The 68,846-nt window shown below is 55.7% G+C and overlaps 3 protein-coding genes across 10 annotated transcripts; all 3 read left to right on the plus strand.

The window, feature by feature from the left end:
• Nucleotides 1-2,556: 2,556 nt before the first annotated feature.
• LOC123346280 (alpha-1,3-mannosyl-glycoprotein 2-beta-N-acetylglucosaminyltransferase-like) lies at nt 2,557-26,755 on the plus strand. Of its 7 annotated transcripts, none has more exons than XM_044983603.1 (4): nt 2,557-2,705; nt 4,598-5,238; nt 14,815-15,510; nt 22,896-26,755. In XM_044983603.1, the coding sequence occupies exon 4, from the start codon at nt 22,970-22,972 to the stop codon at nt 24,329-24,331; it is 1,362 nt and encodes a 453-aa protein (XP_044839538.1). In that variant the 5' UTR covers nt 2,557-2,705; nt 4,598-5,238; nt 14,815-15,510; nt 22,896-22,969; the 3' UTR covers nt 24,332-26,755. The 7 variants fall into 7 exon arrangements, with proteins under 7 accessions (XP_044839538.1, XP_044839537.1, XP_044839541.1 ...); XM_044983602.1 differs by lacking the exon at nt 2,557-2,705 and adding an exon at nt 3,086-3,215; XM_044983606.1 differs by lacking the exon at nt 2,557-2,705 and adding an exon at nt 3,674-4,049 and having other exon boundaries at nt 14,815-15,253.
• A 9,567-nt stretch (nt 26,756-36,322) lies between these two features.
• Nucleotides 36,323-58,674, plus strand: LOC123346289 (zinc finger protein 271-like). Its single transcript, XM_044983621.1, has 3 exons — nt 36,323-36,377; nt 41,472-42,641; nt 56,807-58,674. Exons 1-3 carry the CDS (start codon nt 36,344-36,346, stop codon nt 58,012-58,014), a joined length of 2,412 nt encoding a protein of 803 aa, XP_044839556.1. The 5' UTR covers nt 36,323-36,343; the 3' UTR covers nt 58,015-58,674.
• A 4,916-nt stretch (nt 58,675-63,590) lies between these two features.
• On the plus strand, nt 63,591-67,351 carry LOC123346282 (zinc finger protein 239-like). 2 transcript variants are annotated; one of them, XM_044983613.1, is made up of 2 exons: nt 63,591-64,869; nt 65,986-67,351. In XM_044983613.1, the coding sequence occupies exon 2, from the start codon at nt 66,000-66,002 to the stop codon at nt 66,933-66,935; it is 936 nt and encodes a 311-aa protein (XP_044839548.1). In that variant the 5' UTR covers nt 63,591-64,869; nt 65,986-65,999; the 3' UTR covers nt 66,936-67,351. The 2 variants fall into 2 exon arrangements, with proteins under 2 accessions (XP_044839548.1, XP_044839549.1); XM_044983614.1 differs by having other exon boundaries at nt 65,989-67,351.
• Nucleotides 67,352-68,846: the final 1,495 nt, after the last annotated feature.

Genomic DNA, 68,846 nt, shown 5'->3' on the forward strand with positions numbered 1-68,846 from the left:
ATGACTGTAATAAAACAATGATGACAATAAAATAAAATAAAATAAAACATCCATGGACAGGCAGACCGAGTGAGACAGCGACAGGAGGCCCTAGCGGAGCCACTAGGGGGCAGCTGGTGAGATTGTCAATATCGCTTCAGTTTAACAGGTGTATCACCAGGCTTGGCAGAATTCCAGTTTTATTTTTTTATAATTTCAATGTTTATTTTTAAGCATTTTTTAATGTTATCGATTTAAATCGTTGCAGTTGTGGGAATTAATCAGGATCAGCAACAAGGGAGTTAGACAATAATTATTTCATGCGTTAATAGGCGTTGAGATGCAAAAACGTTAAAGCTTTATCAGCGTTAAAACACATTGTGCCTATCACATGTCTAAATATACAACAGAAATATCCGTATATCAAACTGGAATAAATTCTCAAGCAGCCTTTTTCTTGCGTTGCCTATCTGTTAATGTTGATTATTACTGCTGTGGAAATGTTTTTTCTGGGACTGTGTGTGGGCACGGTGAAATCTTCGTTTACTGACGAAAACCTAATCCTTCCAAGCCCAGTGAATAGGGGAGGTTGATTTGTCTCCCAATTGATGCCACATACAGACACCCCCTGACTTACACAATCGTTTCGTTCCAGAAAGCCTTGCGTAACTCAAATTTTGCGTAAGTCAGAAACGGATGCCCATATGTTACGCAAAAATTTCAGCAACTCAAAAATTCTATTTCTGGCTTATGAAGCTTTTTCTGTAAGTGCGAATTTGCGTAAATCGGGTCTTGCGGAACCCGGGGAGTGTCCAGAGCCAGCTTTAGGCCAATTCCACCAATTCCCACGAATTGGGCCCCGCACCTAAGAGGGCCCCGCGCCCAGTGAGAATCTCTTCCCTGGCTGGAGGCGCCTTTTTAATTTTTACTCACCTGGCGGCGCTCCAGGTCTTCGGCGGCACTTCGTCGGTGGGTCTTTCACTTGCTCTGGGTCTTCAGCGGCACTTCGGCGGCAGGTCCTTCAGTGCCACCAAACACACCCAGAGCGAGTGAAGGACCCACCGCTGAAGTGCTGCCGAAGACTCGGGGCGCTACCCGGTGAGAACAAGCCCCATGTGGTTTTTTACATTTTTTTTTTAATAGTCATCCCTGCCGGGGCCCCGTCAAAACTGTTTGAATTGGGCCCCACACTTCCTAAAGCCGGCCCTGGGAGTGCCTGTACCTCCGCACACGTGTGGACATGTGTGCACATGGGTGCAGGCATGGCTATAAGCCAGGTGTTTAATCAGGGCTGGCTCCAGCTTTTTTGCCATCCCAAGCGGCGGCAGGGCAGGGGGGGAAAACAGCCGATCGGCGGCACTTCGGCGGCGGGTCCTTCACGCTCTCTCTTCGTCTGCGGCAGCACTTCAGTGGCAGCTCAAAGAGGAAGAGGGGGACTGAGGGACTTGCCGCCAAATTGCTGCCGAAGACCCAGACATGCCGCCCCCTTCCATTGGCCGCCCCAAGCACCTGCTTCCTTCGCTGGTGCCTGTAGCCAGCCCTGTGTTTAATTACTCTCCAGTACAGGCAGGACCATCTGTGGGAGATCCAGGGGTCTGGGAACAATGTGGGGTGGGCTAAGGGGACTGGAAGCAGGGGGAAGACCCAAAGGGTTGGGGCAAGAAGCATGGGATGGGGCTAGGAAGCAGGGGCAGGGGCAAAGGGGTGGGGCAGGAAGCAAGGGGCGGGGCCAGAAAGCAGAGAGACGTCAAGAGGGCGGGGCCAAGACGGGGCAGACAGAAGGAGGGCCATGAAGGAGGGGGCGGGGCCATGGGAGCTGGGAAGGAGAAATGGGGAGGAACCATTATTCAATCCCTTAGGTTTAGCACATTCCAACTTCCACCAATGTAATATATGCCATCATATGCCAGCAATGCCCCTCTGCTATGTACATCGGCCAAACTGGACAGTCTCTAAGGAAAAGGATAAATGGACACAAATCAGACATTAGGAATGGCAATATACAAAAACCTGTAGGAGAACACTTCAACCTCCCTGGCCACACAATAGCAGATCTTAAGGTGGCCATCCTACAGCAAAAAAACTTTAGGACCAGACTTCAAAGAGAAACTGCTGAGCTCCAGTTCATCTGCAAATTTGACACCATCAGCTCAGGACTAAACAAAGACTGTGAATGGCTTGCCAATTACAGAACCAGTTTCTCCTCCCTTGGTTTTCACACCTCAACTGCTAGAACAGGGCCTCATCCACCCTGATTGATCTAACCTCGTTATCTCTAGCTTGCTTCTTGCTTGCTTATATATACCTGCCCCAGGAAATTTCCACCACTTGCATCTGAAGAAGTGGGTATTCACCCACGAAAGCTCATGCTGCAAAACGTCTGTTAGTCTATAAGGTGCCACAGGATTCTTTGCTGCTTCCACATTCCAACACTCACCCCCCACCCCCGCTAGGGCCTAGTTTGGTTTCTCCCTCCCGATCCCACTGCCCAACAGAAAAGGGTTTCTTCACCCCCCCCCCCTCCCTCGGGCCGTACCACAGTAGAGGGGAATCTGGAGGAAAGAAAGCAACTCTCAGCGCTTCGCCCTCCCGCCCACACCAACGTGATAGGCACGGCGGGGGAAGGGGTGTAACAGCGCTGCGAGAGAGGAGATGGAATCCGCCTCCTCTGCAGGAGTATTCAGCCCCCCGAATGTGGGATTGGACTCTTCCAGACCCCTCTCCAGGTGGGGAATTGGGCGCGTCCATTTCGTCTATTGGGGGGAACATTGATCGTTACATCAAAGCCCTCAGAGAAAAGTGTTTGTGGGATGAATCCCATAGAGAGAAAGGGGGCGTTACGGGATGGAGCCTCAGCCTGGGGGTAATTTTAACCACAATGGAAGCAGGGTTCTCGTTCTCCCCCGCTTGCGATCCGAATGGTTTGCTCCGCAGGAAATCCAGATCCGGCAGTGCCGCCAGGGTCGAGCCGTTGGAGGGGGCGGGGTTTCGCGTGTGGGCGTGTCCAGCGTTCCAGCGGGCCGCAATGAGCCCTTAGAGAGGAGGAAAGGCCGGGAGGGGTTACTGGGGGCCGAGGACACTTCGGAAGGGGGCGTGGTCAGCCTAAAACGTGGGGCGGGGCTAGGCTGGGGCGACGCGGGGCGGGCCGAGCGGTTGCTATGGGTTCGCTTCCGGCGCTGGCAGGCGGAAGTGGCTGGAACCTGGTGGTGATGCTGCTGTTGCTGAGGCGGCTCTGGGTCAGTGGGGAAGGGGCTGGGGGTGGGAGGCAGGAGCAGCCTCGCGTTCCCCCCTATCTCCAGGCGGGGGTGGGGGGGAGCTGCCCCCCATGTCTCCAGAGGGGTGGAGTAACGAGCTGCCCCCCATAGCCTCAGGAGGGGGGGAGGAGGAGCTGCCCCCCATGTCTCCAGGCGGAGCGGGGAGGAGCTGCCCCCCCATGTCTCCAGGCGGGGGTGGGGGGGAGCTGCCCCCCATATCTCCAGAGGGATGGAGTAAGGAGCTGCCCCCCATAGCCTCAGGACGGGGGGGAGGAGGAGGAGGAGCTGCCCCCCATGTCTCCAGGCGGAGCGGGGAGGAGCTGCCCCCCCATGTCTCCAGGCGGGGGTGGGGGGGAGCTGCCCCCCATATCTCCAGAGGGATGGAGTAAGGAGCTGCCCCCCATATGTCCAGGCGGGAGGAGGAAGGAGCTGCCCCCTATATCTCCAGGCAGAGGGGACGGGGAAGGAGCTGCCCCCTATATCTCCCATATCTCTGGGGGGGCACTCCTCACCCCCCCATATCGCCAGAGGGGTGGGCAGAGATGGACTGGGGAACTCAAGGATGAATAAATATGCTGCTATGTGGCAGGAAGAGAGAGGTTTCCAATGGGGCGAAGATGCCGTCGGGCTGGAGCTCTGTATTAGGGTGAAGGCCCCCATGGGATTGGAAGGGTTGTTGGGGTGAATGTCCTTTGGGAGCAGAGTGAGGGGAAAAGATTCCGCAGGGTGGACGGGGCAGAGAGCGGGGCGCGTACAGGAGGTGAGACCATGTGGAAATCCCACAGGAGCAGTGGGGAAGCGGCATATTGGGTGGATGTGAGTAGAGGGAGGACATTGGTCAGATATAGTACAGGAGGGTAGGTGGAGACAGTATATCATGGGAGTAGTATGGGGAGGGGACCTTTGGGGAGGGGCATGTTGGGCAAACATCACAAGAGAGGAAGTAAAGAAATTGGGAGGCTATGTGATTGGAGGATAGCTGGGGAGGTATTATTGGGTGGATATACCACAAGAGAGGAAATGGAGCTATCTATAGGAGCAGAGCGTGGGTGGGAGAATAGGTGGATATATTCCAGGAGAGGAGGAGGTTGATGTGACTGTAATAGGGTTGAAGGGCCCTGGCTGTGTGGTAGATTCTGTTAACATTTGGGACTACAGAGCAGGAAACTAACCTTGTCCTGAGAAGCAGGTTTTTGTGGGAGGGGGCAGAGCCAGGGAAGCAGATCTCAGTGATACTCATCCTCTGTTACCTGTCCTGAGGGGTGGGGGAATAACGGCAGTATGGAGACTGATCCTGTTGGCATTAATACTAAAGAGTGGGGGTGGAAGCCAGTGTCTAATACAGGTGTGTGTCTGTTACACAGAGCCAAGGAGGAATTGAAAGGCGACGAGGATGGCACTCCGTACCCACCTCCCGGATACGAGACTAGCTGTCTGGGATCTGGCGGGGCTTTAGGAGATGGGACGCCAGGGCTTTGGTTTGTCCCTGAAACTGGTGATGCACCAACCTGTGCCTGGGGAGTGAGAGCTCACCAGGAGACGCGGATGAGCAGAGAGCCACTGGACGGTAACAGCGATGAGGCGACGCAACCTGTGGGCTACCTCCAGCGGCGCTGATCGGGAGCGGTGAAAACCAGACTCTTGTGTACGCTGCCGCCCTCCTCCCCAGAGACCCGAGGGGCTGTAATGGCTTAATTCCCTGGGAGTCTTGAAAGACACTCGAGGAGAGACGGGGAGTTATCTCAAGGCTTGGAGAGACCAGTACAGCACTTGCCCGCTCCTTTCAGTGGCGGAAGCTTGGGGTGTGGTTATTAGCTTTGAACCGGGATAGGGGGAGCTGTGTGGCCCATTCAGGAGGTGGAGAGGCCCTTCCCTGCTGTTCCTCCTGCATCGAGTCCTCGAGTGAGGTCCTGAAAGGGGGAGGGGGGAGCCCAGATACCCCCCTCCCCCAGGGGAGAACCAGAGGCCAGGAGTCCACCAGGAACACTGAGCTGACACCAATCAGGTGAGATTTATTTATGATGTGCCTTTCAAAATTGGGAGCGAAGCTAGGCTTTCCTGCTGTGCTTTCCATTGGCCTCTTGTTTCTGTTGCCCACTGGAAGACGGTTTCCTTCTGCCTTGAGTCCATCCTGCAGAGGAAGTGACGGGGAAAAGAGACTGCATGTTGGAGGGTAAAGAAATCGCATTGGATGGTTAATCGGTAGAACTCATTGGCACAGGATTTTGAGCTCGTTCAGTATGAGGCCAATAGCTTGGTAACCTAAAAGGCTGGGACTCTTCTTTGAATACGTATAGTGCCTCTGGGATAGGGCTACAATGGTGATGGTCCCTGCCAGGGTTTGATGCTTCTGTTCCCTTAGAGATGGTCCCATTGAGGCGATAGATGGGGGTTGGATGCTGGATTAGATTGGGACCGCTGGTCTGATTTGGCATGGTAGGGTGTGGATACTGGATTAGATAATAACAACACCTACCTCTTACCTAGTGCTTTTCATCAGTAGATCTCAAAACGCTTTATAAAGGACGTCAGGATCATTATGTCCATTTTACTGATGGGGAAACTGAGGCACAGAGCAGTTAGGTGATTTGCACTCAGGAGATCAGTTGCAGAACTGGGAATGGAGTAGATGGATTATGGGAGTCCACAGGCCCAGTGGTCTGATCTGGTGGGGGTCAGGAAAAGATACTGGATTAAATGGGCTCAGTGATTTGATCTGGCAGGGGTAGGATGGGGTGGGGCATACCAGGCTAGACGGGTCTTATCCAGCATGGCAGGGAGGTCCAGTTCCTACATTCTTGATCGCCGATGAGCCCGCCTGCCGACTGTCCCATCAGCGGCGCCCTGATACTGGTCCCTTGCCTTCTAATAGTGACCACCTCCCACCTCCCTTCTTCATAGGTTGCTTGATGCATAACTGGGTGACCTGGAGCAGCGCTGTCTCTGGGCTTTGCCTCCCCAGAAGGTCCAGCAGCACTTTGGGACCAATGCTTTGATGACCACATTGGGGTGGAATCCTCAGGGTCCAGCAAGGCGGGAGTTAAACCCCAGTATTGCTCCCAAGAGGCCATGGTTTTTTCATCAGATGTGCTGGGCTGAGGGGCATCTGTACTTCTGAGCAGGCAGAGCTCTGCTAGCAGCAGAGCAAGCTGCTCCCGCCCTCTCCCACCTTCTCCCTGTCACCGACGTGTCTGAGCCTTCTAGTGCTGAGAGGGAAGTTAAATGCGACTCTTTCAGTTCTTAGCTTCCTTGTTACCCTCAAAATCATTCGCATCTGACCTGCTAGCAATGCAGCTGAGAACCCACATACTTGTTTTATGCACAGACCAGCTGAGAGTCATTTTCAGTGCAACTGGTGCCCTAGAAGGGAAAAGGCCAGTAGGGTGACCAGACAGCAAGTGTGAAAAATTGGGATGGGGGGTAATAGGAGCCTATCTAAGAAAAAGACCCAAAAATCGGCACCGTCCCTATGAAATTGGGACATCTGGTCACCCTAAAGGCCAGTATCCCATTCCCTGCCCTCTCTGAGCCAGCCAGTGCCCCTGAACTGACGGGAACCAGCTCCTCCTAGAGGGGAAAGGCCCCATATCCCATTCCCCAATGCCCCTGAGCCAGCCAAACCCCCTCTCCCTGAGGTTGGATCGGAATTGGCGCCCCCTGTAATAAGAGTGCCTAACTGATATGAGACAGACAAGGTGGGTGAGGTAATAACTTTTCTTGGGATCAGCTTCTGTTAGTGAGCGTGCCAAGGTTTTGAGCGCCACGGAGCTCTTCTTTCATATTTTGGGAGCAACATGGCTCCAGCAAGACTGCAAATAACTGTTATCTTAGCGCTTATCAGTAGATCTCAGCATTTTACAAAGGGAGGCTGTATCATTATTCCCTATTTTACAGTTGGGAAACTGAGGCATAGAGCAGGGAAGTGACTTACCCAAGTTCAGAAGGCCTCATGTCCCATTCCCTGAGCCTGCCAGTCCTCTTCGACCTGGGGGTCTCTTCGAAGTAAAAATCCCTATAATGCCATTCTCTGAGCCAGCCCCGCAGCGACATAGGGCTGGGTTGAATTTAACCGTGCTGGAGCGTTTGTAACGAGGGGTGGCTGTGGGCTCCAGAGCTCTGGTACCAATCCTGCTTATAAACATCCTTTTGGTGTTCTCCGTTTGGAGACAACGCTCATTGGCAGGCAGGCTGGGGGCTGATGGAACGTGTGTACCCCAGTGTCCTGTCTCTTCCCAATACCAGAAAAAAAGCCAAGATGTGTGTTTTTTTGTTTGTTCTGGACTGCAAACTTGAACGCAACCCATCTTCAGCGAGAGAGTGACGGCACTTTTCTGTACGGTGCTAGTTAGCCGGCAGCTAGATATTGCCTTTGCTCTTGGGTTCCGCTCTATCTCATGCTCAATCCCTGCCCCTCATCCCCCCACTATCTGGCTCTGGGGCCCGAAACTTTAACAGGGCCCGAACATGCTCAGAGCAACTGAAAATGGTGTGTTTTGGACTGGGGGACCTATTTTCATTTACATCAACACATTTCTTCAGAGTTAACACTACTGCTTATGTCAGCATCCCCGGCACATTAGTAAGGGTTTGTCTACACTGCAGTCAGAGGATGTGGAGTGGACAGACCTGAGTGAGCCTTGATCTAACTAGTTCAGGTCCCGGAGTGATATAGCTGCACAAGAAATTACCCAGGGTTCCAGATGGGCTTGTATAGTCCTTGCTGGCACTGCTTCACGGCTCTGGTATCTGAGCGTAGCTAAACTAAAGTGAGCTACATGAGCTGCAATTGCACCCTGCGATTGAAGTGTAGACGTACAGAGGCAGCTGCCTAAGGTGTCTTACAAAAGGAGGTGGACAGATCAGACAGCATAAAGTTAACCTGTGAAGGAAAAACAAGTTGGCTGAATTTCATTTTAAAGAAGTGGCAAGTCTAGACTGTTGGTAGTTCAGGTGATTCTTTTGTGCCTCCCTGAAAATCCAACCTCTCCACAGTTTCAACCAATTATAGGATTCTTTTCCACTTCATGTATTTTTGTTCTGTTTGTACAGCCTGTAGCACACTGGGGTCCTGATCCATGACTGAAGTACTATGATGATAGAAATTACTTCTACTAGCAATTATTGTTTGTGTTGTCGTGAGCTGTTAAACAGCTGCCATGCCACACCCCATATATAAACGTCAGTTTGTTTATTTCTATTAGGGTAGCGCCTGGAGGGCCCATTGTGCTGGGTTCTGCACATACACAGAGCATGAGCGCTCGGGAGGCTTGTTGGGGAAACTGAGGCTTGCCCAAGCTCCGAGAGTCAGTGGCAGAACTGAGAATTGAATCCAGGTCTCTGGAGTCTGAGCCCGCAGCCTTAACCACCCAGGCTCTTTTACGGTGTTCAGTCGCTCTCGACTGGGATGTTTCTTGTGCTCTCTGAACACTTTGGCAGCTAGACGCTAAACACACTTAGCATATCACGACCGCAGCAAGGACAATTTGATTAAATTATTATCTCAAAAGGCTTCAATGAGTTCATGTGCCTCCATCTGCAATTTGAAAGGGAGACGCTTTCAGCCAAGACTGGCTAATAAATGGAGGCAGTGAGAGGGGGGTGTGGGGGGAGGAGGCTCTCCCAGATGATGGGAACTGTAGAGGGGAAGGTTCTTGTGTCCAAAGGGGGGCGATTGTGGGAAAGGGCAGGGAGGAGATGGATGCTAGCTGAGGGGAGTAAAGAGACTAGATCTGCTGCCCCCCATACTCCCCCCCCCCCAGTGCTCTAGCTCCCTTCACACACACACACAGCTCTACTGGGGCCCCTCAATCCTGACTCTCAGCCCCCCTGCTATTCCAGCACTAGGCTCCCCTCTCCGGTACTACAAATCCATGGTGGTCCTGTACTCGGGGATGGGGGTGGGGGGTGAATCTGAATTGGATCTTGACATGGATGGGAAGCCGGAGCAGGGTTGATGTGAGGCACGCGGCCAGTCTGCAGTTCCTGGTCCTATGTGCACGTCTCGTTTTTTGTGGCAGAGCTGGGGGGAGAGCAGCCAAGGGCTGGGATAGCAGGGAGCTGCAATCAGGACTGAGGGGCATGAGGAGAGTTGTGTGTGGGAGAGCCCAAGGCTTGGATGCTCCAGAATTGGAGACGTTCTCAGCCCCCCAACCCAGGGATGGTGCTGCTCGCTAAACTAGAAATGGCTGCGTTTCAGAGGGGGCGTGGGTGAGAGACGCTAGTGTGTTAGAGCGGTGGCGACTGGGAGTCGGGGCTCCTGGGTTCTGGGAGGGGAGTGGGGGCTAGTGTGCGGGGCAGAAGTCAGGGTTTGGAGTTGAGACCTATGTTCCTAATCCTGTCAGTCTCCCTGGGGGACCTTGGCCAGGTCACGGAATCTCCGTGCCTCAGTTTCCCCCTCCATACAATGCATGGTAGTGCAACACGCCTGCCTTAGTAAAGTGCTCTGAGATCAAGGGATGAAAAGTGTGCTAGGTGCTTATTATGTCTGATTACACAGTGCTGTCATCACTAGGGGCCAGAGACCAGCTGCCCTTCCCCAGCTTCTGAGATTGGGAGGCTGAGCTGATGACAAACTCACCCGCGTCTCTTCTCTTGTGTGTAACCGGTTAGTGACGTAGTCAACCCTGGAAGTGGCTTTTATCTGCATGCCATGTGGCTGATCCTTGGTTAGCAGCCCTGGCAGGAATCCTGGCAAGGGTTGGCCCCTGGTTATCTTGGTGTGATCAGCTGGCCACTCTTACTTTGGTGTGTAGACCAGTTCACGCCCCGATGCTGCTGGTATAACCAGATAGGCTGGTTCTCCTTCCTCCGAGCTCTGTAGGACATCCCAGAGTGCATCACTCCATGCGCGTCCAACGGGCTGAAGCACTGAGGGGTGGCTGACTAGATTTCAGAAGGCGCCAGGACACTGGCAGGGAATCCCCTGCCAAACCCAGACGCGTGCCTGGTTAGGCTGCAATATAGTCTTCTGTGGCTAGGTCCCAAGGGTGCATGAAGGGGAGTCCAGCCTCTCACATACACTGGTCAGAAGATAGGATCTACCAACCTCATGGGAGATGCTTTTGCGGCTGGATCCCTTGTCTCTCTGGGCTGGGGGTGTATCTGTGTCACTGGGCTCCTCAGGAAGACAGACAGCGGGTGGTGCGGAAGGCGCTCGGTTAGCGGGTTCCCCTGGGCAGCCACAGAAGAGATTTCTCTCCCTGGATTGCGCTGGCTTATCTGAGCCTTGCCCCTGCCAATGTGCCACAGCCCAGTGCCCTTTTAGGGGCAGATAAGGGGTCAGCCTCCGTAAGCTGTTTGCCCCCGACTACCTCTCCCCATTTCATATGCCACGGACCCGTCTGCTCTGGAGTAGATTGAGACCCACCAACTCGCTTCACGCAGGGTAGACTGGATGGAAATGACGGGTAGTCACTGCTGATCTGTGGCTAGATTGGAACACACACGCCCTAGTGGGAGGACCTCTGAGCCAGCCGGTCCTACCGCATCTTGGTCTGGAGTTGTATCACAGCTAGTGCCCCCTAGTGGAGAAGGGTCCCATGTCCCAGGCCCCACCTGCTTGAGCCAGCCATTCCTCCCTTCTAGTTTAGCGAGCAGCACCATCCCTGGGTTGGGGGGCCAGATCAGAGCCAACATCCTCTAGAGAGGAAAGGCCCCGTATCCCATCCCTGTCTCCCTGAGCAAGCCCTGGGGCCGGATTGGAGCTGGGACCTCAGAGGGGCCGGGCCCCGTATCCCGTTCCCTGGGCTAGCCAATCCCCGCGATTCTTCCCCTTCGCTCTGTGAGTATTGGCTGTCCGTTTGGCCACAGGCGGAACCCAGCTGGAACTGATCAGGGCCATCTGCATGCTTGAAGCGTGTGTGAGCGGAGTTGTTTTCACTGCCCTCCACCCAGATTAGCCCTACCCTGGTGTAAGATCAGAGGTTGGGCTCCTGATTGTGTTTGTCTTGCCCAGAAGATTATTCTCGTTAGGGACTGACCTAGATTCGGACGAGTGTAACGGAGAGGAGAGGCCGGGAGAAGTTCAGGCCTCCAGCCTGCCATGTGCAGGGCTGGGGCGCGGTGACATCCCGTCCCTCCTGTGGGGACCCTGTGTCTGTGACTGTCAACCACTGGGGCGTGACGACCTTATGCCAGCTGTTGAGGCGTCCCCTTAACTTAATTGGGAGATGCTCCTGCCCAGCTCCGAGTCATGTGTGTTCTTGAGTGTCACCACTCCCCTTCCTCCAGGAGTACTTAATGGTTTTATTAGATGGGGAAACTGAGGCACGGGTTTGCGAAGTGACCAGTCCACGATTCCAGTGCATGAATGGCAGAACCACAAATAGAGCCTGGGCAGCCTGACTCCCAGCCCCCTGCCCTAACCACTAGACCCAACTCCCTTTCGAGAACTGGGACTAGAACCCAGGAGTCCTGCGTCCTGCTCCGACCGCTAGACTCCCCTCCCAGAGCTGGCAGCAGAACCCAGGGGTGCTAATCCCCTCAACCGGCCTCTCCTGTGCTGGGCATGGGGGTGGGCGATCAGCACAGAAGTGAGCTGGATGGGTTGCGAAGTTATTGTGGGGGCTGGGGGATCTGCAGGAGCAACTGGCCTTGGTTTTAACCCTTAGTGACCCGACCCCAGGCACTTAGCACCCTGAATGTTGTTGCTGGCCCTTCCCGGTCTGAATCCCGCCCCGGCCCTTTGGGTTGCTGACCTGATTGGCGCACGGGAGACGCCTTCCTCGTCTCCTGGGACCTGCTGTGCTGGCTGGTTTCCTGTTTGCCTCCCGTGCACCCCCCTGCCCCCCTCGCCAGAGACGCCCCTCCCATCCTCCCCTGCGCTGCGATGGCTGCCGGCTGTTTCCCATTAGAGAGCAGGCGGCAGAGGAGGGGAGGACAGACTGTTCCTCGCCTCTCTGTGTGTGTTTATGTCTGGCTCTGATCTGCCTTTGGAAGTGAACTAGATCTGCAGACGGCAGGGCGCTGAGCTCTCCCCGCAGTGGGCAGAGACCAGGGCTAGCTCCCCATGCACAAACCCCCCTCCCAATGGGGTTTGCCCTATAGGTGCCCCCCCACTGGAGCTGGATAAGGGCAGGCAGGGAGGCCAAGGGCTAGAGGCTGCCAACGAGCTACTGGGTGGGGATCGAACCAGTCCTGTGTATCTGAGGGTCCGTGTTCAATGCAGAGGTAACTTGGGGGGGGGGGTCAGTAACCGGGCGTGAGCAGCCCCACAGCAAAGCCCTACCCAGGTTACCGCTCGGATTCCTTCCCCGTGAATTGTGGGAGAACTTGTCCGCCCTTCTGGGCGCCCGGGGGAATTGTGGGAAAGCGTTGGAGGACTAGCAGCACTCGAAAGGTTTAGCTTGTGTCCTCACTGCAAAGTCAGCAGGCTGAGTGGAAATGGCTCCTGAGCTCTAACCCACACCCCCAGCCGGGCCCCGTTAGCACCACCAGGTTCAGCTGAGAGGGTTTGGGGAGGGGGCAGCTCCTGGGTAGGAGCCTGGGCTAATTGCAGTGAAGAGAGACCCTGGAAGCGTGAAGCTCTGCTAAAGAACCTTATTAGCATGGACGCAACAGCGGCGTCCTAAACCTCTGAGATCCGGCCACAAGAGGGGGCTAGAGAGCCCGTCTGCCTGCCTGGGTTACCCCACGCCGGGGGCTAGTGGTTGTGAACGGGACCCGGTTCCACGGAGGAATTGGGCTGAGAATCTCCAGCTCGTTTCACGCATCCCTCTCTCCGCGGGTGCATAAACCCCGAGAGCTCCAGTGGAGGAGAGAGACGGCCACCCACCTAGCAGGGGTGCGGCCGTACTGACTCCTCAGACTCTTGAGCCAGTCCTGGCGCCGCGGCGTACAGCAGAGTGGAATCCGGCTGGCTTTTTCATCCGCTGCGCTGGCGGGATCAGGCCTGCTGATCCGAACGATAAAGGCTTGTGTCTCTCTCTCCCCAATTTCCCGTTTCTCCCCCGCTCCTGTAGCATTCAAATGCCCCACACCAGAGGTGGCTGCAAAGCAACCGCCCAGCAAGATGGCACAGGGATTGCTCCCCCTGCACTGAAACGCAGCCACCTCTGGACTAGGCATAGCTGCTGCGCAGCCGCACGTGAGCAAGACAAGAGGACGGGAAGGGAAATCCCCAGTTGAACCAGTGAGGGGGAGCTTTAGAGAGGCAGCCGGAGTTGAGATTCAGTTGGGGCGCTGGAGGAAACAGCTTAATTGTTGGGCGCCGTTGGCAAACGATCACAAGTGATCAGGGTCTGTTTGCACCATCTCATGTGGAAAGAGAGAGCCCCCTGGCTGCACCACACCGGGTCAGTGCGGGTGTCACTGCCCAAGAGGGGAGGGCCCGGGGCGCTCCCTAGTGAACCCCCCCCCCCACCTCTCTAGGTGCCTTCTGCAGCCCCTGGAGATCTCCCATCCAAATGCTGACCTGGCCTGGCTCTGTTTGCTTGAAATCTACACTCTGAGGTGGAACAGCCTGTTAATAAATGGGGCAGATACACCTCCAGTTTCCGTGTGTGTGTGTGTGTGTGATCTAGAAGGGTGTCGATGCAGGGCTCTTCCCTCCATCCATCTCCCCCTTTTTGTGACTGTGACTGTGACTGTCTCCCCCTGGCTTTTTCCCTTGGGCTGTGACGGGAGGGAATCCGTCTTGGCCTGGGAAGGCCCGGGGTTGTGGGCACAGCACATATGGCTGCTGAGATCCCTGGCTGGAGTCTGAACCCTGCACTGTAATTCCTCCAGACTCCTGGGGTGGGTGAGGTGAGGACACAGCAGCTTGAATTCCTGGCTGCTTTCAAAGGCTGGCGGGGGGTGGGGGTGGGGGGGGATGATCTATTTAATTTCTTGCAAGGCCCATTTCCTGACCCCCCGCCCCCGAGCCAGCCATTCGCCCTCCAAGCTGGGGCTGGCTCCCCCAGAGCGGAGCTGGTGCCCCCTAGAGGAGAGAGACCCCGTTTCCCCCCATCCCCCAACCTGGGGTCAGATTTGATCGGCTCCATTTACCTCCTGAACCTCTATCTCTGTTTCCAAAGGGAGCGACTGCCAAAGGAACAGTTAATGGTTAACTCTCCTCGGTATGTAAACGTGATGAACTCAGTGGAGATGTCTGGTGTTCAGGCTAATTAGCTGCAGGAAAGGGCTCTTTCCCCAGCGCTGGCTCCCAAAGCTTCATCAGCAAAGTTTGATCCTTGGCCTGTGACCCACTCTCCAATTTCTCACCCTGTCCCCCGCTAGGCTCTGGGCCAGAGTCTGCTTTGTTACCCCGCTGTGTAAAGGTGGAGTTCCCCGGCTGCTCTGGGGTCACTGAAAGCAGGATCCGGCCCTGACTCCATTGGCGGCAGTGAGCTAGCTTCTGATCTACCCCGGGGCAACAACGGAGGTTAGGATCTGGCCCCCTTCACCTCTCTCTTCCTGTCTCCTCTCTGCAAAGATCCTGTCAGCCTTTGATTCTCCTGTTCACCTTTCTGCCAAATATGAGTGTGTGAGGCTTAAACTCTCCCTCCCTTTCAGACTGGGCGGGGGGGGGGGGGCTGACTTCCTGATTGAGAGGGCCGCCCCATAGCAACCTCTGACCCTGCCTTCCTTCCTCCTCTCCTAGCCTACATGGGAGGGCCACGTTTCCTGGTACCGCTGAGGGGAGTGAAACCAGCCGAGCCAGCAAGAACTGCGCCGAAACTGCTGTGCGTTAAAACTTCAACAGGACACGGCTCGGTATGGTGCTGTCCCCTCTGCTCTGTACCATTGCCCAGAGCGGATCTGGCTGCTGTTTCTCCCCCACATCCCGCTCCCCCCTGCGGCTGGAAATCAGATACCGGCAGAGAGAGAGACGGGATTAGAGAGGAGAGTTTGTAATGCTGGACTTGGGTCGCTTGCCTTGTTGAACGGCGACTGGTACGGCGAGAGGCAAGAGGTGGACAGAGCCAGAGTCTATAACCCCACGGTCCTCGAGCCGGACGCGTGCACAGACAGAGGGGAGACTGTCTCCTGAGCTGGAGCCTTGAAGCCAGGGTTGACATTCAGCTGAGGACCGAGAGGGGGTGAGTGTGAAATCGACGCAGCATCTGGCACCCAGAAACCCGCCTGCCTTGTTATCCGGAGAGACAAGGGGCGTGGGAGGAAGCAGAACCCCTCTCCGAGAGCTTGTGGTGATGGCAAGATAACGGCTACTCCGGTAGGAGGGGAACTTTTTATGGCTCAAACTTTTTTGCCCTTTCCAGGGAAGGGGAACAAAGAAACTTTTTAGAGACGGCTCTAAAGCACTCATGACCTTCTATAAGCTGTAATCCGTGATCAGGTGGGTGAGACCACGTCTGCTTCTGTGTGATTGTGATCATGTCAGCTGCGAGCAGGGCCCGGTTGTGCCCGGCGCTGCCCAGACACACACGGAGAGACAGTCCCTGCCCTGGGGAGTTTTCAGACAAGGCGGGAGGGTGGGGGACAGACTTATATCTCCAATATACTTTCCAAGAAGAAGGAATATTTAGTGTTTTCCCTCCTGTCTCCTTGGCTGGTGTTCCCTTCCCATCCCAGGAGGGTTGGACAGTGCGAGGAAAATCTTTTTAGGCTCTGGAAAGCAGCCCGGCAAGGCAGCTGGGTTTGGAGGCCCCGGTGACAATATGGTCGATCCGTGGGTTTGTGTTGCGCTGTGGCGTGCTGCTCAAACAGCATTCCTGAGTCTGCCTGGTTCTGTATGGTGCCCGCCAGGGTAGCTGTGCTGACTCCCAAGGCCGCAGCGCATACGGGCAGTGTTATATTCCGGGTCGGTTGCTGCCAGATTATATGTGGCTGAGGAAGCTAAAGCAGTGGGGAGGTGTTATCTGAATCCACTAGTGTTTGAGGGATGTCAATCCCTGGGTGAAATTTGTGTTATGTAGGAAGTCAGATGAGATGATCAGAGTGGACCCTTCTGGCCGGAAGAAGAGGGCTTCTTATCAGGGTTAGTGCTGGCATGGCCAGCATTAACCACCGGTTGCAGGAAACAGCACCAGCGGCAATGCAAAATCCCCCCCCAAAGGCCAGAGTTTCTGTAGTTCCTCTGGCTTTTCCCCAGCTCAGCAAGTTTCCGATCTAGCCTGGGGGCTGGTTTCCAGGGGAGTTGGTTTCTGGGTGGGGCTGGTTTCCGATCTAGTTTGAAGCGCCGTTCTTGCTGCCTAAAATTTGTTACAAGCTGGTCGGGCAAACTCTGTCCTTATCCCAGCTTGGATGTGGGGGTTGCTCTGTCTTGTGGGAAGTTCCTTGTCGGTAGCCTGGCCTAGTATGGGGTGAGAGGTTGAACCCTGTAGATCCGGAGGATTTGAGGAATGTGGGGTGTCGGACAAGGGGGAATGCTCCAGAAGGGAGACAGACAACCACAGGATCAGCCCAGGAGTTGTCAAGAAACCGGCCTGGGTGCAGTTCCCAACTCTGCCACAAGCTCCCCGTGTGACCGTGGACAAGTCACCGTGCCTCAGTTTCCCCATCTGCAAAACGAGGCGATAATCCTTCCTTTGTTGCTTGGGGCAGGGACCGCCTCGCTCTGTACGCACAGCCCCTAGCACAGGCGGGCCACAATACACCCGTTGTGAATTTGTATTGTCTACGAGCCCAGGCCCCTGTTGCGCTAGGCCCGGTACAGAGCGAAAGGGCAGCCCTTGCCTCAACCAGCTCACAGTCTAAGGGCAAGACGAGACACCGGCTGGATCCAGATAGCGGGGGACCAGAACCGCCAGTGGTCTCAGAGGCCTCGTGGCCCCTGCAACGTTGGACCTGTTTTGCCTTAACCACCCCACTCCCTTTCCCGGCTCTGCGCTTGATTTGCGTAAAGGGGGAATATGTGTTGTTCTGACCCAGGGTCAGTTAGTCAATGTGGCTTTGATTTCAACAAGCCCTTCCCATCAGGGCGTGAGGAGGAGGTCTGGGCTGCCAGCGCTGGCAGCCCGCCCTCGAGGACTCGTGACCCCCTTAACCCGTTGAGGGCTGGGTGGGGAGGGGATGATCCCTGAGACCCCCTCGTTTTCCTCCGTCCACCCCGGCTCCGGGTTACCTCTGCTGCATTGCCCGCTGTGAGCAGGGTCCAGATCCCAGAAGGGGGAGGGGTTGGAAGCTGGTAGCAGGAGGGGAAGGTTTCCGGGATTATGAGTCGTGTGGAGAGGGAATTTCGGGAGGGCTTTTGGCAGTCGTGAAGACTGGGAATAGCTGCTCTCTGGCTTTACTCCCTCCAGCCTGGGGGACTCCCAGATGCGACTGTTGTTGAACAATGGAGGCAGCTAGAGGGGAAGTGAGAGCACCCACAGGAAAGCCAGTGAGATTTTCCTGTCCTGGGGCTGCCCCTTTCAAACACCCTGGCTGAGACTCCGACCTTCCAGGGTTGCCACGTATCCCCTGGGGCTTTCCTTGGGAGTCGGGGCCTAAATCCCAGAGGCCTGGCCAAATCCCAGCCCGGGGGGGGGGGGGGGGGGTGTTCCGTGATTCTGAAACTGTGCCCCCTTGCAGCCCACCACCCTGCTGTTTTCCCTTCCCCTCATGTCCTAAGCTAGAGAGTGGTGTCCCGTTGCGGCTGTGTTCCTCCCCAGAGGCAGCTGCATTTCAGTGAGCAACTGATCTGATTCCTCTCTGTGGCTTGTAAAAGCTGGCGTGCTCTGAGACACCTGGCAGGGTTCTTCACACAAGGGACCCGCACTGAAAGAGGGGGAGGGAGCCAGACTTTGGGGCGGAGGAGGACAAAGAGCCAGCCAGGCCAGCCCATCCGCACATCAGCCGCCTCTTCAACCTGTTGCCTCTGGCCTGTGGTCAGACTGGTTCGGTCACAGCTCTTAAGCCGTTCGAGAAGTGCTTTGAAACTGGCTTCCCTGGCCGGGTAAGCGTTTGATTGTGGTGAGCTGGGTGAGAGGTCACAAGAAGTGGAGATTGGACCTGCCGGGCGGGGGATCTGCTGCTGCTGGGTGGCTGGAGTAGACTTCTCTGAGCTCCTGTTACCTCTCCCTTTGCCCTGGCAGAGAGTGGCCCCTGGGTTGACCACGAGCTACCTACGTCCCAGCTCTCAAATCTAAACAGAGTAGTAGGTGATTGGGGCTGGCTGCAGACAGGGAGCATGTCTGGCTGCACCGGTGTTGGCGAGGGGGGTGGCAGAACGGGATGGGCTCAACCTCATGAGGAGCTGCCAGTGGGATGTCTCCTGTGACCAGAGAAGTGGTTAAAAGGTTAAGCCAAGCGGGACCTTGGCCAAGAGGCCCATCGCTGCCTCTCGAGGTTGTGAAATTGCAGTGGGAGTGACCCAGAAGTCAGACCGGGTACCCACAATGCACAGCTCTCCCCTCCCCTGGCTCTGCTCCTAACCCCGTGCGAGTGACCCAGAAGTCAGACCGGGTACCCCCTTCCCCTGGCTCTGCTCCTAACCCCGTGCGAGTGACCCAGAAGTCAGGCCGGGTACCCACAATGCACAGCTCTCCCCTCCCCTGGCTCTGCTCCTAACCCCGTGCGAGTGACCCCAAAATCAGGCCAAGTACCCACAATGCACAGCTCTCCCCTCCCCTGGCTCTGCTCCTAACCCCGTGCGAGTGACCCAGAAGTCAGGCCGGGTACCCACAATGCACAGCTCTCCCTTCTCCTGGCTCTGCTCCTAACCCAATCCCCGAGCCAGTCTGCTGAGGTTTTTCCACTGGTTGCCGAATTCCCAACATGACGTTTTAGCTCTTTAACAAATGAGCCTCAGCTCTGCAAAGCAATTAACCAGGACTGGGGTTGGGTGACAAGGCCTGGGGCTGGCCCTGCATAGCGTGCTCCTGTGCCCCACGGCACAACTGCTGCAGTGGGGGAGCTGCCCTGGTTCTTTCCTCAGCAACCTGGGAGGAGGGAGGGGGGGCTCTGAGATGCCCACCGTAGCCTGGCTCAGTGTCCCCTCTCGCTCTGGCATTAGAGGGGCCATTCCTCCTCCGCCTGACCATAGAGTGCGCTGTGTTGCCCCTGGGATGGGGGGGTATTCTGCCTAACCTGAAATATGTTCCATCCCCTTAACCAGGCCATAGGGGGCGCTGTGCTGTCCACCCTCATTGGGTCAATGTACCTCCCTCATTCTGGCACTAGGGGGCACTGTGCCTAGGATGCACTGCGTCACCTCTGGGTCTGCACTAGGGGGCTCTGTGCCTAGTCTGGGATGCACTGCATCACCCTCTGGGCCTGCACTAGGGGGCGCTGTGCCTATCCTGGGATGCATTCGGTCACTCTCTGGGCCTGCACTAGGGGGCACTGTGCCTATCCTGGGATGCACTGCGTCACCTCTGGGCGTGCACTAGGGGGCACTGTGCCTAGTCTGGGATGCACTGTCACCCTCTGGGCCTGCACTAGGGGGCGCTGTGCCTATCCTGGGATGCACTCGGTCACTCTCTGGGCGTGCACTAGGGGGCGCTGTGCCTATCCTGGGATGCACTCGGTCACCCTCTGGGTGTGCACTAGGGGGCGCTGTGCTGGTGTCCCTAGCCTGGCACATGCTCCTTGTCTCCACAGCTTGGCACTATGGGCTGCTTGGCCTGGATACTCCAGGCCCCTCCACACCCTGTGGAGAGGCTGTGTGCGTAGTTGGGCTGCGTGGCTGGCACAATAGCAACTGAATGGCCCAGTGTACGAGGACCTGGTCCCCCTTCTGCTTCCGCCTCCTGCATTCCCTGGGGGTGGAATTTAGCCCTGCGCTCCCCATGCCAGCTAGGAGCCAGACTAGTGTCCCGCCCGCTCGCCCTCCTGCACCCCTGCTGGGCTAATGGGAGGAGAAGTGTCGGGCTGTCCCGAAACTCATCGGCTCTGGCTGGGAGACGCACTGGGAGCAGAAGCATGCAGAGGAAGGGGAGCTGGTTTTCTCACCCTTCCATGGACCTGCTTTCCCCACCTCCCTTTCTGCCCTGCAGCTCCCTGGGCTTAACCGTCCAGGGAAGGAGCCCAAGCTGCAGGGCTGTGTGAAGATCTTGGAGGATTTAGAAAGAGCCTTTTCTCTGCGCTGTCAGCAGCTCCCAAACCCGCCGGCTCAATCCTCCCGTGCCCTGGCGAGCCAGGTGGAAAAAATGCAACTTGCTGCTCCCGCTCGCGTGTCTGAGCCCAGCCGCTGCTTTAGAACAACTGGTAGCTTGTCTGAGAGCGACACAGGGACATCCGCTGTGCTGGAGCGGGTCTCTCTAGCGTGGGATCGCTGCCCATCAGAGGAGTGGGGCCTCTTGCCCCACTGAAATCATCAGTGGGGCCCATCTATCCTAGTGTCTTCTCCACACACACCCTCTCTGTGCTAGATCAGACACCACGGCTGGAGATGCTTCAAACCAGGACCAGGTGGAGCCTGGGATTTTCTGTTCTTCAGCCTCTGCGTCATGGTTTCTGTCCCACCCTCCCCCCCTCGAAATATTCCCAGCTGACCTCACCCTATGCCTCTGCCCCCAATCCCTTACGCCTCTGGGATTCCGTGGGGCGCAGCCTAGGCTGCTCCTCCCCACGGATCCAAGGTGTGTGCTCCAGTGACTCCAGCTGATGGACAGGCTTAAGCAGCAGTGGTGTGACTCTCCGCCAGAGTCCTGCCAAGCAGAGACAGATGGACACCCTGGTTCTTCCTCCCCAACCCTCAAGAGCCCTTGTTCCAGCTGGCCCTGGATCCCAGCCGCCTGACTTTCCTGGCTCGCCACCATCGTCCCAAGTCAGAACTGATCAGTGAGCTCGGCTAGTGAAACAAGCCTTGTGTGTCTTGCCCTGGTGCCCTGGGCTAGGAGCCAAGCTGTGCAGGGTCGGGCTGGCTTGCTTGTCTGGATGGGGGGAGACCTCTGAGGACATCCCCCTCCCCCCCCCCCCTTCCTGGGGATGTGGCTCAACAGATGGTGCCTGGTCCCTCTAAATCAGTGCTGACCCTAATGCCCCAGTGTGGCACTAGGGGTCACTGGGCTGCAAGCAGCCGGGTAGAGGTGCAAGTCAGTGCTGAGCCCAGTGCAGTGCTGGGGGTGCTGCAGGGAGTGGGTGGGGGGCGCTGGCCCCTCGCAGTCAGCGCTGGCCCCGGAGTTAATTCCAGATGCAAAATGTAATGTGGGTAATGATTTTTTTTCCTCCCTAAATCCCTCCCTGCTCTCATTCTGAGCTATGGGATTCTCCTTCGCTTCCTGTCCCAGTCTGTTGCTGGGCAGCTGTTAACTGGCTGCCCCACTCCACCCCAGAGGTGGCTGCATTTCAGCGCCGGGCGAGTGACTCCCGTGCTGCATCGCTGTGAGATTGTTCCCCAGCTGCCCCACCCCAGAGGTAGCTGCATTTCAGTGCTGGGCGAGTGACCCCCGTACTGCATCGCTGTGAGGTTGTTCCCCAGCTGCCCCACTCCAGAGGTGGCTGCATTTCAGTGCTGGGGTGAACAGTCCCTGTGTGGCATTGCTGTATGGCCGCTAAACAACTGCCCCGCCCCACCCCAGAGGTGGCTGCACTACGGAGAGGAATGGCTGCCTACCCAAACAGTAGTTTAGCCACGTGCTGCCCAAATGGCCCTGAAGCAGGGAGTCGACCGTACGGTCGCCCTCCCTGGTGTCCTCCCCACTTGGGCTTGCAGCAGCCTGGTGGCATGTGAACATGGCTGAGCCTTGCCTGCGATTGCACACTCCTGCTGCCGTGTTAAATATAGGGCCGGGGCTCTCACCGGGGGGATTAATGAGGCTCCTGATGCAGCTACTAAGCAAGGGTGGGATTACGGGCTTAAGCTGGTGCTGTGCACAGCTATCGCCTGTGGGACCAGCGGGGTCCGAGCTGAGGTTCGTGCAGCAGGTCTTGGGGGAGGGAGGGGCCTGCCAGGGCATCTCTGCACACCAGCCACTGGGCGGGAGGAGAGGGGAGCTCCGATCCGGTGTCTCTCCAGTCTTGGGCTTCCTCAGCCAGCCTACTCAGCGTCCCCTCCCAATGGCCCCTCCTCCCCTCTCTGCTCACACCCGGGGTTCCCAGTCCCTCCCCTCCATGCGTCTCCCCCACTCCAGCCTATCTGGGAGGGGGCGTTTCTGCTGCTTGGCCTAAGGCCCCCCATCCCTGCCCTGTAGGACAACCAGTGCCCGGAGTCCGGACGCGCAGGGGGAGCGTTGGCCTCTGCCCCTCCAGACAGCCGAGCCCATCACGAGTTAGCTCAGCTAAAGGATGACCAAGGGGCAGGGAAGATCTTTGGGGCAGGTGGTTGAAGGGGCTGATGCCGAAGGAGGGGGAGAGGGGTCCGGGGCTATCACTGGGAGGAGTGGGGTGACATGAAGAATGGGGCAATATAGAGTAAACGTCAGTGAAAGAGCCCTGAGGGGAAGATGTATCCGGATGGGGAATCAGCTCCCTGAGGGTTGGGCTGGGGGGGCCGTTTGCTGGGGACTCGTAAAACCGGGAATGAACGGAATAGGTTGTAGGGGCTGGGCCCTGGTGGGGCGTCTCCATCTCGCTAGGGGCTGGGCTGGGCTGGATGAGCCCTGATGGGGCATCTCCATGTCACTGGGAAGAGGCTGTAGGGGACGGTCCCACCCTGGCTCCCCAAGTGGCGCTGAACCTGATGGGCACCCGATGGAGCTGCTCCTCTCTCCTTACTGGCTGGAGGCCTGGAGGAGAGTCTGGAGGCAGCAATCCAGCCCTGGGTCCCAGATGTGGCTTGACCAGCGGCAATTGTGACCCATTGCCGATATTCACTTGTACTTCACTGACTCCCCATCCCCCTTTCTCCCCCCCCAGGTCCATGGCTGTGGAGTGACACCTGAGGGATCGAGAGCGCAAGCGAGCCAAGGGGGGGCCTCTGCCTGTGAAGGATGCTGAAGAAGAGCACCCTGGTCCTCTGGGGCGTGGTGCTGTTTGTGGCCTGGAACGCCCTGCTCCTTTTCTTCCTGTGGACCCGGCCCCCAGCCTCCGACAACCACAGCCACTTGACCGAGGAGGTCATCCGGCTGGCCCAGGACGCGGAGCTGGAGCTGGAGCACCAGAAGGACCTGCTGCGGCAGATCCACCGGTACAGCGCCCTCTGGAGCAAGAAGAGGAAGAAGGTGGAGGAGACAGGTCGGCTCCCGCCGCCCGCTGCCGCCTCCAACCCTGGGGCTTTGCCCGCCACGGAGGTCGTCCTGCACCGGTCCCGGGCCTCCCCGGATGCAGTCCTGCCCGTGGTGGTGATCGCCTGCGACCGCAGCACGGTGCGTCGGTGCCTCGACAAGCTGCTGCACTACCGGCCGTCCCGGGAGCGCTTCCCCATCATCGTGAGCCAGGACTGCGGGCACGAGGAGACGGCCCGGGTCATCGCCTCCTACGGCGACGCAGTCATGCACATCAAGCAGCCGGACCTGAGCGACATCCCGGTGCCCACGGACCACCGCAAGTTCCAGGGCTACTACAAAATCGCCCGACACTACCGCTGGGCCTTGAGCCAGGTTTTCCGCACCTTCCAGTATCAGGCGGCCATTGTGGTAGAGGACGACCTGGAAGTGGCTCCAGATTTCTTCGAGTACTTCCAGGCGGCCTTCCCGCTCCTGCTGGCTGACCCCAGCCTCTGGTGCGTCTCGGCCTGGAACGACAATGGCAAGGAGCAGATGGTGGAGGCCGGCCGGCCGGAGCTGCTCTACCGTACAGACTTCTTCCCCGGCCTGGGTTGGCTGCTGCTGTCGGAGCTGTGGGACGAGCTGGAGCCCAAGTGGCCCAGGGCCTTCTGGGATGACTGGATGAGGCAGCCGGAGCAGCGGCGCGGCCGCTCCTGCATTAGGCCCGAGGTCTCCCGCACCATGACCTTTGGCCGCAAGGGCGTGAGCCATGGGCAGTTCTTTGACCAGTACCTGAAGTTCATCAAGCTCAACGACCGCTTCGTGCCTTTCACCCAGCTGGACCTCTCCTACCTCAAGAAGGAGGAGTATGAGCGTTCGTTCCTGCCCAAGGTCTACGACGCCCCGGAGCTGCGGGTGGAGGACCTGCAGGGCAACCAGCATCGGGAACTGGGCACTGTCCGCGTGCAGTACAGCAGCCGCGACTCCTTCAAGGCCTTCGCCAAGGCCCTGGGCGTTATGGATGATCTCAAGTCGGGGGTGCCCCGGGCCGGCTACCGTGGCATCGTCAGCTTTCTCTACCGCGGCCGGCGGGTCTACCTGGCGCCCCCTTCTGACTGGACGGGTTATGACCCCAGTTGGAGTTAGCACCGTCTCTCCCCGGACATTGACCCTTGAGCATGTTGGACCCGTAAAGATCATGGAGCGGGTGGGCGGGCTGTGTGTGTGTGTGTGGGGCGGGGACTCAGACCTTGTATTTTTGTTTTCTGAGTGGCATTCGAGTGCATTCCGGGACGAGGCGGGGTGTGTGTGTGTGTTTGTGCACTTAATACTGGGGGAGGCAGGATTATTGTGTTGCCCGGATGTGGGAGGCAGGGGACTGGGATGGGGCATGCTGAGGCTTTCCCCATTGCCCTCCCCCTCCGCCCCCCCAGAGCCTATCCCCTTTCTGACATTGTGATCTCCCTCTACCATGTCCCTGGTGGTTTCTCCATGGTGCATGGGTGGGGTCAGAGCCAATGCTGAACCGAACTGACTGACCAGTGGCTACTTTCCCAGCCTCTGTGAGCTGCGGGGGAAGAACGGAGAGAGGGGAGTGACCACCTCAACCCAGGAGGGCCTAATGGTGATGCCAGGACCTGCTTAGGACCTTTTGGCAGTTCCCACCTCGCCATCCTTAGTTGGGGGCAGTGTGGGAGTGGGCAGGGGTCGCTTCTGGCTATAGCTGGGAGGGAGCATTGGAGATGACGGGGCGCCCTTGATGATCCTCGAGCCCATCGTTAGCTGTAGGGGAGTTGTGCAGGGGCAGGGATCTTTATGTCCTTGATGACCTCTTTGGTGTCTCCATCAGACCTTCTCTAGCATGGCTGGAGCATGAGAACCTTCTCACCTTTTGACCTGTGCAGTGGTCCCCAAGCAGCCCTCTGGGTCAGGGGTGTGTGAGGAGTTGTCCTGGCTTCCTCTATCCAGCAACATTGTGTCCCCCTAGTGTTCCTCTGCTTGCAGAGGGCGTTCCCCCACGGTGGTCCCTTCACTTTGTTCTTCATTGCCGCTTTTCTACGCTGTGCGCAGAGGAAGCTTGTTACGGAGCCGGGGCTCTGCAATCTGGCTTGTCACTCTCCCTGGCAAGGAAGGGAGAGACCCGAGCTTGTGGCCTGCCTTAATCCTCACCGGGGGCCTCCATCCTTTCCCGGGTTGAAGTTCGGTTCAAAGTTGGCTCAGTCCCTGCCCGCTGGTGGCTGATTCCCTTACTGCCATGGTTGAGAGGACCATTGATGTAGCAATGGGGAGATATCACCATGGAGGAGAACCCCAGGAGTGCTGGGACACAAGAAGAGGGGCTCTCTGACAACGAGCCCTGCCTTATCTATGGGAGTAGAGCCCCCTCTCCAGTCTCTTAGAGGTGCTGCTAAGCTGTTCAAGAGCCAGTTTGGGGAGGGAGAGTTACAGTTCAGACCTCATTTGGCCAAAACATAGACCACACCAAAGGGTAACTTTTCCCCCCGCTGTATTATTTTGCTGTATTGTCCTGTTTCTGTTTTAAATCCCCTTGTATCTTCCCCACTCCGGGATGTGAGCCGGGGAGGAGGGAGACCAAACTGCCTATTGGCATTCTACATCACCCATGAAATTGCTTGGTGCCCTAGTGCAAGTTTGGCAAAGGATGGGTGGGCGCAGAAGCTTCCCTGCGATCCAGTCCCTGTTGGTGAAGTCAGGTAGAGAGGAGCTCCCATGTCAACAGCCAAGGAGAAGATGGTCGTTCCAAGAGAGTATTAAAGGGTCTGAAAATGTACTGTCTCCAAAGTGCCCCTTCCCTCCCAGCTCCGCTCAGCAATATCCAGAGCGCCTGAGGCTTCCTCAGAGTCGGGGTGCTTCAGTGTGTATGTAACTTTCCTCCCCTCCTTGGGCCAGGATCGGGGGAATCTATCTGAAGGAAGAATCTCTGGGAGAGGGAGGTCCATTTGTAGGTAGGATCTTCAATGGGATCCGGCCAGCTCTTCAGGGAGCCATCCAGGTTGGGTCAGACCCCTGCCGTTCTCCTGGGCGGGCTCTTCCCTCACGCCTGGCCTGCGGCAATTCAAGTGAGCCCAACCCCATTCCATTTGCTCTGGGCTGTGCCACCCTCACCACACGTGGCTCTGAGGTAGGGCTTGCTGCCCCGTGCTGCCGAGAGGCCTTAGACTCTGGTTGACTTCAAGGTGAGGAAGACGGTCCAGCGAAAGGAAGCCCCTGACTACGTTGTGGCCGAAGGAGCTCCCCTCGCAAACCCTCCCTGCTCCTGGCCGAAGCAGTGTGAGGTTCTGGTGGAGGGAGTTTTCCCTCTGGGGGTTTGCAAGAGAGGAGTAGATACAACCAGCTGTGGTGCTCTTACCCTCTTGGAGAAGATCTCATCCCCTCTCCCCTACCCCCCCACACTGAGGGTGCCTGGGAAGCCAGCTGCTCTGTTCAGCCTCGGACAGAGCTGGGTCTGCACCAGGGCCGCCCAGAGTCTTCGGTGGTAATTCAGTGGCGGGGGGCCCCCTGCCGCAGGTCTTTGGGGCACTTCGAGGGCGGGTCCCAGAGCGGAAGGATCCCGCCGCCGAATTACCGCTGAAGACCCTGCTGCACTTTGGCGGCGGGTCCCGCTTCGGTGGTAATTCGGCGGTGGGGGGTCCTTCCGTTCCAGGACCTGCCGCCGAAGTGCCCCGAAGACCGGGAGCGGAAGAAGCTCTGGGGCCCCTGGAGTGAGTGAAGGACCCTGCTTCCAGGGCCCCAAAAAACTCATGGGGGCCCCTGTGGGGCCTGGGGCAAATTGCCCCACTTGTCCCCCCCCCGGCCGGCCCTGGCCTGCACTGAGGGGGGTTGGGATGGGAGCCCACCCTTTGTTCAAGGAGCTTGATTTAAACCATTTTCCTTTTCCATAGCGGTTGCTCCCCCTACCACGGGGGTTGGGATTAGTCCACGATTACCCTCTCTGCCTGCTGCCCCCTTCCCCGTGGAAGGGGGTGGTGAGAGGTGGAACCACATGCCTGGACCAGTCTTGAAGCCATTCCCAGTGGAAGGGGAGGAGGAGAGGAAGAAATTTTGAGCGGGGGGCTAGGGTGGAGGGGGAGAGAGTCTGTTTTTATGTCCAAACGTCCTTCTGCGAAAGAAAACTTTAAGGTGCAGAAACTATTTTCCAGAATAAAATAAAAGCCAGACCTTTTTCGGCTCGACACGTCATTGCTCTCCACCCCCGTCACCTTGAATTGCTCCTAGGGTGGCATTTGCTTGGCCCTAGGTTTGAATGTACCTTCTCTGGAAAGGACCGTCCCGTAGTACACGCTTCTCCCTACTGTGGCATGTTCTGAACACCCTCAACTCCAACCATCCCCACCCCACACCATTTGGTGGAAGAGCAGCAAGGCTGTTAGCCTGATGGTGTTTAAATGCAAAGATCAGGCATGGGGATACCCATTGAGAGGAGCTGAAATGAATCTTGTCTCGAGGGACCAAGTGCTCATTGGCACTAAGTATCAGAGGGGTAGCCATGTTAGTCTGGATCTGTAAAAAGTGACAGAGTCCTGTGGCACCTTATAGGTTAACAGACATATTAGAACACGAGCTTTCGTGGGTGAATACTTGCATCCGACGAAGTGGGTATTCACCCACGAAAGCTCATGCTCCAATACGTCTGTTAGTCTATAAGGTGCCACAGGACTCTTTGTTGCAGTCGTATCTTAGTTCGACTTCCCTGGACGTCCTCATGGTGGCAAGTCGACAGCCACGGCTACCCTGTCGATGCTGCTTACTCCTCCTGCCGAAGTGGAGTACGGGTGTCGATCTGCGGATCGATTTATCGAGTCTAGATGAGACATGATAAATCAATCCCCGATAGCTCGATTACTATCCGGCGGGCCATATAGATGTGCCTTAAGTAGTTGGTTTGTTACCTTGGGTTGATCAGTTGCCCCCTGTGCAGCCATGGTGGAATAGTGGGGTGGGTTCTCTGGCTCACGTAATTACTGTAATATGCCAGAAGAAGGGAAGGGTATGTGACAATGTCCATGTGTGATAATGGAGTCCAGACCCTTCATGCTTTACAAAGGGGTCCAGTTGTGTAAGTTGTGAGATAGAGACCAAGACCTGTCATGTTTGAGCTCCTGTCCTAAAGGGCTTCCATTCTAAACAGCCAATGTGTAGGAGGGTAAACTGAGGCACGGTGGGGATGGGGGAGGAGAGTGACATGCCTACGGTCACACACAGCAGGTCAATGGCAGACCAGAACCCAGCACTGTGCTCTACCCACAGAACCATGCTGCCTCTGATTGCTCCTGCACCCTCTGGGGTCCACCATAAAGGCCTCCACTAGAGCCTCACACCCACGTTGGCACGGTTATAACAGGGTTGATTCTGCCTGAGATGTATCTGCAGCAACCTCTCCATAATCAGGAGGCTGGGACAGGTTTCCATCCTGGTTGTTCTGCTGCATGGCCGAGACCAGGTTGGCTGGTCTTGTCTCCCCAGACCGGAGAAGAGGGCCCCACTGTTCTCTGGCCCTGCAGCTGGCTCTGAAGGGGAGGTGCAGAAAGTCCAAGGTCATGGCCACCCCACCAAGAGCGGGGATGGGAGGGAAATAGCTGCGTAGAAGTACTGAACCACGTCAACGGTAACCGTTTGGAATGGTCCCATCTCCAGTCCAGGGTGGGCTTGTCTTCACTGCAGAGTTAACTCACGCCTTGCTCCTAACTTGAGTCCTGTCCACATGAGCACAGGGGTGCTTTCATCTCTAGCTGGCTGGCCTGGAAGAGGGTGCTGGCGATAGCCACTGAGCCCAGCTCCTCAGCTGCTAACATGATATCTCCGTGCCGCTCAGTGGATCTCTTTGTGCTTCTCCTTTGCAGTGCAGCTGCTCCCGAGCTAGGCTAACTCGAGAGGCATTAATGCCGCTGGCAAGATATAGCGAATAAGACCATCAGCCCTCCAGACTTCTAACCTATCCACAGCGATTCTTACTCATCACAGGTAGGTAGGTGTCCAAGCCTCTTTCTCAGGGCAACTCCAGGCCAAACGTCACAAGCAATGTTTCAGTAGAGCCTTCCCTCTGTATGAACATCTATGGAGGAACATCTGGAGATCTCTGAAGGAGCAGGTCCCACCCAGGATAGTCCTATCCTTACCACCATTTCCTCCAGGGGAAGGTAGGGCTGAATTCCTCCTTGCCTTGGATTTTCAGAGCAGCAGGTGGTACCCGCCATTCCTCAGTGGTGAAGACAAGGTGGGCTGGTCTCGCAGTGGGGAGGTAGAGAAGGGAAGGATGTAAATGACCTTCAAAGAGTGGGTGAAGCAAGTCCTGGCTCAGTGAGTGGCATCTCTTCAGTTCCTACCTGGGGGCTGAGAAAACAGTCCTAAACTTGGGGGAGAAAAACAGTGTGAAAGTGAAGTGGCCACCGTGGCAGAATGAGGAGTGAAATAGCCCCCAGCAGGCCTGCTTCCCAGCCCCCTGCTGTAACCCACTAGGCCCCACTCCCCTCCCAGAGCTGGGGGTAGAACCCGGGAGTCCTGACCCCCAGCCCCCCCCGCTCTAACCACTAGGATCCCCTCCCCGAGCTGGAATCCGGGAGTCCTGACCCCCAGTCCCCCCCCGCTCTAACCACTAGGATCCCCTCCCCGAGCTGGAATCCAGGAGTCCTGACTTCCAGCCCCTCTGGCTCTAACCCACTAGACTCCCCTCCCCTCCCCTCCTAGAGCTGTGGATAGAACCCAGGAGTCCTGGTTCCCAGTCTCCCCTAGAACCCTCTCCTTATGAGGACATGGGTTTCATCCCAGTCTCCAGGGGGGAAATGTTTGCATCAGCCCCTTGTTTTAATACCAGCAGCACAACAAGCTTTTAGCAAATCCTAGTCATTCTTCATTGACTGTTCCCTGAAATGGGGCAACTCAGAGGAGCACAGGCAATGCAAGGCCAACGGGAATACTCTGTTGAGACAGACGAGTGTTAGTTATTGTCTGTGTTGAGTAGTGCCTGGGAGCCTCTCTTCTGGCTCAGGGCTCTGCGGTGCGAGGTGCTGCACAAACACAAAGCAACGGAATGCTCCCTGATCCAGGAGCTGATTCCCCTTCCCGCCCTCAGCCCCTCCCGCATGGAATCCTTGAAGGGCTTAGAACAAATTGTAGTGTTGGCGTTTCTCTCGTAAATGAGGCCAGCGTTCCCAGATGTGATCCCTGCCCCCTCCCTGTACACCTGATATTAGGACTATTTGTTTTACAGTAGCGCATGGAGGCTCCAGCTGAGATCAGGGCCCCGCTGTGCCGGGCGCTGCACAGACACACAGGGAGAGACAGTCCCTGCCCCAGCTGAGATCAGGGCCCCGTTGTGCCGGGCGCTGCACAGACAAGAGCCAAAGGAAGGGTGGTGGTTGTCCCAAGTTTGCTGATGAGGGACCTGATGTACAGAAAGATGGAGGGATCTGCACAACGAGCCAGAAGTTGAACCCAGCTGTCCTTAGCCCCCGTCTAGGGTCTGAATCACAGGCCCCCTCATTTCTTCCCCCTTCTCCTGCCGGTTCCAGGGCCAATGCCCCCGGGGCCGGGAAGTGCCATGGGACTTGGCACGTCTGGCCTTGTGCTCCCCTCTCCTATGGCTCCGAAGGGCAGGTGCCTTGGGCAGCAGGCACAAGGAGAGGTGAGAGCAGGGCCCTAGGAGATCTTTAACCCTCATGTTTCAGGGGCGCAGCCTGAGCAGGGAGCCTGGGTTCCACACTAAGAACAGGGGAGAATCTCACACTCTTGAAGCATTCAAGGCAGAGGCCAGCCCTGGGGGAAGGGCCGATCCTGCCTGTGACACAAGAGGTGGTCGCTGTGCGTGGAAGGAAACAGAGGTGTCATTGCTGGAGAGGAGCAGGGAGCAGCACCTAACCCCAATCAGGTGCATCCCCAGCCAGCCTCTGGCACCATCAGCGCCCTGGTGACAAATGTCTCAGATCTGCTTCCTGCCCCAGTGGCTACGCTCTCCCACGTCCTTTGAAGACCCAGAGAATCAGTCTATATACAGTATAGCAGCCCCCCAAGTCATGCAAAGCCAGTCCATATAAAGTTGGGCAGTCAATTAATAGCCGTTAACTCGAGCGATTCATTTGTTTTGCGTTATCTCAATTAAAAAAATAATTACAATGAATCAGTTTTAATCGCACTGTTAAACAATCATAGCAATAATGCCAACTGAAATGTATTCTAAATATTTTTGGATGACTTTCTACATTTTCAAAGATATTGATTTCAATTACAACACAGAATACAAAGTGTACAGCGCTCACTTTATCTGATTACAAATATTTGCACTGTAGAAAAGATAAACAACAGAAATAGTATGTTTTGATTCACCTCCTGCAAGCACTGCTGTGTGATCTCTTTATCATGAAAGTGCAACTTACAAATGTAGAATTATTTTGTACATAACTGCACTCAAAAACAAAACAATGTAAAACTTTAGCATCTGCAAGTCCACTCAGTCCTACTTCTTGTTCAGCCAATCGCTAAGAGAAACAAGTTTGTTTATATTTACAGGAGATAATGCTGCCCGCTTCTTGTTTACAATGTCACCTGAAAGTGAGAACAGGTGTTCACATGAAACTTCTGTAGCCAGGGTTTTAAGGTATTTATGTGCCAGATGCACTAAACATTTGTATGCCCCCTCATGCTTCGACTTGTAGATTGCTGATCTTATTTTACAGTGCAAATATTTGTAATAAAATATAATCATATAAAGTGAGCATTGTGCACACTGGATTCTGCATTCTAATTGAAATCAGCATATTTGAAAATGTAGAAAAATGTCCAAAAATCTTTATAACACATTTCCATTGGTATTCTATGATTGTTTAATGGTGCGATTAAAACTGCAATGAATTTTTTTAATCTCGCAATTAATCCGTTATTTTTTTTAATCGTTTGACAGCCCTAATATAAAGCACAGCAGCCCTCTGCCACTGAGTCAGTCCATATGAAACCTCCAATTTCCTAGTCCTTAGGTTCTGCTGCCACCTTGCGGCCACTCTCAGTCATTCTAGGACCTCAAGTCCCCATTTGTTTTTTCTCTTCCATTCTTCCCCCCCCCCCCCATCACAACAGTTTCAAACATGGGCAACGGGTGACCACCTTTGGGGAGGCTAGCCTGCCGGCCCTGGCCCTTCCACCTACCCTGGGCGAGGAGCTGGGCTGCTCGAGATTAGCCCCTGGACCATTTCCCTGCCCCCCCCCCCGGCCCGCTGCCCAGGGCAAGCGGAGGGTCTGGGGCTCCCCACAGCAGCCCAGGCTTCCTGGGCGGCTTTTACTACAGCCCAGCTCTCTGGCTTGGCCAGGGAGTGGGGCTAGGGTGACCAGACAGCAAGGTGAAAAATCAGGACAGGGGTTGGGTGGCAATAGGAGCCTATACAAGAAAAAGACCCAAAAATCGGGATTGTCCCTATAAAATTGGGACATCTGGTCACCCTAAGTGTGGCTGGGGGGCGGACAGAGGAGGAGCAGGGCCTTGTGGTGAGCTAAGGCCCACAGGGAACCGGCCGGCACCATCCCTGAGCCTTGAGCGCGTGGGGAGCAGAGCTGCAGGGACGCCGGGACAAATGCTGTCCCAGAGTCATTCAACCCAGGACCGGGACTTGAACTCTGCATTTCAGGACTGTCCTTCACCCAATTCGGGACGGACATTCATGCTAACGGCAGGTCCCCCATCTTAGGGGTAAGTGGCGTCTCCATCTGAGCAGCCCGGGGGAGGCGTATTCATGTGCGCTGTAGCTCGAGCTACAAAAACCTGGGACACGCAGGCCCCCAGACCCAGCCCAGCCCTTCACCTCCTCACAGCCACCCGCACTCAAGCTCCAGCCCCTCCTACTATTGCTCCGAGCCCCAGGCCCCCTTGGGCTGCCTGCCCCCTCATAAAGGTGTGGGGCCCAGGGGCAGTCCGGCCCTGTACTGCCCCAGCCTTCTGGCTACCGCCCTCGCCCACATGGGCAGCCTTGGAAGGATTCGATTTTTATGGGTAAACATTGAATCGCCGCATGCAGAACCCGAGGGAAAAAAAATTTCCTTCGCTAAGCATCGAAATTTACGGACGGGCTAAATAAGAAAAATTCTGCTTGAGACCCTCTGAGTTTGCTTTAAGGCTCCTGACTATGAAGGCTTTGCCGTGGGCGGTTGACCATTTGTGTTTTAACATTTATACAGCTTGACTGGCTGGAATCTCTGCGTCTACTGACGTTAAACAATCATTGTTTGACATCCCCCACCCCCCAGCCCGTCCCATAATTTCCCACCACTGTGACAGTTTAAATGGCTGAAAATTTTTAAAAGGCTTCAAATCCAGAATTTTGCACAAATAGATAAACTGCAGACCTAGATCGGGATAACTACATCGCTCAGGGGTGTGAAAAACCCACAGTCAGTGGTGGATTATCCAGTGGGCCCACGGGGCCTGTGCCAGGGGCCCCGGCCAACTGGGGGGGCCCAGAAAAATGGGCACCCCAGCAGAAATCCACTGCAGGGCAGGGGAAGCCCGGAGCTCTTGCAGAAGCAGTGGGGTGGGCAGGGGATTCAGGGGCCCAGCAGAAGCACTGGGAGGCCAGGGTGGGCAAAGACCCAGTGCCGCGACCCCGGGCTTTGGCAGAAGCGCGGGGTGGTGGGGGAAGCCCCAGTACTCGGACCCCAGCTCTGGCCCCCTGCCGCGGCCTCAGGCCAGGGGAGTTCTCACTCCCCGCTGTGGCCCCCAGGCCCTGGTGGGGGGGGGGGGACCAGAGCCGCCCAGAGGATTCCGGGGGCCCGGGGTCTTCGGCGGCAGGGGGCCCTTCCGTTCCGGGACCTGCCGCCAAAGTGCCCCAAAGACCCACGTCGGGGACCCCCCTCTGCCGAATTACCGCCGAAGCGGGACCCGCCGCCGAAGTGCAGCCCCCACCGCGGGTCTTCGGGGCACTTCGGCGGCGGGTCCCGGAACGGAAGGACCCCCCCCCCCCCCCGCCACCGAATTACCGCCGAAGACCCGGCTGCACTCCGGCGGTGGGTCCCGCTTCGTCGGTAATTCGGCGGCGGGGGGTCTCTGTCCCGGAGAGGAAGGACCCCCCCGCCAGCGAAGACCGGGAGCGAAGACGCTCCGGGGGCCCGGGCCCCGCGAGAGTTTTCCGGGGCCCCCAGAGCGAGTGAAGGACCCCGCTCCAGGGGCCCCGAAAAACTCTCGTGGGGGCCCCTGCTGGGCCTGGGGTAAATTGCCCCACTTGCCCCCCACTCTGGGCGGCCCTGGGTGGGACAGAGCTTCTCTGGTCTTGGGGCCGCAGCTGAGTAGGGGGCAGAAAGGAGCCAACAGGTTGCAGGGCTCCAGTGGGTGGGGAGGCTGCAACGGGGGCAGGGGCACAGGCGGAAGGGGTGAGGGGGGCCCCCCACTTGCACTGGCCCAGGGCCCCGGGAAACCTTAATCCGCCTCTGCCCACAGCAGGAAATACCCCTGGAGCACGTAGGCGAGCGCTGCTTAGTATTGAGGGTGATCCTGGGCGGAGGTAGGGGGGACCAGGCGGAAAGGGTGAAAAATCGGGACGGGGGTGGGGGGTAATAGGAGCCTATATAAGAAAAAGCCCCAAATATCGGGCCTGTCCCTCTAAAATCGGGAGATCTGCTCCCCCTAGGCGGAGGGGTGGGGAGGGGGTGCTAAGAAAACAGGCCTTTGGTTTTCAAGTCCAATGTTTGCAACCCTGCCTAGGGCTCTGCCTCGGCTTTCTCCTCTCCCAGCCGCCACCAGAGGGCCCTGGCTGTGGGGATGGGAGGGCCCCGCTTTCGGTCCCTCTCCCTGTAACACTATTGAGCTTCCTGGGTCAGCCCCATGCGCCGGGTGGCTGCCTCCTCCATTGTGAGCTGGGAGCCTGCCCCCGCCCCCCCGGCAGCTGCTGCTGAGCCGGGAGAGACCTTCAGCCAGGCCCTCCTGTGCCCAGCCCGGGGGAGGGGACTTTCTCCAGTGCCTGCAGGTGATGGGGAGACCTGGGGGGAAGGGCTGGGGCTGGGCAGGGAAGTGACTCTGCCCTGGGGGCTGGGACTAGGGGGGTGCTGCTGCTGCCCCCCCCCTGGGGTTCCCATCATAACCAGGGTTTGCAGCCCCCCACTGTACAGATTATTCCTGGGACCCGCTGCCCGTGGGGACCGTGCCCCCCTTTTCTAGCATTGGGCTCAGAGGCTCTGTTACTGGGGGGAGCTTAGTCCTGGTGGAAGGGGCCGGGTTGGCGCTGGGATAAAGTGACCCCGAGTTTTCCCAGCCTGGCGGAGCCAATTCTACGTCGATATTTTTGGTCCAGGTCCAGATTTCTTGGTCGAGGCCTCATTAAAGGCCAGAGTCCCATTTTTTCACACCACAATCACCAGAGGCTGATTAAGGTCTCCTGGATATGCTGGGCCAGAGCATTGGAGGGGGAGGGGGGGCGAGGCGGTGCCAGAACCGTGGCCCTGCCCCACCCTTCCACCTGCAGCCCCGCCCACAGCCCCATCCTGTTCCGCCCGTTCCCCGTGGTTCCGCCCCCCCCAACTAGCTCTTCACCCCCTCCCCCTGCTAGGGTGACCAGACATCAAATGTGAAAAACTGGGACAGAGGGTGGGGGGTAATAGGAGCCTATATAAGAAAAAGACCCAAAATCATGACTGTCCCTATAAAATCGGGACATCTGGTCACCCTACCCCCCCACCCCCACTGTGGCGCTGAGACCGCAGAAGCTCTTCCAGCCTCGGGGCTGCAGCGGGGGGAGGCTTTTCCAGGGCCCCCAAATTGGCTGGGGAGGCGATCGGGATTCCTGTCCCTGGACCCTGCTGAGGGGCCCCATCTCCTGTATCAGCCTCTGGCTAGTGGGCGTGTGATGAACGGGAAGGCCCCTGCCCCCCTCCATCTGCTGGGAGGGACAAGGAGCTCTCACCTTCTCCCCTCCCTGAAGCTTCCCGGCAGCTCTGAGCAGGGTGAGGGTGGGATTCTGCTACTCGGTGCCCCCCGCCCCCCTGAGCTTCCATTTTATTGGACCTCCTCCCCCATGACTAGTGGGATTGCAGCTGGGGCAGCAGGTGCTGAGTAGGGGACTCGTGTTGTTTCAGATGCCGGTGACCTTTGAGGAGGTGGCTGTGTATTTCACCCAGGGGCAGGGGGCTCTGCTGGATCCCGCTCAGAGAGCCCTCTACAGGGACGTCATGCAGGAGAACTACGAGACGGTGACCTCACAAGGTAAGGGATTCCCATCCCCTTGGTTATTAGAAGCTGCGGCAGGGGGGTCTGTGATGTGGCCAGTTCACCTTCTTCTCAGGTTTTTCCCTGGTCCATTAAATTTCAGGGGACTGGATCCCATCATCCCAGATTCAGAGAGAGAGATTTTCATCCACACCTCCCCACTCCCATCAGCCATCTGCTTTTCCGCAGGAATTCAGTGACCATGTTCTGTCCATTCAGATCCCATGTTCCCCCAGCGCATCACAGGGTCATGTTACAATCAATGTTCTTTGTGACAAAGGCTCTACCAATGGATGGGACACCCTGATCTCGTCTGATTTCACTCCCCTCTGACTTGACTTTCTCACTGTCGCCACAGCAGGTGGAGCTGTTCAGAGACCCGACCAGCTCTCTTAGAACCCTTAAACTCTTTGGTGCCGAAATTCGGCCGCGGGAGCTGGCTCTGCAGAAGCTTCCAGCCATGTGTCTCTGGTTACTCAGGCTCCAGGCCAAGGTGAAACTTGGCAACAGGGGCAGACTCTAAGCAGGAATCCTTAATTTCCTAGATGCTTAGCTTATAACGTCAGACGGGACCTCTCTGATCAACTTGTATGATATCCAGCTACATATAAGCCATAGCAGGGGTGACAGATTCTGCCTAAAAGTGGGAGGACCACAAGGCCCCGCCCCCTTCATGACTCCACCCTTCTCCTTCCCCCCAAAGCCATGCCCCCACCAAGTCGGAAGCTGGCCCTGCCCCACCCCCGACCCACTTCCCTGCCTCCCCAAACTCCCTGCCCATTGGAGGGTCCGTGGCTCCGCATAGCTGCCCGCATGGCTCTTACCCCGATCTGGCTCCAGCTTCTGGCTGGGGGTGGGGCCTCGGGAGCCAAACAGCCACAGCCAGGCCATGGTAGGAGCCGCCTGGGCAGCTGTGATCCACGGACCCATCATCTGCCCTGGGCAGCAGGCCTGGGGGCAGGGACATGGGTTGGGGACTGTTCTCAGGGCCTTCCCGCCCCGGGCAGGTGGAGGATCCAGATCTTCCCACAGCTGCCCAGGCTCCCTGGGCCGCTCTTACGTGGGCTGGGCTCCAGTTTCCGGCCTGGCCAGGGGGCAGGGCCTTGGGGGGAAGAGGAGGGGCAGGAGCCTGGCCCTTGGAAAAAAGTGGACGGACATGGCCCCTTCCCCCGCATCCCCCGTTCTGACGCCCCTGGGCCATGAGACTTTCCTGAGTCACTTACTGTTTGAATTAGAACAGAGCTTTCAGGACAACAACCTGGCTTGATTTAAAAATGTCCCGTTATGGAGAACCCGCACCACTCTTGGTAAGTTGTTGCAGTGGTTAATTCCCTTCACCGTTAAAATATTGTGCCGTTTTTCAAATCCTTGGATCGTTCTTATGGCTCTTCTCTGAAGACACTCCATATTATCCGTATTCTTCTTGGACACCAGAACCGGACGCAGTATTCTAGCCGAGGTCGAATTGCGATAAATTCAAAGTTAAAATAACAACCTCTTTGCTTCTACTCGAGATTCCCCTGTTTATGCCTCCAAGCATCTCAATTGTCCTTTTAGTCACTGCATCGCGCTGGGCGCTCATGTTTAGCTGATTATCCACCATGACACCCAAATCTACGTCAGAATTACTGCCTCCTTGTATTGAATCCCCCAGCCTGTAAGTACGGCCAATGTTCTCTGTTCCTAGATGTGGACATTTACATTTAGCCGCGTTGAAACACCTATTGTTTGCTTGGCGCCCAGTTCACCAAGTGGTCCCGATCGCTCTGCGTCAGTGACCTCTTCTCTTCATTATTTACCACTCCCCCAGTTTTTGTGTCATCAGCAAACGTCATTAGTGATGATTTTATGTTTTCTTCCAGGTCGTTAATAAAAATGTTAAACAGCATAAGGCCAAGAACTGGCAGGAAACACACTCACTTGATGGCGATTCCCTGTTTAAAATGTTGAGACCCACCAGTTAGCCAGCTTTAAAACCATTCATGTGGGCCATGGATTTTATATCGTTCTAGTTTTTTAATCAAAATGTCATGTGGTAGCAAGTCACGCGCCTTACAGAAGTCTAAGTATAATTACATCAACACTAGGACCTTTTCAACTAGGGTCGCCAACCTTCCAGGATTGTCCTGGAGTCTCCAGGAATTAAAGATTAATCTTTAATTAAAGATTATATCCAGGAATATGTCCAACCAAAATGGGCAACCCTATTTTCAACCAAACATGTAATCTCGTCAAAGAAAGATATCAAGTTTGTTGGACAGGATCTATTTTCCATAAATACGTGTTGATTGGCATTAATTATGTTACCCTCCTTTGATTCTTTATTAATCAAATACTGTATCAGCTGCTCCATTATGTTGCCCAGTCATCCCATTTACCCTTTTTAAATGTTGGCACAACATTAGCTTTCTTCCAGTCTTCTGGAAATTCCTTGGTTTTCCAAGACTTATTGAAAATCAACATTAATGATCCAGTGAGCTCCTCAGCCAGTTCTTTTAAACTCTTGGGAGCAAGTTATCTGGTCCTGCAGATTTAAAAATGTGTAACTTTAGTAGCTGCTGTTTAACATCCTCCTGAGATACTCATGAAATGAAAAGGGTATCATTATATAATAGATTACATTATCTGTTCCCCCCCAAGTATGGAACAGAAATATTTGTTGAACACGTCTGCCTCATCTGCATTATTATAGAAAATTCTACCATTTCCCTCTTGCAGTACCATTGTTAGGATTCTTTTTGTTCCTAATGGACTTTAATAACTTCTTATTGTCCTTCACTCCGCTAGCCATAGAGTTCGTCTTTTCTCTCTTTGCTTTCCTTATCAATTTTCTACGATGTCTAGTGTCTGATTTATATTAGTTACTATTAACTTCTCCTTTCTACCATTTTTTATATATCTATATATTTAAATTTTTATAGCTGCCTTCACTTCCTCTCTAAGTCAGTTCATTTTTTTAACCAATACATCCTCCTTCCTGGATTGTGGGTCATAGCTTTTTGAGCATCAAGTTCTGAAACAATTCCCAATTGTCATTCAAAATTTTCTGCTTAAACTCTTCCTCTGAGTTGATCTGGCTCATAATTGTCTTCAGATTTGCGAAACTGGACCAAGTATATAAATGTGATCAAGTTGTGATCCCTAGTACCTAAGTTACCATTGATTGTTTGAGTGGGTAACTGCCATCTATAATGTTTAGGGATTTCAAGGGCGTTTTAGCACTGGTGGCATGAGACCTCCAGCGTATATCACTCAAACTGAAGTCCCCCATGGTCACACAACTTTTTTCCTCTACCCTTTATAGATAGGTTCTTAAGGAGCCGGTCATCCTGTTCCCTAGTGAAATTTGAGGGTCTGAAGCAGATACCAACTAATACCCCATCTTGTGCTTTATCTGTTAGGACATTGATCCATAACCATTGAAGATCATGTTCTTCCAAGTCATCAGTGATGCCACTGGCTCCCCACCTTTGCCCACTCTGTCCTTCCTAGATAGGTTATAACCATTTATTTTAACCTTCCAGTCATGGGAATCATCCCACCAGGGATCCGTAATATCAGCGAGATCAGATTTATGCTCGGAAATGAGCCATTCCAATTCCTCTTGTTTCTTCCCCAGGTTCCTAACATTGGCGTATGGGCAATTCAAGAATTTCTTCTCTTCGTGTCCTTTGCATCCTTGATTAATTTTGTTCCCACCATTTTGCTTTTGTGCTGAGTGCTCTGAATGTTCCTCTTTTGACCTGACCCTTTTGTTATTAGTTTAACGCCCTGCTAATTACCGTAGCCAACCAGTCCCTGAGAAGATTTGTCCCTCTTCTGCTGAGGCCTTCCAAACGATACAGCCCCCTCTTCACAGAAAAGGTGCACCAGTGTCCCCAATCCCCCAAACTCTCCGCCTTATGCCCTTTATCTAGCCAGTGATTCACTTCCAGATCTATTGCCTTCTGTATTCCTTTTCCCATGGGCCAGGAAGGGTCTAAGAGAAGATCTTTTGGACATTCCTCTTCTTCTGCGCTCTGAGTTCCCTGACGTCATCTACTATCTGCAGGATATCCCACGATGCAGTGTATATCAAAGTTGTTTTGTTCAGGCTAGACAACAGGAACTGCTCATTCCTGGCTATAGGTGGTGTTCCTTCCAGGGAGCTCACAATGCAATTAGGCAGCTTCAGTATTTTGGATACCAACAGGGCTGCCCAGAGGATTCAGGAGGCCTGGGGTCTTCGGCGGTGGAGAATTGGACCCCCCGCCGCCGAAGTGCCGGAAGGACCCCCCGCCGCAGGTCTTCAGGGCACTTCGGTGGCTGGTCCTGGAGCGGAAGGACCCCCCACCGCCAAATTGCCACCAACGACCTGGAGCGGAAGAAGCTCCGGGGGCCCGGGCCCCACGAGAGTTTTCTGGGGCCCCCGGAGTGAGTGAAGGACCCTGCTCCAGGGCCCCCGAAAAACTCTCGTGGGGGCCCCTGCGGGCCTGGGGCAAATTACCCCTCTGCCCCCCCCCCCCGGGCGGCCCTGGATACCAATAAAAGATTTATTACTAGAATTGGTCTGACAACTACAAAACTGGGTGTGTGCAGCCCTGGGTTCATTAACATCTGGAGCAGAAATCCCCCATCATGCACTGCTTCCCCGCTTTTCGGGTCCCAGAGTTCCATGCGGTTCTTGCCTTGGAATCTCTGGTCTCCAGTCTGTGCGCTAATGGAGATGCCTCCCTGTCCCATCTTCGATGCAAATGAGGCATGGGGAGTTGCCTTAATCCTGTCACCCTTGTCCGGGGGGGGGGGGGGGTTAGGTGTGTCTCCCACGGCCTTTTCATTGCTTTTTGTAAGTCTTTCTTCTGACTGGGTTTGGTTCAAGCAGAGGCTGAGGAGGGGGGGTGTCCTTCATGAGTCAGAGAGGCTGGATCCTGCCCCCTAGTTCCCCAGGAACACAGAGCTGACAGGTAACAGATGAGGCAGAATATCCAAGTTGTAACGGCTCATGGAGCACCGGGGACCCACTTCAGAGAAGTTAAAACGACCGAAGGGTTAGAAATTTTTCCTGTCTCAATTTCCTCAGCAGTTATCCTGCCGTGTTCCCTCTCTTTGCAGTTCCCCTTTCGCCTGGCACAGGGAACGACTCGCGTCCGGATTCTCTCTCTGTCCCAGCAGCTGGCAAGATGGTGAGTGAGAACGGGGAGGAGAAGCCGGAGCAGGAAGGTCTTGGGCAAGCAGAACCGCGTGGAGTGTTATCGGCAACATCAGAAAGGAACTCTCCCCAGAGTCACACAAAGGGCTCCGGAAGTCAATGCGGGTCAGAGAGGCAGCTGGGAAAGCAGCCAGGGGAGAACGTGGCTCAATCCATTCACCGTGCAGGAGGAGGATGCAACGATCTCAAGGAAACCGCAGCCCGGCCGAGAATCCACGCCGGAGAGCGAGACAACACGTGCGCGGAGTGCGGGAAAAGCTTTCATTGGCGCTCGTATCTTATTAGACATCAGAGAACCCACACGGGGGAGAAATCCTATAAATGCCTCGACTGCGGGAAAAGCTTCAGTCAGAGCTCGCTTCTCATTAGACATCAGCGAACCCACACGGGAGAAAGACCCTATAAGTGCCTGGAATGTGGGAAAAGTTTTAGTGACAACTCGCACCTCATCGCCCATCACAGAATCCACACGGGCGAAAGGCCCTACAAATGCCTTGAGTGCGGGAAAAGTTTCATACAGAGCTCCGTTCTCGTTGCCCATCAGAGAATCCACACAGGAGAAAGACCCTATAAATGCCCCGACTGCGGGGAAAGGTTCAGTCGGACCTCAGAGCTTATTGTGCATCACAGAATCCACACGGGCGAGGAACCCTACAAATGCCTGGACTGTGGGAAGACTTTTAATCGGAACTCCAACTTCGTGGTACATCAGAGACTGCACACGGGGGAGAGGCCCTGTAAATGCCGGCACTGTGGGAAAAGCTTCAGGCAGAGCTCCAACCTGATTGCGCATCAGAGAATCCACACGGGAGAGAAACCCTACAACTGCCTAGAATGTGGGAAAAGCTTCATTCAGAGCTCACAGCTCATTACCCATCAGAGACTGCACAGGGGGGAGAAACCCTACAAATGCTCGGACTGTGGGAAAGGTTTCAACCTGAGCTCCAGCCTCATTAGACATCAGGGAATCCACACGGGAGAGAAACCCTATTACTGCCTTCACTGCGGGAAAAGCTTCAGCCAGAGCTCCCAACTCATTGTGCACCAGAGAATCCACACGGGAGTCAAACCTTGAGGACGGCAGAAGCGTCAGCCTGGGTCAGTTTGCGCCAGGCATCAGCAAATGCACCCAGGGAAGAGACCTCTTAAAGGTCGTTACCGTGGGAAAAGTTCCAAGCAGAGCTAACGCCATGTTGGACATCAGACACTCCACCCAGGAGAGAAATTTGGGGATCATGGGAGAAGGGTTGCGGTTAGAGAGGTGCTGCCCCATATCATTACCCCTCTGAGAGGCACTGGTTTCCGTAACATCCCATTGTAGGACGCCTAAAAAAGCCTAAAGCCCTAGGAATCTCCCCTCAAAGCCAGCCCTGTTGGCCTGTGACAGTTCCGCTCGACTAGGAATTAGGCATAGGTAGCACCTGGACCAAACCTCCAACGCATTTACTCGTCTGGACCGACTCTGAGCATCTCGTTTGCAATAGTCCCCGCCGTTAGCAGCGTGATTGTCCGAGTCGCTGAGTTCTTCCTCTGGGGACCAGTGCTGGGTTTACAATGGCACCAACCTGCTTGCTCTTCTCCACCCCCTCCCTCCGTGTGAGTGGTGGGCGGGGCCTCAGGGCAGAGAGGCCAAGTGGGGGCGGGGCCTCGGGGTGGAGAGCGGGTGGGCCTTGGGGGAGTGGGAGGCAGGGCCGCGGTCTGGGTGCCGGGGCCCAAAAAAGATGAATCCGACCCGGTTGCCAACAGATTGTCTCATTCCCAGGTCTTCTCACTGTGCCGTAGGTTGTGCTGGTGAAGCTGCCGGCTCTGTTTATAGAATGAAAGAGGCGATTCTCAAAGAGCTGGAGCAGGGGAGAGAAAAACATGGTGGAGAAGCCTCCATGTTACTTGGGTGCAAGGGGGTGAGTTACAGCGATTCCCCTCCTTCGCCCGTCACCCTGATGGTCTCCCCTCATGACAGCAGCATCTGTCCAAGCCATGGAGAGTTTATCTCCCCCGTTCTACCCTTCCGCCTCTCAAAGTGTCACATGCCTCACTGCTCTCAGCTCCTCAGGGTTAGGAATTGCTCTTTGAGACGCTGTGATCCTATGTCAGGCTCACCAGGGTTGGAGCTGAAATTGTCATGATACCAGTGTATCCCAAGTCCAATGGGATCCTTCTGAGTTTAAACCCCACTTCATTGATAAAGCAGCTTCTGGGCATTTTCCTGCCAAGCTCAGCCTGTTTGCAGATGGGAAGGTTGTTTTTTAATAAGGTTTTGAATAATGCAAAGTAATGCACATTGGAAAACATAATCCCAACTATACATATAAAATGATGGGGTCTAAATGAGCTGTTTACACTCAGGAATCAGAGGGGTAGCCGTGTTAGTCTGGTTCTGTAGAAGCAGCAAAGAAATCTGTGGCACCTTATAGACTAACAGACGTTTTGCAGCATGAGCTTTCGTGGGTGAATACCCACTTCTTCGGATGCATCTATAAGTCTATAAGGTGCCACAGGATTCTTTGCTGCTTCTACACTCAGGAAAGATCTGAGAGTCTTTGTGGATAGTTCTCTGTGCAGCGACAGTCAAAAAAGCAAACAGAATGCTGGGAATCATTAAGAAAGGGATAGATAATAAAACAGAAAATATCATATCACCTCTATATAAATCCATGGTACACCTACATCTCGAATACTGCGTGCAGATGTGGTTGCCCCATCTCAAAAAAGATATATTGGAATTGGAAAAGGTTCAGAAAAGGGCACCAAAAATGATTAGGGGTATGGAACGGCTTCTGTATGAGGAGAGTTTAATAAGACTGGGACTTTTCAGCTTGGAAAAGAGACGACTAAGTGGGGGATATGATTGAGGTCTATGAAATCATGACTGGTGTGGAGAAAGCAAATAAGGACGTGTTATTTACTCCTTGGCATAACACAAGAACTAGGGGTCACCAAATGGAATTAATAGGCAGCAGGTTTAAAACAAATTGAAATATTTCTTCACACAACGCACAGTCAACCTGTGGAACTCCTTGCTAGAGGATGTTTTGAATGCCGAGACCATAACAGGGTTCAAATAAGAACTAGATAAATTCATGGAGGGTAGGTCCATCAATGGCTGTTAGCCAGGATGGGCAGGGATGGTGTCCGTAGGTCTGTTTGCCAGAAGCTGGGAATGGGCGACAGAGGATGGATCACTTGATGATTCCCTGTTCTGTTCATTCCCTCTGGGGCACCTGGCACTGGCCACTGTCAGAAGACAGGATCCTGGGCTAGGTGGACCTTTGGTCTGATCCAGTGTAGCCGTTCTTGTGGTCTTATTTTGTTTTTCATGATGAGGGTGCAAACCTTTTGTAAATAATAGGGCTAAATAAGAAGGGGGTTCCGGGGGAAAGCGGGAATAGGCAGTTCAGCAGAGAACATGGGTCCATCCGGTTTCCTCTGCGTCAGATCAAACATGCTCTGTGATGTCAGTGTGTGAACCTGAAATAGTTTTACCGCCCACCCTCAAAGTGTCAGGTTTTGTTTATGTCCTGGAAGGCCGTTTGGTCACATGTGTCGTGCTTCATTTCGCCTGACGGGATGTCATTTGATGCACTAGGTTCTGCACGAGAAGCGAGCGATTTTCCTTTCTTTTAGTCTGTTTCCACTCCCTTTTGGTGTGAGTTTTTAGTGTGGTTTGAGCAGTGCTCGTTATGAGTAACCACGGGCACGAACGCTGAGGAGGGGGGACGGGGGCGGAGTGAGAGTCGCAGCCTGAGAGGCAGAGACTGTAACCGGGGAAGGATGTTACTGCCTGACCCCGGCAGCGATGAGAAATACTGTCAGGACAGGGAGAGCGTGGGAGCTGGAATATACAGAGCTGGGGAGCCTGAGAACCAAGCAATGTCCTAGGAGTGTCAGGTGAGGACATCTCTGATTTCTGTGTATGATGCCCCAAGGGAAGGGATGCAGAGGGTGGGGTGGGGGCATCATCGGATTCCTGGGAGGAAGAGGCTAAGAAACCACCAGGCCTGAAGCCAGGCTGACCCCTATTATCGAAGCAGAGGACAACGGAGTTGGTCACCGGTCACCCTCTCCACATCTGCTGCAGCACCTGCATGGGGGCAACGGAGACTCTCGTCCACACTGGCCCCACACACACCAGGCATGTCCTGGGGTGAATAAAAGCCTCAGCTGGGATTGGAGATGCTGCTTCTGTACATTCGCCTTGTTCTCTAGCTCGGATTGAGCTGCGCTCGCTGGGTCTCTTGAAGCATGTGTGGCTGTGACGGGATCCCAGGGTCTCTCACGCATTCTCCCGTTTTCTACCAGCTGCAAAACGGTGCTCTGTTTTGGTGCGTGCAGGAGCCGGGGGCAGCAATTTGCCAGGCTGGGGCTGAAATGCACCGCGCCGAGCTGGGCGTTGGGCGGGGTGGCTTTTATTTCTTGCTTTGGAACAATAAAGTAGAATTCAGTTTCTCAGACTCTTGGAGTCCTTTGGTTGAATAATGAGTGAAAAAATGGCCCGGAATGGAGGCGGAAGCTGGCGGGGGAGCCTTTTTGAGCTGTTGTTTCCCCAAATAGAAATTGGGATACAAAGAAAGGTACAATAAAAGCTTTGTTATCCAGCATGTTGGGGGAATGGGGGTGCTGGTAAGTCAAAAATTCTGGTTAATTAAGAGTTTGGGTACGGGAGGGGGCTCGGGGGGTTGGGGTGCGGGAGACGATGGGGGTGGGGCTCTGGGAGGGAGTTTGGGTGTGGGACGGGGCTCGGGGTAGAGGGCATGGGAGGGGGTGCAGGGTGCCGGATCCAGGCAGCGCTCACCTCGGGCGGTTCCCCACAAGCGGCAACATGTCCCTGCTGCTCCTAGGCAGAGGTGCGGCTATATGGCTCTGCACACAGCCTCCACCCATAGGTGCTGCCCCCGCAGTTCTCGGCCAATGGGAGCTGCAGAGCCAGCACTTGGGGCAGGGCAGTGCACAGAGCTCCCATGGCTGTTCCTCTGCCTCGCAGCAGGGAAATGGGAGCTTCCAGGGTGCCACATAGAGCCAGGTAGGGAGCCTGCCGGCTCTGCAGCAACCAGACTACAGTGTAAACCAGACTTTCAACGAAGATCAGAAACGCCAATTTACAGAGCTTTCCGCTTGGTAAAGTGCCGGACAACAGCGCTTTTACTCTATTTTTGTAAACTGGAAAAAGTGTTCTACAGCGTTAACCCTCAGGGCTATTGTACAGAAAACCCGGTATGAAGGTATTTTTTCTTTTTTAATCTCGTTCCAATGTAGCTTAGGCCGGAGAGTTTCCGTGTGACACAAACATGGAATGCACACACAGCACTGACTGTAGCGTAAAGCATTGCAAACCGTATTTGAAATATTCACCAATAAGGCTACAAGTTGGTCACGGGTTCTGTGATTTTAGGTGACTGCAACTTCAGCCCTGGCTGGCGGGACTTGGCCTCCAGCTGTCAGCCCCGTGCTGCGGGGAGCGGATTTCTGTGGTTTATTTACTGCCCGTGACTTTCCCGTGATTTTTACTAAAAGTGCCCGTGACAAAATCTTAGCCTTACTCCTGAATACATTTTAAAGATTTTAAAGAAAATCTACCATTGTTCCTTATACAGACTTCCCCCGACCCCTCACCCCATTACACACATTGCGCGGGTTTTCAACACATTTGCACGACTTTACTTTCGTTGCCCTTTGATGGTATTTCAGACACGTTTTCTCAGGCCTTTTCATCCTTGGAGCAACCGAAGTGCCTTGTCCTCCGCTGTGTTTTTACTTTAGAATAGCGCCTACACCAGGGGTTCTCAAACTGGGGGGCGGGACCCCTCAGGGGGTCGCGAGGTTATTACAAGGGAGGGGTCGCAAGCTGTCAGCCTCCAACCTAAACCCCGCTTTGCCTTCAGCATTTGTAATGGTGTTAAATATATAAACAAGTGTTTTTAATTTATACAGGGGGTCGCACTCAGAGGCTTGCTGTGTGAAAGGTGTCACCAGTACAAAACTTTGAGACCCACTGGCCTACACCTTAGTTACCCTGCGGTTAACAAACAAAAATCACCGTTCTTAGCAGGGAGGGAAAGCCCCGGAGCTGGACTGGGGCGTCATGATGCCTAGGATCACAATGCTTAGCTTTTAGGCATGTGGAGTCTCGAACGCCACTACACTGGAGTTAGGTGCACATGGGGAGAGAGAGGCACTGCAGAATGGGATCTGTTGTAGGAGCAGCAGTGATCTGTATGCTCTGTATAACCTGTATGCTCAAAAGGTCTGTTACACTCCCCCCACCCCACCTCCTCTCCGTCTTTGAATACCTGTGAAGTGTCTTTCCCCCACCCCTCCCTCCTGGAATGCTTGTGGGATGAATGGCCTGCTTAATCAGTTGGAAGATCAGAAGAGCTCCTAGATAGACAAGATGTCTTGGACTCTAATTAGGCAGCACTCACACACCCAATGCATGGACACTGCATGGACACCGGCTGAGGTTGAGTGTGGCCAACCAGACACGCCTTGCAGGCCATGAGGAGCAGGTCCTTAAAAGGGGAAGGGGCCATGTGCTCAGCAGTGAACTCACAAGCTTGTACCTCCCGTGGAGGCCCTTTGCCCGGACCGCCTGGCCAGTGGTTTACTGCGTTGCACTGCATCGTGCCTTGGGAAGACTTACCTTCATCACACCATCCATCACTGTGCTGTGGGACACTTACCTTAAAGGATCCTGACATCTCCAGTGTCGTGCCTGTCCTGGGAGCATGAGTATGCGAGTGTGAGTGTGAGACCCCTCCCCCCCCCATTCTTTTGAGCTTAGCTCTCAATATAATTAACATGCTGCTTTCTGCCAAACTCTGGTGGGTCATTAGTCCTCCCTAAGCTTGCTAACTGACCCAATTTCAGGTAACAGGATCCACAAAAGCCAGCACGCCTGGCGGGGACCCACCTCAGCCAGCCCATGGAAGATGCCAACCAGAGGGGGGGTGCTCAGATCCACCCAGCACAGAGCTCAGCGCCTAAGTCCCCGTGGCAGGTAGGCAGCTACCTCTGCCTGGCGAGCCACGAACGGGAATCTTCTTCTGGAATCAGGCAAGGTAACTGCTTCTTGGGAGAATGAGCTAGGCGAGCACCTGACTATACACAGAACAGCTGCAGGAAGAAGTGATGGTGGCCCACCTCGTAACTTTTAGCCCAAGGAATAAACTTGTGTTATACAAAAATTGAACAACGTAAGAACGGTCAGACTGGGTCAGACCAAAGGTCTATCTAGCCCAGTGTCCCGTCTTCCGACTGTGGCCAATGGCAGGTGCCCCAGAGGGAATGAACAGAAGAGGTGATCATCAAGTGTCCACTGTCCATCCACTGTCGCCCATTCCCAGATTCTGGCAAACAGAGGTAGGGACAGTGGTGAGCTGCAGCCGGTTCGCACCGGTTCGCGGGAACTGGTTGTTAAATTTAGAAGCCCTTTTAGAACCGGTTGTTCCCCGTGGGACAAACTGGTTCTAAGAGGGCATTTAAATTTAACAAGCGCTCCCTGCTGCCCGGCCCCAGCTCACCTCAGCTCTGCCTCCACCTCCTGCCATGAATGCTCCTCCTTGCTTCTCCTCCCCCCCTGCTTCCCGCGAATCAGCTGTTCGTGCGGGAAGCCTGGGAGGGCTGAGAAGCAAGCAGGCTTCCCCGGCCCAGGAAGACGACGCTGAGGTAGGAAACACGGGGGGGGCCGTGTGCCCCGGACGGTCTCCAGCCGCGGCCCGTCCCCGGCCACCCGGCCCCGCCTCCCCGGCCGCGACCCTCCCTGGCCCCGACCCTCCCCAGCTCCGCATCCCCGGCCGCCCGGCCCCGCGTCCCCGACCCTCCCCGGCCACCCGGCTCCGGCTCCGCGTCCCCGCCCGGCCCCGCCCACCCCGGCCGCCGCCCCCCTCCGGCCTCGGGTCCCCGCCCGGCCCCGGCCCCACGTCCCCAACCCTCCCCGGCCACCTGTCCCCGGCCGCGGCACCCCCCCTGCCCCGCGACCCCCCCCGTCCCCGTCCCCGCGTTCCCGGCCGCGACCCTGCGTCCCCGACCCTCCCCAGCCACCCGGCCGCGGCCCCCGCCCCCCCGTCCCCAGGCCCCCGCCTGGCTCCGACCCTCCCCGGCCCCACGTCCCCGACCCTCCCCGGCCACCGGCCCCAGCCGTGGCACCCCCCATCCCCGCGTCCCACCCCCCGTTCCCGGCCGTGACCCTGCCCGGCCCCGCGTCCCCGACCCTACCCGGCCCCGGCCCGTTCCCGGCCCCGCGTTCCCAGCCGCGGACCTGCGTCCCCGACCCCTCCCCCGGCCCCGGACGTGACCCCCTCCGGCCCTGCGTCCCCGGCCGCCTGGATCCGGCCGTATCCCCCCCCCGGCCCCGCCGTGCCCCCACCTACCCGGATGCCCGACTCTGGACACAGCCGCCCAGCTCCGGCCCGGCCTGGCCCCGTGGCTCCAGCCGCCCCTCGCCGCATCCTCCGGCTCCGGCCGCGCGACTCCTGTCCTGGCCCAGCCACGTCCAGGCAGCGCGGTAAGGGGGCAGGGAGGGGGTGTTGGAGAGAGGGTAGGGGAGTTTGGGGGTGGGGGGTCAGAGGGCAGGGAACAGGGGGATTGAATAGGGGCCAGGGTCCGGGGGGCAGTCAGGAAGGAGCAGGGGTTGGATGGGGTGGTGGGAGGCAGTCAGGGGCAAGGGTTCCAGGGGCAGTCAGGGGACAGAGAGAAGGGGTGGTTGGATGGGGCAGGGGTCCTGGGGGTCCATCAGGAATGAGAGGAGGGGTTGGATGGGGCGGCGGAGGGTACTCAGGGTACAGGGAAGGGGGGTGGATGGGGCAGGGGTCCCTGGGGGGGGGGCATCAAGGAACGCGGGGGGTTGGTTGGGGCAGGAGTCGGGGGGGGCATGATCCCTCCTGGGGTGAGGAGGGAACCGGTTGTTATGATTTTGGCAGCTCATCACTGGGTAGGGACACCATCCTGGCTAATAGCCATCGATGGACCTATCCTCCATGAAACTAAACTAAACATGGCAAACTAAATTACAGTATTGCAATACAACATTACACTAGAAACACTGTGATTTGTGATGGCTGAAGTTGCCAGCAACTATTCAGAGTTTCATTGATTAGTTGCTATTAAAAAGATACATATTCAATAGCACGGTGACATCTGTCTGCGCCGTGTTAACGAAGGTGAATGATGAAGTGCTGAGAGTAATACAAATAATATTTTAAAATAAATAATGATACTCCATTTGCAGTGGCTTACACGATAGGGAGTCCAATAGGGTGGCCAACCCTCCAGGATTGTCCTGGAGTCACCAGGAATTAAAGAGGAATCTTTAGTTAAAGATTACGGCATGTGATGACACCTCCAGGAATCCATCCACCCAAACGTGGCAACCCTACAGGGCAATTCAAGCCATCAGAGAATGCTAAATAAGACAAATGTGTGACCTGGTTTGAGGTTTTATGCAGACACAGCTGATAAGTCTTTCAAACACCAAAAATATGTACGACAATTATGATTTTTTTTTAGGAGGTTAATGTCAGATATTTCACTGAATCAAGCCTCTTTTAGCAGCTTTGTTCATCACATCTGATAGATAAGAGCTGGCAATGGGCTGCACTGGTGCTGCTTTGAAAACATCCCTGGGAAGCGGGCGCTCAGATGTCCCAGCCTGGGGGAGGGGAAGAAAAAGCCCCTCTGCCCCCTATTTTTGAAACCACTGCAGCTGGCTCCTCTTCCATACAGGGCTGGATTTAAGGGCAGGCGACTAGCTAGGGTCCCAGGCTTGCGGGGGGATGGGCATGCAGATTTACAGATCCTAGCATGCAAATGTGCATCGAAGCTGTGAAATGGGCTACAAAGGCCATAAAAATAAGGTATTCAAAAGTTTAACCAATGGTAGGGGCGGGCACTGAAGACACTCCTCGCCTGGGTTTTCCCCCCTCTGCCACTGCCTGGCAGTGCCTCTACCCTGACTCCTACCCCATCCCCCTGATTTTGCCCCCTCTCCTACCCCTGCCTCCAGCTGTTCGCCCCACCTGTGCAGTCAGTTTGAGCCTGACACAGACTCTGCCCATCACTCCCCCGCCGATCTGCCCCCTTTTAGCCCCGGAGACCAGTGGGAAGCTCATGGCCATCCCAAGGCAGGGCAGCAGCTTCCCCAGCTTCAGCAGTATTTACTGGGAATCCTTAGCCAAGGGGACCAGCCGTCCTGATCTTAGAGGCTTTAGGGCGACCAGACAGCAAGTGTAAAACATCGGGACGGGGATGGGGGGTAATAGGCGCCTATATAAGAAAAAGACCAAAAAATCGGGACTGTCCCTATAAAATCGGGACAGCTGGTCACCCTAAGGGGCTTTGTCTTATATAGGCAACTATTACCCCCTCCCCGCCAAAAAAAGGACAACAGCTGATGAACCCTCCCCATCCCAGTCCCAGGAGGGACCCAGCCAGATTCCCTCTCTCTCCCCTTTAAACTACAAGGACCTGCCCAGGGAATCCCACCCCACAGCCCATGTCAAGAACCAGGTCCCCTGCACTGGCTCCAGTAACGCTTGGTTGCTGGGTGAATTCCTGATTCCCTGCATTGGCCAGTTTGCAAGAGCCCAGAGCCTCCCTGGCTGCTGCAGCTGTGAGAGGTGAATATGGAGGAGTAACATTCCTGCTACTCCCACAAGAGACTCTCCCAGTGCCCCAGGACATCCCAGACTGGGAAGACAGAGGTTCCCTTCCACAAGAGCCAAGGACCCCAGGCCAGAGAGGGCACTGGTTGGAGTGAAGGTAAGAAACAACACCCCTCCCCCGCAACAGGGACCCATGTTTCTGGCCTACACCCTGTCTGCTGGGTTACCCCGACCCTGCTGGCTGAAGGTGCTGCAGAATCTAGCCACACCCTTTATCTGTGCAAAATGTGTGTGTGTTGCAACCCTCCACAGGGCCTGATCTACACCCGTATTAACACTCAGGGCTGATCTGAGTCATTATTTGCACTAACTGGCTTTGGTTTACTGCAGGGTCAGCAAATGCCAGGCAAAATGGACCACAACCGACCCACAAGAGGTGCCGATGCTCTGAACGGCCCATCCTGGAGGCGCTGAGGCCCTGAGCTGCCAGGCCCGGAGGTGCCCGGGCTCTGAGCTGCCAGGCCCGGAGGTGCCGGGGCTCTGAACTGCCAGGCCCAGAGGTGTCACAGGCTCTGAACTGCCAGGCCCAGAGGCGCCGGGGCTCTGAGCTGCCAGGCCCGGAGGTGCCCAGGCTCTGAACTGCCCGGCTCAGAGGTGCCCAGGCTCTGAACTGCCCGGCTCAGAGGTGCCCAGGCTCTGAAGTGCCAGGCCCGGAGGTGCCGGGGCTCTGAGCTGCCAGGCCCGGAGGCGCTGGGACTCTGAACTGCCCGGCTCGGAGGTGCCCAGGCTCTGAAGTGCCAGGCCCAGAGGTGCCGGGGCTCTGAGCTGCCAGGCCCGGCGGTGCCGGGGCTCTGAACTGCCAGGCCCGGAGGTGCCGGGGCTCTGAACTGCCAGGCCCGGAGGTGCCCAGGCTCTGAACTGCCAGGCCCGGAGGCGCTGGGGCTCTGAGCTGCCAGGCCCGGAGGCGCCGGGGCTCTGAACTGCCAGGCCCGGAGGTGCCGGGGCTCTGAGCTGCCAGGCCCGGAGGCGCTGGGGCTCTGAACTGCCAGGCCCGGAGGCGCTGGGGCTCTGAACTGCCAGGCCTGGAGGTGCCCAGGCTCTGAGCTGCCAGGCCCGGAGGCGCTGGGGCTCTGAGCTGCCAGGCCCGGAGGTGTCACAGGGCTCAGCCCCGGCAATCCCTGGCCCCAGTGAAGCCCTGCTTGGGATTCAATAGCCAGAGTCCCTGCAAGGGCCGGTGGGGAGGGGCCCCAGGGCTCTGCTTGTCTCTCCCGGGGAGGCCCAGGAAGCTGGTTCGTTCGCTTTGCCAGCAGAGGGCTCTGGGTTTGGCGCGGGGGAGGAGGCCGGTGTCCGTCTCTCTCTGTTCAGATCAGGCACCAAGGATTGAATTTCCTGGGTCAGGTGCTGCCTCCATTGTGCGCCGGGAGCCCGGGCTGAGCCGCTGCCGCTCCCCGGCGGGGTCCGTGCGGGGCAAGCCCGGCGCTAACCCCCCGCCCCGCCCCGGGCTCCGCCCGCCCCAGCCCCGAGCCGGAGCCTGCAGGTGAGGGGGGCCCGGGCAGGAAAGTGTCTCTGCACAAGCGGCCCCATCTGTGCTCCCCGTGGGTCTGCGGGTCCCGGAGCTCCCCCACCCCCAGGGGTCGGCGCGGGCTCTGACTCCGGTTAGCGCTCACCGGAGTCGATCCGGATCCGATCCAGATCTCCCAGGCGGAGGAAGAGGGGGGAAGGAGGCAGAAAAGAAGCAAGGGTGGGGGCGGGGTAAAATTGGAAGCGGTTCAAGGGTCCCAGCCCTGCCCAGATCCATTCAGTGCAGCACCCCAGGCAGAGCTGACTTTCCCGGGAACAAGGCGAGGAAAAGCCAGGTCCTGTCCCGCCGGAGTCCCCGGGGGCTGCCAGGGTGGGATCCCCCCAAAGCAGCCCCTTTGATTCTGCTCTTTGCTGGGATAAAGCAACCCAGGGGTCGGGGGGTGACATGGACTCAGGCCCCTTTTGCATCCTCCCCAGTCGCCCTGGCAGGCTGCAGAATAACATAAGAGCGGCCACAGTGGGTCAGACCCAAAGGTCCATCTAGCCCAGTGTCCTGTCTTCCCACAGTGGCCAATGCCGGGTGCCCCAGAGGGAATGAACAGAACAGGGAATCATCCAGGGATCCGTCCCCTGTCGCCCATTCCCAGCTTCTGGCGATCAGGCCAGCTAGGAACACCCAGGGATCACTCCGGCTTGTCCCCACTAGCCCTGCTGGGAGATGGGCTGTGATGGTGCAGCCTGCTCAGGTTGGGGATTTCCCGTAGGGTGACCAGCTGTCCCGATTTTATAGGGACAGTCCCGATTTTTGGGTCTTTTTCTTACATAGGCTCCTATTACCCCCCCCCACCCCCTGTTCCAAATTTTCACATTTGCTGTCTGGTGACCCTAATTTCCAGGGAGCTGCTGCTGGGTCTGTACTAGAAGTGGAAGAGTAGGAAATGCAGTGGGGGTGGGGGAGGATGGGGTGTGATGAACCTGCTGGGACCCTGTTGTTCAGTTCCGGGGGCCTGATTTTCAAAACAGACCCATTGGGATGTGGGGTGGAAATTCCCCCATTTCTGGAACAACGCCCCCCCCCCCCCCCCCATGGACAGGCTGGGAAAATTGACCAGACACCCAGCCTGAGCCAGCTAGCCGGAGGCTGCTCTGGAATATGAAGGGGACACCCAGTGGAGAGGCCCCGTTCCTTCCAACCAGCTGCTGGGAATGGGGAGGGGGGTGGGATTCCTGTCCCTGGACCCTGCTGTGTGGCTCTGACTCCCATATTAGCCATGGGCTAGTAGGTGTGTGAGAAACAGGAAGGCCCCTGCCCTCCTCCATGTGCTGGGTGAGACAAGGAGCTCTCTCCTTCTCCCCACTCACAGCAGCCTCCTGGCTGCCCTGAGCAGGGTGGGGGTAGGATTCTGCTGCTCTGTCTTCCCAGAGCTTCGAGTTTTTATTTTTTTCTCCTCCCCCCCTGTGACTAGTGGGGTTGTGGCTGAGGTAGCAGGTGGCAAGCTGGGGATTTGTGTTGTTTCAGGGTTTGGTGGCCTTTGAGGCTGTGGCTGTTTCACCCAGGGGCAGGGGGCTCTGCTGGACCCCGCTCAGAGAGGGACGTCATGCAGGAGAACTACGAGACAGTGACCTCGCTGGGTAAGGGCTCCCCGTCCCCTCGGTTATTATTTCTGCTCAGGTTCTTCCCTAGTCTGTTAGATTTCAGGGGACTGGGTCCCAAGATCCCCAGATCCAGGGTGAGAGATTTTCATTTACACACACAAACAAACAAACAAGCAGGAAGATGTGTTGATTACTTATATTGTGTGTTTACACTCGAGCCTGCTGGGTGCTTACCAAGCCCTCATGAAGGACAGTCTCTGCTCTGAGCCGCTCACAACCTAAGGCAGGGGTGGGCAAACGTTTTGGGTCGAGAGCCACATCTGGGCATGGAAATTGTATGGCGGGCTGGAATGCTCAGGAAATTGGGGGTTGGAGTGTGGGAGGGGTGAGGGCTCTGGCTGGGGGTACGGGCTCTGGGGTGGGGCTTGGGATGAGAGGTTGGAGGTGCAGGAGGGTGCTCCAGGCTGGAACTGAGGGGTTCGGAGGGTGGGAGGGGGACCAGGGCTGGGGCAGGAGCATGAGAGGGGGGCAGGAGTGCAGGCCCTGGGCAGTGCTTACCTCAAGGAGCTCCCGGAAGCAGCGGCATGTCCTCCTCTGGCTCCTACACGGAGGCGCGGCCAGGCGGCTCTGCACCCTGCCCCGTCCACAGGCACTGTCCCTGCAGCTCCCATTGGCCGTAGTTCCCGGCCGATAGGCGCTGCGAGGGTGGCGCTTGGGGCCAGGCAGCGTGCAGAGCCTCTTGGCTGCCCCTGTTCGTAGAAGCCAGAAGGGGGACATGCCGCTGCTTCTGGGAGCCACGCCCCTGATGCTGCTCCCCAGCTGGAGCACCGGACCCGCGCAAGACCCAGACCCCACTCCCTGGCAGGAGCTTGAGGGCCGGATTAAAATGTATGAAGGGCCGGATGCGACCCCCCGGGCCGTAGTTTGCTCGCCCCTGACCTAAGGCATCTAATAATTAAAACAACCTGCATTTGAGAAGAGACGCGTAGGAGTCAAAACTGGCTAACCAGGTGCCAGTTGGACCCATGAGAACCCTGAGGGCTCAGGGAGTTTACAGACATTAATGGTCCAGAATCTCTCAGATCCCGGCCTGTGTCAGTTCAGCATCCTTGATCCTCCTGGGCCGGGGGAAATGTCTATCCCAGGTTTCTCAATCTCCCCAAAGGTTATTGTGTTGGGTTTGCTCTCTTTGCTGTTCCCCCTTCTCCCCAGCACGGGGAATAACTCACCTCCGGATTCTCTCTGTCTCTCCGTCCTTGCAGGTGATGGGGTGGCGGGCGAGACCAAACCTCAGCAGGAAGGTCTTGAGCAAATGGAACCACAGGGGGCGTTATCGGAAAGCTCTGAAGGGAATGTTTGCTGGAGTTCTGTGCAGGGGAAAACCTGGGAGAGTCAGTGCGGGTCAAAGAGGGAGCAGGGAAATGAACCTGGGGAAAAGGTGGGTGAACCAATTCATGGTGTGGGAGGAGGCCAGGAGCTCAAGGAACCCCCTGCCCAGCAGAGGATCCCCATGAGAGAGAGAAAAAACACATGCGCCGAATGTGGGAAGAGCTTCCTTAAGAACGCTCACCTTGTTGCGCACCGGAGGATCCACACGGGAGAAAAACCCTATCAGTGCCTTGAATGTGGGAAAAGCTTCAACCAGCGCTCCCACCTTGTGGTGCATCAGCGAATCCACACCAAAGAGAGACCCTATAAATGCGGCGAGTGCGGGACAAGCTTTGTTCACAGCTCCCACCTTATCGTGCATCAGAGGAACCACAAGGGAGAGAGACCCTATAAATGCCTCGAGTGCGGGAAAAGCTTCACTCAGAGCTCGAGCCTGAATGTGCATCAGAGAACCCACTCAGGAGATGAACCCCATAAATGCCTCGACTGTGGGAAAAGCTTCGATTACCAATCGCACCTTATGGTGCACCAGAGGATCCACACGGGGGAGAAACCCCATAAATGCTTCGTCTGTGGCGCGAGCTTCGTTCACAAATCAAACCTGAACGCGCACCAGAGAATCCACAAGGGAGAGAGACCTTACGAATGCCTTGACTGTGGGAGAACGTTCAAATCCAGATCAAACCTTAGCAGGCATCAGAAACAACACACAGGAGAAAAATCCTACACGTGCGCTGAGTGTGGGGAGCGGTTTGTTGAGAACTCCGGCCTTATTAAACATCAGAGAACACACACGGGGGAAAAACCCTATAAATGCTTTGAATGTGGGAAAAGTTTCAACTGGAGCTCAAACCTGGTTGCACATCAGAGAACGCACACCGGCGAGAGACCGTATAAATGCTTGGACTGCGGGAAAAGCTTCAATCAGAGCTCAAACCTCTTTCAGCATCAGAGGATCCACACGGGAGACAAACCCTATAAATGCTCCGACTGCGGGAAAAGTTTCATTCAGAGCTCCGTTCTTATCACGCATCGGCGGATCCACACAGGAGAAAGGCCCTACCAGTGCCTCGACTGTTGGAAAACGTTCAATCAGAGTTCGGAACTGATTTCGCACCGGCGAATCCACACGGGGGAGAGGCCGTATGGCTGCCTTGTCTGTGGGAAAAACTTCAACTGGAGCTCAGCGCTCACTGCGCATCAGAGGATTCACACCGGAGAAAAACCTTATGAGTGCACCGGCTGTGGGAAAAGTTTCAGCCGGAGCTCCACCCTTGCCAGACACCAGAGGCTGCACGCTGGACAGAATCCCTCGAATGTGGAAGAAGCATCAGCTGGGCTCTGATGGTCTCGTGCATCAGCAGCTCAACATAGGGAAGAGACCTTAAACACCCTTAGCAGGGAAAATCCTTCAGGTGGCGCGAATGCCATATTGGACATCAGAGACTCTTCCACACGAGAGGAAAAATTGTTATCAGTGCCCAGGTTAGGGCTGGCTATAGTTTAAAAAACCCAACATTTCCTCGTTCCCACACACATCAGGGGTGTTTGGCTCCCAGGGATCCAGCTGCCCATTGCTGGGGTGAGGATCCAGCAGCAGCCGAGCAGCAGCTGGTCAGTGACCCTCTGGCTCTGCAAACCCCAGGCAGAGGAGGAGAAGCCCCGATCAGCCCCTCCTCCCTGCTGCAGCCCTGGCTGCTGAGCCACAGATGGGGAAGGGAGAGAGAGAAACTTCTCCAGCCGCTCCCTCTGCCTGGCTGAAGTTCCCCCATCTCCCTTCCCCTCCCAGCCGGGATCCCCCTGCCATGGAGATGAGGAGAAGGACACTTGGGCCAGGCCCCACCTTCACTCTAGACCCCTGGGCCCACCCCCCATCATCCACCAGCCCCTGGGCTGGGCTGCCCCATTTATCTGGGTCTGTTCCCTGCAAGGCAAGTGTCTCTGGGGGCTGGTAACCCTTCCCCCGCCCAAATCCCCCAGGGTTCTGGGGGATCAACCGTTAAGGGACCGGGAGGGATGGGGGTTGGGCAGGGAACTGGGGGATTGAATGGTTGAGGCTGGGGGAGATGGGAGTGAAAGGGGACTGGGGTTATTGAACATTTGGGGATCATGGGATAAAAGGGGAGGGGTGCGGTTAGGGAGGTCCTGTCTCCGACCATTAACTCCTCTTCCCCGTTCCCCTGCCCACATTCACAAATTCAGAGGGACTGATTTTCCCTGGGCCTTTGGTGGGGGACTTTAAAAAGCCTAGAGTCTAGGACAGGGCCGGCTCCAGGCACCAGCGCAGCAAGCAGGTGCTTGGGGCGGCCAACAGAAAGGGGCGGCACGTCCGGCTCTTTGGCGGCAATTCAGCAGCGGGTCCCTCAGTCCCTCTCTGAGGGAAGGACCTGCCACCGAAGAATGAAGTGGTGGGATAGAGCTGCTGCCGAAGTGCGGCTGATTGCAACTTTTTTTTTCGCCGCTTGGGGCGGCAAAAACGCTGGAGCCGGCCCTGGTCTAGGAATCCCACCTCAGTCCTACAAGCATAGAGCTCCGAGGGTCTGTCTGGACTAGGAAAAGCGGTCCGGGTTAGCTAGCTTGTTTCCTGGTGACCCGGACCACGCCTCCGCTTCTTTGCCTAGTCCCAACTCATTCGGAGCCACTCATGTTCCTAGTTTCGGTTTCCAGGTTTCCCCTCTGGGGAGAGATTGACTCCATCCCGGCTGGTCTCGGCTCTCTCCCACTTCTCCTGAAGAGCAGTGGGGTGTTTTTTTTTCCTTTGCGGGTTTTCTTTGTAACTATATTTATAACACCTAATGACCCAGATTATAAAAGAGTCGGAGCGGGGATGGAAGGTAGGTTGTTTCAGCCTCTGTGTTAGGAGAGGGAGAGGAGATGAACTGAAAGGATTCCTGTCCTGTTCCTCAAAGGTGTTACGGCTCCTAACTGAACTCGGCCTGCCCCCATCAGCATCACGATTCCGCTTGCCACAGAATCCAAACCCTGGAGTGTTTATCCTCTTTAAGGCTGTGTCTACACTACAAAGAGAAGTCGACCTCCGTTAGGTCGACTTACAGCCACTGCGTGAATTACTGCCGTGGTGCACATCCACACTACCCTCCTTGGACTGGTGGTGCACATCCTCACCGGGAGTGCGTCCCCCGACTGAAGAGGGGCAGTGTGGGGGACTGACAATCAGAGCTCTCTATCCCATGCAGCTCCCTGCCGGGAGCCCAGCTGCCTCCCGGGCCTTCTTGCCTCCATGCTCCCAGCTGGGAGTAGGAGGGAAGCCGCTTGGGGCTTCTTGCCTCCGGCGGGGAGCTCTGTGCCCAGAATCTGAGTGGCCTCTTGAGCCCAGAGCAGCTCTTTAACCCTCGCCTCACCAGTGCAGGGTTCATACTCCTTGTTACAGGCTGGCTGGTGCCTGGAGGAAGCAGGAGCAGCAATGTCCCGTGCTGGGGCTGAAAGGCACCGTGCAGAGGTGAGCTCCGTGGGGGTTGGGGGGGGATTTGACTTTTTATTTCTTGCTTGTAGAATTTAATTTCTCAAACTCTTGGATTCCTCTGCCTTGAATAATAAATAAAAATGGCTCTTTAATGCAGAGGTTTTCAAATTTGGGGGGTACCCCATCCTGGGGGAGCAGAATGTGTTCTGGAGGGGGGTGCGAGAAGCATTAGGGGGGAAAAAGCCTCGCGTACATTTTACCCACAGCCATGAATAACCAGCAAAGCTCCTTCCTCCAGACCGATCAGGTCCTCGGGTGGCGCGGTGCGTGTTGACTCGAGCTCTCGCTTGTGCGTTCTGGCCCATTTTGGTTAAGCGTGTAGAGCATTGTACAAAGTCGTTACCATAGGAACGGTGCTGCGACGCAGCCTGCGCATTTAATTGTAAGCAGGGACCAAAATCCTAGTTTTGCGTTTGCTCTTATTACAAAAAAACATTGGCTTGTTTGTGCCAGGTGTGGCCTAGCCCCAGACCCCCTCCTTCTTCCTGCTCTGGCTCCCAGTTTCCGTGTGCCAAGGGGCTGACGCTGGGGCTGTGCCGCCTGGCGCTCCGGAGCTGGGGCCGCGCTGCCTGCCTTCCCGGTGCCCTGGGGCGGGAGAGGGGCGGGGCTGGGGTCATGCCTGCTGCTCTGGGGCTGGGGTTATGCTGCTCAGTGCTACCTGCCCTCCTGCAGCTCCGGGGGTGGGGGCCGGCAACTGCGGTGTGGGCTCCAGCGGAGGGGGGGGGGGTAGAAGGGGCGGGGCCTCCGGTGGAAGGGGCGGGGCTGGGAGCTAGTCTCACCGAGCTGGCAGTTCACACGCTGCCCATGTACTCCTAGGGGGTACCCAGAGGTCTGGGGGGGGGGACATTTCATCCCATCTAGATATTTGCCTAGTATTACAACAGGCTCCAGAAAAAGCACTAGCAAAGTCAGTGCAAACAAAAATTTCACGCAGACAGTGACTTGTGTATACTGCTCTACAGACTGTGCACTGAAATCATAATAATTAGAGGGTATAAATGAGAAAGTCGCCAAGTGGTCAGTACTAGTGGCCGTGACACTTCTGTGTTTTCCTGGCGGGTTGTGTAAGCAAGTGGTTCTGAAGTGAGGTGAAACTCGGGGGCTCGCGAGGCAACGCAGCCTCCTGGAAGGGGTGCAGCAGTTTGGAAAGGTTGAGGACCACTGGTGTAGACAGGCCGATGCAGTCCCTGCCAGAGGGCTCTGGTGATCGCAACAGGAGGGGACCTCTGGTCCCTCTCTCCCGCCTCAGCATGTCAGGGCCTGAGCTTCCTGGGTCACACGCTGCAGTGTGAGCCTTGAGCTGAGAGGCAGAGACGCTGCTGCTCCCCAGCGGGGTCTGTGCGGGGGAGAGACGGGCACTAACCCCCCTCTGTGCCCAGCCCGGGTGGGGATTTTCTCCGGTGGCTGGAACCAGCCCTGGGCTCTGCCGACACCAACTCCCGAGCCAGAGCCTGCAGGTGATGGGGAGAGACCTGGGGGAAAGGCCAAACTGGGGGAATCAGGCTGGGAAAACAGCGTGGAGGGACCATAAGGGGATGGGGGTTGTCCTTTGTCTCTCGGGTTTGCTTGTCAGGAAGGGAAAGGGTCAGAAAGGAGACAGTGACGGTGGGGAAAGGAGAGGGGGAGGGTAGAGAGAGTGACCCAAAGGAGAAGGGAGAGTGTGTTATGTTACACAGACAAGGTGGGGGAGGTGATCTCTTGTGTTGGACTGACTTCAGCTGGTGAAAGAGACGCGCTGCCGAGCTTACAGAGAACTTCCGTATGAGAAGGAGTGAGACTGAGACTGTTCAGCTTAGGAAAAAGCTGACTCTAGAGGTCTATAGAATCATGACTGATATGGAGACAGTGAATAGAGAAACGTTATTCACCTCTTCACGTCACAAAAGAACCGGGGAAGGAGGGGTCACCCGGTGAACTGAATAGGCAGCAGGTTTAAAACAAACAAACGGAAGTATTTCGCACAGTCAATCTGTGGAACTCCTTGCCAGAGGATGTTGCGAAGGCCAAAACTATAACAGGGTTAAAAAAAGAATTAGATAAGTTCCTGGAGGATAGGTCCATCAATGGCTATTAGCCAGGATAGGCAGGGATGCAACTCTATGCTCTGAGTGACCCTAATCTCTGCTTGCCAGAAGCTGGGAATGGCCGACAGGGGATGGATCATTTGATGATCACCTGTTCTGTTCATTCCCTCTGGGGCACCTGGCGTTGGCCACTGTCGGAAGACAGGACACTGGGCTGGATGGACCATTGCTCTGATCCAATATGGCCGGTCTTATGTTCTTTGTGGTTAAAGGTGATCTGTGTGCTAACCAGATTGCAGGGGCTCAGTGAGACCCACATTTTCCCTGAATTCTGGAATTGCTCAGCTGTGGTGCTGGAAAGAGAACACAGAACATCCAGACTAAGGGAGACATGGGCTTCACGTTGAATGTAGGACAGGGCTGATGGGAGGAGTGAAAGGGCCACAAAGACCGCCTGGCATGGGGTGTAAAGCAGAATTGGGGACACAGAGCATATGTCTACACTGCATTGCAACCCCAGGTCTTGGGCATCCACATTGCATTGGCAACCTGGGTTTACAATGGCCGGCCTGGGCTTGCCACGTCAGTTATGAAAGTAAAAAAATGGCTCGAGCCCCGGTCCCTCTTTCATTACAAATTAAGCCCTGCCTGCAGCATCCCTGGGTAGGCTGACTTTCCTGGGACTGTGAGGAGCAGAGAGAGGAGAAGCCACTTCTTGCTTCAGCCAAAACCCCTCGCTGCTGGGGGACACACTGCCCTTGGGGACTGTCCCGGGGGCACAGGCGCCAACTTTTTCTGTGCCGATGGGTGCTTGCACCCCCCGCCATGCCCCCACCCCGACTCCACCCCTGCCCCAAAGTCCCCGCCCTAACTCCGCCCCTCCCTGCCCCTATTGGATCCCTCCCCAAATCCCCACCCCAGCCCCGCCTCCTCCTCCAAGCTGTTTCGCGGTGCAAGCGCTGGGAGGGAGTGGGGAGAAGCAGGATGCGGCAGTGCGCTCAGGGGAGGACGTGGAGTGGAGGCGGAGGAGCTGCCGGTGGGTGCAGAGCACCCACCAATTTTTCCCCTGTGGTTGCTCCAGCCCCAGAGCACCCATGGAGTTGGCGCCTATGCCAGGGGGAATCCCCCAAAGTGGCTCCTCTGATGCTGCCCTTTTCTAGCATCTGGCTCTGAGATGCTGTTCCTGGAAGGGGTTTAAAGTGTCTCGGTGGGGTTACTCCTGCTGGGAGGGGCCGGGGCTACGCTGGCATAAAATGACTGAGGGTTTTCCCAGCCTGCCAGAGTCTGAATATCGGTCTGCAGGGAGAGAGCCGGGGGGGCTTCCGGTCTCGTCCTGCCAGACTGCAGAATAACAGCCCTGTTTCTCTCCCGGGAAATGGCTGCAGCAGAGCTCATGCAGGTAGGGGGATTTTAAGGGAGCTGCAGGATGGGCTTCTGCTAGAGGGGGAGGGGCAGGAATTACGCAGAGCGAGGAAGGGGGAGGACAGGCTGGGCCTACCCTGCTGGGCCCTGGTTAATCTGGGGCTTGTTTTTTCAGAGGAGGCCCATTGGGTGGGAGGAATTCGCCCATTTCTGGAACAGGAAACAATCCCCTTGGGCAGGGCTGGGAAGGAAAACTTAACAGATCCCTGGTGCTGCAGCCTGAACCTACCAGCCGGAGGCTGCTCTGGAATATGAAGGGGGCACCCAGGGGAGAGGCCCCGGCGAGAGGCCCCGTCCCCTCACCCCCAGCTGCTGGGAGTAAGGAGGGTGTTGGCATTCCTGTCCCTGGATCCTGCTCCGGGTCTCCATCTCCTGTGCCAGCCTCTGGCTAGTGGGTGTAAGATAAACAGGAAAGCTCCTGCTCTCCTCCCGTGGGAACGTGGCTGGGGCAGCAGGTGCTGAGTGGGGGACTCTTGTGTCAGATGCCGGTGACCTTCGAGGAGGTGGCTGTGTATTTCACCCAGGGGCAGGGGGCTCTGCTGGACCCCGCTCAGAGAGCCCTCTACAGGGACATCATGCAGGAGACCCATGAGACTGTGACCTCGCCGGATAAGGGATTCCCGTCCCCTTGGTTATTGGAAGCTAGGGGAGGGAGGTCTGTGATGTGGCTTGTGGTCCCTTAGATTTCAAGGCTCCAATGTCCCCAGATCCAGTGTGAGGGAGACTTTACTCTCTTTGCCTTCTTCCATGAGGTCAGGAAGTCAGAAATACAATGGAGAGGATTATTCATTCCCATCCCAACAGCTTTCAAGGGGGCAGAAGCAGCGCATTGACCTGCCTGTATTAATTCTCACTCACACACAGAATCCCTGTCCCCCTCCCCTCCTGGGACTAGCTCCATCTGTGAGGAGGGCTCTGGAGACAGGAAAAGGCAGGGGCTGAATGTCAGCAAATCCCCTAGAGTGCCCAGATCCTGGAGGCCCCCCCTCCAGACATCTGCCTCTCCCAAGGGGGATCAGTGACCATGTTCCTGTCCGTTCAGAGTCCGTGTCCCCCACAGCCCAGCACAGGGCCAGGTTAAAATCAAGGAATGTTCTTTGTAACACATCCGACCTCTTCCAATGCTTGACACACCCTGATCATGCCTGATTTTCCCCCCTCCCCCTTCCCAAGCCTGACCTGATCTCCCAGCTGGAACGAGGGGAAGAGCCGTGGGTCCTGGATACCCAGGCCTCCAAGGAAAGGGAGATCTCAAGAGACGCCCACGCCGGTGAGTTGTCAGTGAAATTGATGCAGAAACCATCTGTCGAGTGAAGGGAGAAGCTGGGACTCCTACCAATGTGTTGTGAGCGAATTGTTCCAGTTCTGCCTCATCTCACCCAGGTCAGGGTTGTATCCAGGTTATAGACTCATAGGACTGGAAGGGACCTCGAGAGGTCATCTAGTCCAGTCCCCTGCACTCCTGGCAGGACTAAGTATTATCTAGACCATCCCTGACGGGTTTGTCTAACCTGCTCTTAAAAATCTCCAATGATTTCACTACCTCCCTAGTCAATTTATTCCAGTGCTTAACCACCCTGACAGGAAGTTTTTCCTAATGTCCAACCTAAACCTCCCTTGTTGTAATTTAAGCCCATTGCTTCTTGTCCTGTCCTCAGAGGTTAATGAGAACAATTTTTCTCCCTCCTCCTTGTAACAACCTTTCATGTACCTGAAAACTGTGATCATGTCTCCCCTCAGTCGTCTCTTTTTCCAGACTTAACAAACCCAGTTTTTTCAATCTTCCCTCATAGGTCATGTTTTCTAGACTTTTCATCATTTTTGTTGCTCTCCTCTGGACTTTCTCCAATTTGTCCACATCTTTCCTGAAGTGTGGCACTGTGAACTGAACACACTACTCCAGCTGAGGCCGTATCAGCATGGAGTAGAGCGGAAGAATTACTTCTCATGTCTTGCTTACAACTCTCCTGCTAATACATCCCAGCATGATGTTTGTATGTATCCTCGTGGTGGTTTTCACTCATGGTTCCCCACCCAATGTCACCGACAGCTGGCATGAGCTTGCTATCTGGTATTTGGTATTCCACTATCCACCATAACTGGATTATTCCTCCTCATCTTCCAAGCATGCCTCGAGTCTCTTTGTAGTCTCCATGCCTGGAAGGTGAGAAAGAACAACCCACTTGATCATGGAACATCATATGTCCAATTTAGAACCGCAGGAATTACAGAGGTTAATAGAATTTTACCTTTCTCAATCTCCCCAACAGTTACTGTGCTGTGTTTCTCCTCTTTGATCTTCCTCTTTCTTTCTTTCTTTCTTTCTTTCCTTCCACCATGGCACAGCAAATAACCCATCTTTGATTCTCTCTCCCTCTGTTTCCAGCAGGTGATGGGAGGATGAGTAAGAACAAGGAGGAGAATTCTCAGCAGGAAGCGGCTGAGGAAGTGGAACTGCACAAAACTTTATCAGGAAGACCCAAAGGGAATTTTTTCCAGAGTCATGAGCAGGGAAAAGCCTGGGAGATACCACACAAGTCAGAGAAGTGGCAGGGAAACGAGCCAGGGAAGAAAGTGGGTAAAACCACTAATTGTAAGGGAAATGGCAAGGACCTTGAGGAAACCGCAGCCCAGCAGAGAATCCACAGAGACGGAAGAAAAAACACATGCACCAAGTGTGGGAAAAGCTTCAGTCGTAGCTCAAACCTTGTTTCCCATTGGAGAATCCACACAGGAGAGAGGCCGTATAAATGTAGCGAGTGCGGGAAAAGCTTCAACCAGAGCTCCAACCTTATTTCCCATCAGAGAATTCACACGGGAGAGAGACCCTATAAATGTCTGGACTGTGGGGAAAACTTCAACCAGAGCTCAGACCTCATCACACATCAGAGACTGCACACGGGAGAGAAACCATATAAATGTTTTAGGTGTGGAAAAACTTTCAATCAGAGCTCAAATCTGATTTCACATCAGCGAATTCACACTCGAGAGAGGCCCTATAAATGCCTGGAGTGTGCGGAAAGTTTTGACTGGAGCACCCAACTTATTAGACACCAGCTAATCCACACAGGAGACAGACCCTATAAATGCCTCGAATGTGGGAAAAGCTTTAGTGACAGCTCAGCCCTTATTACACATCAGCGAACCCACACGGGAGAGAAGCCCTATAAATGCCTCGAGTGCGAGAAAAGCTTCAACCAGAGCTCCACCCTGATTAGACACAAGAGGACTCACACGGGAGAAAAGCCCTATAAATGCTCAGACTGCGGGAAACGTTTCAGTCAGAGCTCGAACCTAATTACGCATCAGAGACTCCACTCAGGAGAGAAACCGTGAATGTGGGTGATGCTTCAGTTGGAATTCAATCACATTATCCAACAGCAAATTCAGACAGGGAAGAGAGCTCGTAAATGTCCTTAGCATGGGAAAGATTTCAGCTGGAGCAAACACTATACTGGACATCAGCAACTCCAGCAGAGTTGAACCTGAGCTGTTAGTGGCCATAGGCACTGACTCCATGGGTGCTCCGGGGCTGGAGCACCCACAAGGAAAAATTGGTGGGTGCTTAGCATGCACCAGCAGCTCCCCGCCCCCCTGCCCCAGCTCACCTCTGCCTCCTCCCGTGGGCACACCGCGTGCCAGCTTTTCCCCTCTGGCTCCCAGCGCTTGTGCCGTGAAACAGCTGATTCACGCAGCAAGCGCTGGGAAGGAGAGGGAATACCGTGCGCTGGGGGAAGAGGCGGGGGCGGGGCGGGGATTTGGGGAAGGGAGCCAATAGGGGCAGTGAGGGAGCAGAGTTGGGGCGGGGACTTTGGGGAAGGGATTGGAATAGGGGTGGGGAAAGGGTGGAGTCAGGGCGGGGCCAGGAGTGAGGGGCCATGAGCCCTCACTGGCGCTGGGGAAAGTTGGGGCCTATGCCTCTGGCATCCCATGACCCAGCGTTCTCTGCTCTCCATGCTTTTGCATCATGCGTTGATTTCTTTGAGCCTAAATCAGACTCAGGAGGGCTGGAAATGAAAATGTCACAGACCTGGAGGGGGAATTCCAATGAATCCGAAACCCCATGTGTGATCCTTCTCAGCTTAAGTCCCAGTTTCCATCTTGCGGTAAATCAGCCTGCCGGGTATTTTCCTGCCAAGCTCTGGTTGTGTGCCGATGGGAAGGTGTTTTTTTCTTTTCTTTCATGCTGATGATGCTAAAGTTCTGTAAATAACATCGCTGAGTAATGAGGCATAAAGGGAAGGAAGTTTAGCTGGTTTAGAAGAGAACACGGGGAAATCTGTTCTCCTGAATTTGTGTCAACTGCAACATGCTCCAAAATTTCACATTATCTAACCCGAACATGCATTAGAACTCCCTGTATTCTGGTTTTCTCTTTCCTGAAGGCTGTTTTGTCACATACTTGGGTATTAGTTTTTGTTTGAATGGGGAGTGGAGTGGGGGGAGAGTTACATAGTTTTATTGTGGAAATTTATGAGACAAATGATTACTTGGCACAATATCCCTTCATTATTTTTGCTTTTTCATCCCTCTCTGCCATGAGATTTTAATATTGGTTGAACAGTTCATCCATTAGTTACTAATAACCGATTTTCAAGTAACTGCTGACACAAACACTGGTGGGCACATGCGAAAGCCATGGAGAGGCGGAGCCTGAAAAGGGGAAAGGAAGGTAACTGCCTGATCCCAGGGGTGAGGTGAGAGACAGGTAGGCGGGGGAGAGCATCGGAGGTGGGGGATACAGAGCTAGGAAGCTGCAGGGTTTGCTCTTGAGATCCAGATGGCCAAAGCTGAGAACTGTGAACTTGCTGCACTGCGGCTAGAAAGAGACAGGAAGTATCTTAGAAGTTTTAAGTGACTTTGTCACGTTCTCCAAAGGGAATGACGGGGTGACTGCTGGATTCCCGAAAGGATGAAGCTGAGCAGAGCCAAGAAAGAAGCCGGGGATGGCAACAGGCCAGGCCAGCCCTGAATCCAGGCTGGCCCCCATCACTGAGGCCAGCGGGCAGCAAGAAGCCTGACAGTTCTAGTCACCCCTTCCCCAACTACCGTAGTGTCTTGCGTGGGGACGATGGAGACTCTGTCCACCCCACTCGCCCGGGATGTCCGCAGGGAGGATAAAAGCTTCTGCTGGGATTGAAGATGCCGACACGTCTGTAAATTCACCCCGTTCTCTGACTCCTGTTAAACAGCCCTCTGGATTTCCTGCGCCCGGAGAGGCTGTTTATGGGACTGAATCAGCATCGC

The sequence above is a fragment of the Mauremys mutica genome, chromosome 12 (genome assembly GCF_020497125.1).
Source record: "Mauremys mutica isolate MM-2020 ecotype Southern chromosome 12, ASM2049712v1, whole genome shotgun sequence".
Lineage (NCBI taxonomy): Eukaryota > Metazoa > Chordata > Testudines > Geoemydidae > Mauremys > Mauremys mutica.

What these genes read in the sequence shown, in the direction of transcription:
- LOC123346289 (XM_044983621.1), top strand. Translation starts at nt 36,344, where the DNA reads ATGCAGGAGAACTACGAGACGGTGACCTCACAAG. An exon ending in CGAGACGGTGACCTCACAAG is followed by an intron (nt 36,378 to 41,471) that starts GTAAGGGATTCC and finishes CTCTCTTTGCAG; the next exon opens with TTCCCCTTTCGCCTGGCACA. An exon ending in CCACACGGGAGTCAAACCTT is followed by an intron (nt 42,642 to 56,806) that starts GAGGACGGCAGA and finishes GAGAGAGAAAAA; the next exon opens with ACACATGCGCCGAATGTGGG.
- LOC123346282 (XM_044983613.1), top strand. Translation starts at nt 66,000, where the DNA reads ATGAGTAAGAACAAGGAGGAGAATTCTCAGCAGGAAGCGGCTGAGGAA.
- LOC123346280 (XM_044983603.1), top strand. Translation starts at nt 22,970, where the DNA reads ATGCTGAAGAAGAGCACCCTGGTCCTCTGGGGCGTGGTGCTGTTTGTG.